At 45.4% G+C, this 72,089-nt stretch overlaps 3 protein-coding genes across 4 annotated transcripts in view; all 3 read right to left on the bottom strand.

The window, feature by feature from the left end:
- Positions 1–13,426: 13,426 nt before the first annotated feature.
- Positions 13,427–18,187, bottom strand: LOC119172926 (uncharacterized). The gene is made up of 3 exons (XM_037424068.2): positions 18,032–18,187; positions 16,757–16,949; positions 13,427–13,663 (listed from the first exon to the last, which is right to left on the bottom strand). Exons 2-3 carry the CDS (start codon positions 16,928–16,930, stop codon positions 13,457–13,459), a joined length of 381 nt encoding a protein of 126 aa, XP_037279965.2. The 5' UTR covers positions 16,931–16,949; positions 18,032–18,187; the 3' UTR covers positions 13,427–13,456.
- Positions 18,188–42,505: 24,318 nt separating this feature from the next.
- Positions 42,506–48,814, bottom strand: LOC119172435 (uncharacterized). The gene is made up of 3 exons (XM_037423540.2): positions 48,708–48,814; positions 45,227–45,419; positions 42,506–43,079 (listed from the first exon to the last, which is right to left on the bottom strand). Exons 2-3 carry the CDS (start codon positions 45,398–45,400, stop codon positions 42,864–42,866), a joined length of 390 nt encoding a protein of 129 aa, XP_037279437.2. The 5' UTR covers positions 45,401–45,419; positions 48,708–48,814; the 3' UTR covers positions 42,506–42,863.
- A 20,805-nt stretch (positions 48,815–69,619) lies between these two features.
- The window catches only part of LOC119171489 (uncharacterized), a 5,683-nt gene continuing 3,213 nt past the window's right edge, over positions 69,620–72,089 (bottom strand). For both annotated transcript variants that reach the window (XM_037422288.2, XM_075893800.1), the window contains exon 3: positions 69,620–69,863. In XM_037422288.2, coding sequence (XP_037278185.2) covers positions 69,648–69,863 — 216 coding nt within the window. In that variant the 3' untranslated portion in view covers positions 69,620–69,647. The remainder of the gene's footprint in view (positions 69,864–72,089) is intronic.

Raw genomic sequence — 72,089 nt, 5'->3', positions numbered from 1 at the left:
CATAGAAGACATAGAAGACTCATAGAAGACAAAAAAATCATGAAATAATACAGCCTGTTGGCGACAATTCAGGCATCCGAAAGAAGTTCTAAAATGATTTATTCGAAACCATATTGTGGTAATTTAATTAGCAGTGCGCTGTGGTCTACGGTGTCAAATGCTTTTTGAAGGTCCAGAAATATAACCACTAATAACGTATTTTTATTCAATGTTGTGTTTATATAGTGCGTAAAGGTCAAAACAGTGGTGGACGTAGAATAGTTAGGTGTAAATCCGTGTTGCTGACAAGAGAGCATGTTATACTTCGCAACAAATTTTAAGAAACGATTGGCAAGATTTTTTCGAAAATGTTGTTAATTATGAGAAAAACAGCCCTTGGCCTATAGGTTGGATGGTTGATCGTGATCGTCACTTTTATACATTGAAATAACCTTTGCAGTTTCTAAACTAGAAGGGTAAACAGCTTCTCTCAAAGAATGGTTAAAAAGGTGGCACAAAACCGGTCCAAGGACGTCTAAGTTTTTTAAGAAGCCTTACAGTTATCCCATCTAAGCCTGCCAATTTATTGATTGGCATCCCTGACACAATACGTCTGAATTTCTCAAGGTCGATATTATACATGGCAAAAGAGTTCGGATCGAAATCTAAATGAGCATGATCAAGCCAGAGTTCATTAAACTATTTAGCTAGTGTTTAATTAATAGAGTGGAAATAAGTGTGAAACAATTCAACTGTATTGGAGTCGATGACATCAGGAAGTACCTTAGAAGACGGAGGGTGGTCGACAACGTCATTTAAAATTTGCCAAAGTTTTTTTTTGAATTACCATTTGGCTGCTCCATTTGCCGGCCATAATAATTACTTTTACTGATTGTCACCAAAGCCACTAGTTTATTACGCATTACATTAAATTGGCACAAACGAATTCGTTGTGCTTATGCCGTTTCCATTTGTCGTGTCAGTGGTCCTTCTCCTTATGACCTCCAGGATTTCTTTATTTATCCAGGTATATGATGGTGTCTCCAGTGAATGAACCGAAACTTTTGTGCTGCTTATTTCGATCACGTTTTTGAGAAGGTAAGTAAAGTTAGAAAAATCAACATTGATCTCATAATTGTACATTCGATCAAAACTAGATCCAAGAAGAATATTTCTTATAGCCACGTCGTCTATTTTTGTTACGAACTTCGGCCCATCACGTTTTTTTTTTTGTTCTTGGGCGATCAACAGTGATGAACGGGAAAAATTGATCTGTGATAGGTTTGTCGTACGCTCCAGCACTAATATTTTCCTCGTAATTTGTCAGTGTGTGGTCAATGAATAGAGCAGACGTTGCTGTTATTCGAATTGGTGTTGTGATGAGAGTTGGAAAGCGATACAATTTGAACAAGTACATGTAGTCATCGTTCACTGAGCTACGGTTATCAATGTTCATATAACCAACAGTACCATTAGATTGTTTGGCGTTGTTTTATAGCAAATTAGCCTTTTGGGATAGTTGGTAGCAGTTCATTGTGGAAGATATAAATGGGGCGCAGTACGTAACACGGACTGGAGAAGAGAAGAACAACACAAGCGCACACTCACAACTAAAAATTTATTGAATGTGCAACACATATATAGCTTACAAAAATGGTCCCATGATGCAAGTTCTCTGGCCTGAAAAACAAAAAAAATGGCAGCATATCCACGGAGTGAATGATGGATAGTGGGGCGAAGCATCCGTCCGTCCATTCGTTCTTGCTTTCGTCCATCCACGCGTGCGTCTGTGTGGCCGCCTGTGCGTCCATCCGCCTCTGCGTGCGTGCGCCTGTTCGTGCGTCCACACGTTCATCTGTGCGTTCGTCCCTGCGTTCGTCCATGCATCCGCCCCTGCGTCCGTCCAAGCGTCCATCCGTCGGTGCAGCCATCCGTGAGTCCATCCATGCATCTGTCTGTGTGTCCGTTCGTCCTTCTATTCAACACTCCAAGTACCACCATCTCGCATCTTTTCATCATTTATTCCCCATATAGAAGCACTGCCATCCAGCGGACATTCCAAGAAATAAACGAGAGGTGGCACACGCACACTTTCTTACGGCTTGCGCTTCGGGCCTACTTCCCACCTTTAACCACCTCGAGTTCATGGTGTATGCTAGTTCACTGTATTCATGGCACTGCGGCCCAACGCTCGCTAAACCTTTCTAAAACCTAGGAGGTTACGCCCAGCAAGTACAACGTAGCAACCCTTTCTTGTCTTCTGTGCGTTGTTGAACAATAAAAAATTCGCAGCGTGCGCGTTAATTAAAGCCGAATTCTCCTGTCTCTCATTCTCGCTTAGCAGCCATTGGCATGTACATTGAGCTCTATCTTTTATTGTTCAACAACACACAGAAGAAATCTCTCACCGGCATCACCTTGGTGGTCAAAATGTTATACTTGTTACACACTACTACAATGGCTGCGAGGGACGAACTGGTGCCGCTACAAGAAGCTTCGCCCCTAAAAAGACGAAAAAAGAGATCACCATTCCGCAAAAAGTCATCGAAATATCATCAAGGCGCATGCGCATGATGGGAAATTATAAGCTAAAATGTACACAAGCGGATGAAGTAAACAAAAAAAGAAAGATTAGTGCAGGTATTTCACCAAATATAACTGCTATTTTTTTTAAATGACCCCACCGCGGTGTTGTAGTGGCTAAGGTACTCGGCTGCTGACCCGCAGGTCGCGGGATCAAATCCCGGCGGCGGCGGCTGCATTTCCGATGGAGGCGGAAATGTTGTAGGCCCGTGTGCTCAGATTTGGGCGCACGTTAAAGAACCCCAGGTGGTCGCAATTTCCGGAGCCCTTCACTACGGTGTCTCTCATATTCTTATGGTGGTTTCGGGACGTTAAACTCCACATATAAATCAAATCAATCACTCTTTCTCTAAAATGGTGGCTAATACATCTTTCCCCGTATCTTCTAATGTGAAATGATTCGAATAATTCGCGGGTGGTATTATCGCTTTCGCTTGATAAGACAGTCACCTCAACAAAAAAAGGTGAACAGCCGCACAGAATGCAAAACGGTAGGCACCATTATTTGAGGTCACCGCTTTGGAATGCTATTGTAAACAATTATTTAAACAATGGCCAGTTTGGCCCACGTATACACAGCTGCATGACAGTGGAATCAGGTACACAACTCCTGTGACACATTAAACGAAAGGCGAGATGTGTCTTACAAGGTATTTTTTGTTTTTTACGTGCTTCGCTTCGGCTGCTATCTTCCTCTCTATTTTTTCACATGCATGATTGAGTTTATTCGGAGCCCAGAAAGCTACTTTCACATCGAAGTGATTAGCCGCATTCTCCGACCCGTGGGAATTTTATGAATTGAAAGGGTAACTATGAGTATAGATGTGTGCCATATATTATTTTCTGTTTCTTATGCTCCCAACATGATATGACGCTGTTTAATATTTTCTGGGCTACCTTGCACATAGCCGTGACCCCATTTCAGGGGCGCACAAAAGTCAATGCAACAATTTCAGTGACCTTTGCGCGCCCCGTAACTACAACAGTTCCAGTGAAAGCCCAACGCCAGTCAAGACGTAGGATCCCCCCTTCGAGAGACAAGGGCGCGTGAGAGATCATCCACTCCCCTCCTTCCCTGGGGCAAAGTACGCGTGAGAGGTGAGAGCTACAACGAGCTCATTGTGCCATGTTGGTGGTAATGCTGAAAAGATGATAGTCCCCCCCCCCCCCCTGAGATGCCCACCAACAGCGGTAAGTGGTAGATACAAATAGGATGCCGTTTGGACGTTGGAGGAAGTGCCCCTCGGTGGTACACTGGTTAACGCCTTGCCTTCACGACGCGGAGATCCCACGCTCGATTCTTCCACGCACTGGAGTAATTTTCTGGATCTTTTTCTTTTGTGCATTTTCATATATATATATATATATATAAATATATATATATATATATATATATATATATATATATATATATATATATATATATATATATATATATATATATATATATATATATATATATATATATATATATATATATATATATATATATGTATGGGGTATGGCACAACGGAAGCGTTGTCAACAAGGATAAATATATTTATTTCCCAACAGTTTCGGGAGGGGTCCTCCCTTCACGAAGACTAACTGGCCCATTGAATTATTACTCCCATATATATATATATATATATATATATATATATATATATATATATATATATATATATATATATATATATATATATATATATATATATATATATATATATATATATATATATATATATATATATATATATATATGACGCTATAATGTATTGGTGACGTGGCCTGGCTCATACCCCATGTTTATTCTATTCTCTGACTTCTTCCTTCTCTACCTCTACTAACCATCACTTGATACGTCACACGATTCCCCCTCCCCCCGAAAAAATGAGCACGTTACAATCAACAAAACAACAAAAAGCATAAAGTGAAGAATGTCAAAATGCACGGTAGTTCGATTTCATAAGGCAGTTTCTTATCTCGCACAAAAGCTTCACAGCAGAGGGCAGCTGTCCGGTCAAATCTAGGGTAGCTCTGGTGGACGAGGCTGGGTGTTGCGCCCAGGATAGCATAACCCCGCCCTGCACATCTGCTCTGATGATGACATGACTTGAGGTCTTGTGAAGAACGAACAAGGCTTGAAATCTGTGTAGCATTGATTTGACGGATGTCTTTGGCATCGGATCCAGCGCAGTCGTGGCAACAGATGCTTTGCTTCTAGCCAGCGTGCATGACAACCAAGGCTGATGGGACGATGTCTTTTTTTCTCCTTTGTATTCATAGTAGCTTCATGTCTCTTTCGTAACTTTCTGTGGCGTTCTCTCCGTTTGTTGGATCGGAGACACGGCCTTAAGAACTGGTGCAGAAAATTTCGTCGACGTTGCTTTCTGTGAAGATGGCTTAGGCATCGACTTTGTCTTTGCTTCTTTAATTGATGTTGTCTCTGATGACCTTGCAGCCACAAGTGTACTCGTGAGGAGGTTTCACTTTATCGTTGTTCTTGTTTGAGTAGCCGTTGAAGTTCCTGGAGTTCGTGGAGTTGGCTTTATTGAAGTTGCTCGTTTTGTTGTGAAAGTTCGTCAGATGGGCATCTTTCAGGAACATGAGTCTGCTTTTCTTTAGATGGTGATGTGATCAGTAGATGACCGGTAGTCGACACTGTACTGCTAGGCTTGTCTTGCGATGAAAGCAGCGTGACAGGCTGATGAAAAAGCTCCCAAGATGGTTGTGAGTCATCCTTGATTGTAAATGCTTCTGTCAGTTGACAATGCGCCGACGTTGGTGGATTCGAAATTTCTGCAGTGCTTTGACTCACATGTGTGTTATCACTTGACGATGAGAGCACAACAAACATGGCTTCAGATGGTTCTGATGGCGTATGTTTTTCTTTTTGCAGCGGGATTAGGCTGAGAATGTCTGTCGACCGACCATGGTTGGGAACGTCAGGGTGGGGGCTGGTATTGCGAGGATTCACAAGCTCGTCACACGCAAATTCCGTCACACGCTCGAAACCATTTGGGCCTTGTGTGTGACACGAAGCATCAAGGCATTCAGGTGCTTCAGTAAAATATGAAGTGTTGTGGTGTAGTGAACACGTTGAAAATGCCGATTTCATTGCTCTTGGGAAAGGCGGCTTTAGGTTCAGATTTTTGGCGAAATTGTCTAGATTTTTTTCGGTATACGGACGCTTGACCTTGTCTGTCGCGACGTGCAAGTTACCAGTCGGTGTTCGAATGCGTGACGTTTTTTCGGAAGAGTCATATGATGGTACAATGGTGGTATATTTTCTCTGAGGTCTCGTTTGGAAAATAGGCTTACTGCGGGAAGACTTCGCGTAACTGTGATGGGTCAGTTGAAAAGCCTTCCGCTGATGAGGTATGAACAGGTCTTCATCGTATTCTTTGAAACGAATGATCATTTCTTCTTTGATCTTTTTCCAAGATTCATCGTTCTCAAAGATATGGGTGAGGTAAAATTTGAATGCCTCACCTGAGATGTAGTCAGTGAAGTTGAAAATCATCTCCCGTTCTGACCAGGATGCAGCGGCAGCGTGGAGCTCGAAAAGGTTGAACCAGTCCTGTACGGGTCCATCGTCCGCTGATCCGGTGTACTTGGGGATGTCAAGGTCGTCTGTTGGTGCTGTCATGATGCTGGTCTTGGTGTAGAGTTGGGATGTACTTTTGTGGTCCACGTTCGGTCACTGCGTCTGGCTGAGAAGTTCGAAGATGGTGGCCGGTTGATGAAGTAGCCGTCAGGTCTTCATCCTGTCGACTCGTGTGACGCTATAATGTATTGGCGACGTGGCCTGGCTCATACCCCATGTTTATTCCATTCTCTGACTTCTTCCTTCTCTACCTCTACTAACCATCACTTGATACGTCACATATATATATATATATATATATATATATATATATATATATATATATATATATATATATATATATATATATATATATATATATATATATATATATATTCAGCAGGAAGTTCAAGGGGTCTGGTACGTATAAAGAACACAAAACGTACGTGTACTCGCTTGTGTTCTTTATATATATATATATATATATATATATATATATATTGCCACGTTCCATTTCCCAAGTTTTTGCTATCGTCCCAAAACACCACACGATTCTCAGCGCAAACCATGCCTGCAGTTTTCGAGAAGGTTCCGGACTGTAGTAGATCATTTCGATAAGATCACGCCCACTATGCGAACGGTACAGATTGTTCTGGAACCTACGCCACCGCCAGCGATAACGCTAGAACATTCGACGGCAAGAGTATAAATGCCGACGCGCCTCGCCCCTTGTCAGTTGTTGATCGAAGGCCGACGCTCCGTTCGCCGCTATCAGTCCGAGACTGCTATCTGTGCGAGACTGCTGCTGTAATTGGACTTTCCTTTTACCGGGCACAGGTTCACCCAAATAAACAGTTAAATCCCAACACGAAGTCTCCTGTCTTCGGCCACGTGACGACCCCATGACATCTGGCGGAGGTGCTGCTTCGTTCATGTACCGGACGCCCCCGCCAAGCCGTGAACCCAGCCCACGTCGCGGAGAAGACACCGACGCCAACCAGGAGCAGCGGAACAAGCCGACGCAGCCGTGACCCGACGCCACGCCCTAACTGTAATGCGAGACGGCGAACTAGCGACCTCGACGTTCTTATCAACGGCCACAGTGTGACCGCTCTCGTCGATACTGGAGCCGACTATTCTGTCATCAGTGGGTCGTTCGCCGCGAAGTTAAAGAAAGTTAGGACAGCTTGGAAAGGCCCTGAAATCCGCACAGCCGGAGGTCATCTCGTAACGCCTGCAGGAATCTGCACAGCGAGAGTCACCATTAATGGCCGTATTTATCCTGCAGGCTTCGTAGTCCTACAGCGTTGCTCGAGAGATGTCATCCTTGGCATGGACTTCTTATGCCTCCATGGTGCTGTCATAAACCTAAAATAAAAGTCGATAACGTTATCCACAGAACAAGCACTACCGCCGCGCACGCCGTCAGGACACCACGCCTTGAATGTGCTGGAAGAACAAGTCACCATTCCGCCTCGCTCAAGCGTCATTATTTCAGTCGGCGCTCCTAAATCACCTGACTTGGAAGGCGTCGTTGAAGGCAGTCAGCATCTGTTGGTCACCCGAAATATTTGCGTCGCAAGAGGAATTGCAGAGCTGCGGGGAGGCAAAGCAACGGTTATGCTCACGAATTTCAGCAATGAGTACAAACATGTGAACAAAGGAACAACGGGTCGCATACATCGAAGAAATTGTCGAAGCCACCAGTGCTTTCGCCCTCGCTGATTCTGCGGAACCTGCTCAGAGGAACCAAGCCCCTCCTATAGCTTTCGACGTCAATCCCAGACTTCCGAACGATAAGCAAGAACAGCTCAAGGCCCTGCTCCTGCAATACGAAGATTGCTTTTCGTCGTCATAGAAAATTCGGCAGGCCCTAATCACGAATAATCGCATCATAACCGAAGGAAATGCCAGACCACTCCGTCAGAGTCTGTACAGGGTTTCGACGCGAGAACGTGAGGCCATGAAGAGACAAGTTGATGAAATGCTGCGGGATGACATTATCCAGCCGTCCAAGAGTCCATGGGCATCCCCCATGGTGTTAGCGAAGAAAAAGGATGGGACCCTACGTTTCTGCGTCGATTATCGCCGCCTCAACAAAATCACAAGAAAGGACGTGTATCCTCTCACACGAATAGACGACGCACTTGATCGGCTCCATAACGCCAAATACCTTTCGTCAATGGACCTCAAGACTGGCTATTGGCAAATCGAAGTCGACGAAAGAGACCGAGAGAAGAGGGCGTTTATAACACCAGACGGCCTCTTCGAGTTTAAGGTGATGCCCTTCGGCCTTTGCTCAGCGCCTGCAACTTTTCAACGCGTTATGGATACAGTACTGGCAGGATTGAAGTGGCAGACTTGCCTTGTGTACTTGGACGACGTCGTCGTGTTTTCCTCAAGTTTCGACGAGCATCTTCGGCGCCTTGAAGCTGTACTTCAAGCCATCAAGACTTCCAGACTCACACTAAAGCCAGAAAAGTGCAGATTTGCGTATGAGGAGCTCTTGTTCCTGGGGCACGTTATCAGCAAGTCTGGAGTTCGTCCCGACCCACGGAAAACAGCCGCCATCGCCGACTTCCCGCCGCCCACTGACAAGAAAGCCGTACGCTGATTTCTGGGCCTGTGCGCCTATTACAGGCGGTTCGTGAAAAACTTCGCCCGCATCACCGATCCTCTCACTAACCTTACCAAGGCCGACGTGGAGTTCAAGTGGGAAACGCCACAGGAACACGCTTTCCAGGAGCTTAAACATCGCCTCCAGACGCCTCCGTTACTTGCCCATTTCGACGAATTCGCCGAGACAGAAATACATACTGACGCAAGCAGCGTAGGTCTTGGCGCAGTTCTTGTGCAGAGGGCTGACGGACTTGAAAGGGTTATTAGTTACGCCAGCCGATCGCTATCCAAAGCAGAAGCAAATTATTCCACAACAGAAAAGGAGTGCCTCGCCATCATCTAGGCTACGTCGAAATTTTGCCCCTACCTCTACGGCAGGCCCTTCAAAGTTGTGAGCGACCACCACGCCTTGTGTTGGCTAGCCACCTTGAAGGACCCTTCCGGTCGCCTCGCACGATGGAACCTGAGACTTCAAGAATATGACATTACTGTCATTTATAAGTCCGGCAAAAACACTCCGACACCGACTGTCTCTCTCGTGCGCCTGTCGACCAACCGCTAGCCCACGACCCGGATGACGACTACTTCTTGGGAACGATAACTACCGACGACTTCGCTGAACGACAGCGGGCCGACCCGGAACTTAAGGCCCTAATAGAATACCTCGAAGGCAGGACCACCGAAGTCCCGAAGGTATTCAAGCGCGCACTTGCGTCGTTCTTTCTACGAAACGGTCTTCTACAAAAAAAAACTTTTCACCGCTTCGAGCTAAGTACCTCCTTGTGGTGCCTTCAGCTCTGTGACCAGAACTCCTGCAGGCCCTGCACGACGATCCGACAGCAGGGCACCTCGGTGTTTCTCGCACGCTCGCGAGGATACAAGAAAGGTACTACTGGCCACGTCTTACCACCGACGTCACTCGTTATGTGAGGACATGCCGGGACTGTCAGCGACGCAAGACACCGCCGACAAGGCCAGCGGGACTTCTACAGCCAATTGATCCACCTTGCCGACCTTTCCAGCAGATTGGTATGGACCTACTGGGGCCGTTTCCGACGTCGGCTTTCGGAAACAAGTGGATCGTGGTAGCTACCGACTACCTCACCCGCTACGCCGAGACAAAAGCCCTACCAAAAGGCAGTGCATCCGAGGTAGCTAAGTTCTTTGTCGAAAATATTGTCCTACGTCACGGCGCCCCGGAGGTCCTTATCACCGACAGAGGAACGGCATTCACTGCCGACTTAACTCAAGCGATCTTGGCATACAGCCAAACAAACCACCGCCGCGCCGAACGACAGCGTACCAGCCACAGACCAACGGCCTCACCGAGCAGCTTAACAAGACGATCACCGACATGCTGTCAATGTACGTCGATGTCGAACACAAGACGTGGGACGCCATTCTTCCGTATGTGACCTTCGCATACAACACGGCGGTGCAGGAGACGACGCAGATATCTCCTCACAAATTGGTCTACGGAAGGAGCCCGGCAACGACGCTCGAGGCCATGTTACCCAACGTCACCGACGAAGAAAACTTCGATGTGAGCGAGTACCTTCAACGCGCCGAAGAAGCCCGACAACTTGCGCGTCTCCGTATCAAGAATCAACAGACGACCGACAGCCACCGTTACAACCTTCGACGACGCTACGTGGAATACCAGCCCGGTGAACGTGTTTGGGTGTGGACGCCGATACGCCGACGTGGACTAAGTGAAAAGCTTCTGCGACGGTACTTCGGACCGTACAGGGTAGTTTGAAGTCTCGGCCCACTTGATTACGAGGTTGTTCCCGACGGCATCCCGAACTCTCAACGACGCCGATCGCGACCTGAAGTCGTCCATCATGTCGTGCGCCTCAAGCCGTTTCATGCGCGTCAACAAACTGAAACAGTGTTTTTTGTATTATTGTTGTATCGTAATTTATTCATTGTACTTTCTTGCATTATTATTGTACCTTCATCTTTAGTTAAAGCATCGGGACGATGCCTTTTTTCAGAGGGGGGCAATGCCACGTTCCTTTTCCCAAGTTTTTGTTATCGTCCTAAAACACCACACGATTCTCAGCGCAAACCGCGCCTGCAGTTTTCGAGAAGGATCGGGACTGTAGTAGATCATTTCGATAAGATCACGCCCACAATGCGAACGGTCCAGATTGTTCTGGAACCTACGGCACCGCCAGCGATAACGCTAGAACATTCGAAGGCAAGAGTATAAATGCCGACGCGCCTCGCCGCTTGTCAGTTGTTGATCGAAGGCCGACGCTCCGTTCGCCGCTATCAGTCCGAGACTGCTGCTGTAATTGGACTTTCCGTTTACCGGGCACAGGTTCGCCCAAATAAACAGTTAAATCCCAACACGAAGTCTCCTGTCTTCGGCCACGTCACGACCCCGTGACAATATATATATATATACGTGTACATATACGGTGAGTGGGGACGACGACGCTGGCGGCAAAATCCGGTGGAGAGTGTTTATATATTTGCTATCGCAATAAAAAAATCACAGCGCATTCACGAAGTGCATGATAATGAGAGGGGCGAAGCATCCGTCAGTCCGTTCGTTCTTGTTTCCGTCCGTCCAGGTGTCCACCTGCACGACCATCCGTCCGTCCATGCACCCGTCCTTTCGTGCGTCCGTCCATGCGTCCATCCATCCATGCGTCAGTCTGTGGGTCCGTTTATCCGTCTGTGCGTCCTGCTGTCCGTCTCTGCATCTGTCTGTCTTTCCGTCCGTCCGTGCGTCTGTCCATCCGTCCATTCATCAGAGCGTTGAAACCGCTTAAAAAAAGAGATAGCATGTTCGCACAATAAAATACACTGAGCATAATTTGTTACGTCCCCATGCCGTATGTCATTAGGTAATAGCAAGATATTTTCACGGAGTCGTGACGGGGACGAATGGTGGAAACTGTACGTCCAAGATAAAAGTGTTTATTTGGCAGAACTTGTGGCCAGTGAATGGAAAGTCTAATTACCGTGATACACACTGGCACTGATAGCGGCGAACAGAGCGTCAGCTGTCGATCAACAGTCAAGCGATGATGCTCGTCGGCACTTGATTGTTTAATTGATATGTGGGGTTTAACGTCCCAAAACCACCATATGAATATGAGAGGCGCCGTAGTGGAGGGCTCCGGAAATTTCAACAACCTGAGGTTCTTTAACGTGCACCCAAGTCTGAGCACACAGGCCCACAGCATTTTCGCCTCCATCGAAAATGCAGCCGCCGCATCCGAGATTCAGTCCCGCGACCTGTGGGTCAGCAGCCGAGTACCTTAGCCACCAGACCACCGCGGCGGGGCACGCGCGTCGGCACTAATACACGTGTCGTCGATTATTTCAGGGCCATGGCTAGTGGCTACTTTATTTCGAGAAGAATCTGTAATGTTCCCGTTTGCGCGCAATCGCATCGGAAGTTTCTACGATTTTCTCGACGGTTCTTCAGTCAATCGGCATGATTGCGCAAGGCAGCGCTTACAAGTGTAACGAGATAATACTAACTTGAGTAAGGAGCCTTGCGATACGTTACTTGAAGTTCAGTCTTGTGAATCCAAGCAAATGTTTGTCCAATGGAGGCTATTGACGTTTGTTACAAGTGTCTTGACGAGTGCACGCAAAGAGGACAAAACGAAAGTTCAGAGAGGAGGTGTTGAGAGGTTCTCTCCAACCCCAAATACTTCGATTGTTGCACATGAAGATATGTAAACAGACATCCAAACATTAACAAAGTGCTTGATTGGGCTGGTTGGGGCTGCACGGTAGACGAAGGAAATGCTTAACAGCGCGAACGATAGGAGGAGATATAAGAGATGAGAACAGAGCGTTCTGTTCTCGTCTCTTCTATCTGTTCTCGTCTCTTCTATCTCCTCCTATCGTTTGCACTGTTAAGCACTTTCTTCGTCTAACATCCAAGCATGCACACACCATTCATCAAATGTTTGATGCAATGCAGCAAGACCAGGTTATTAACGTTGATTTGAAGCACTTCCTCTCTCTCGACCCCCCTCTTGCCACTATAAAGCTTTCTAGCTGGGACAGTATTCGGAGCACCTGGACCATGTAAAGTAACGCGGACTCGGCCTATTTAAGCAGACGTTTCAGGACAGTCAGTATTCAGTAGAAGCAAATGTGGTTAGGAATGAATGCGTTAATTGAGGTGAGTACGTCTGGGTAGATATTTAGGCAGTTTATATTTGAGGCACAAGCGAGTACGTATCTAGTGATTCAGCTAAATTGGCACTCTTGTGCGCAGAGCTGGTTTCATAAGCGGATGGCGGAGCACTTCAATGGTTGAAGTGGAGGATGTAGTGCTAATGAGTGAGTGAAACAACTTTATTGACGATCCGGCATAAAGGGGGAAGGGGTAGGGGGATTAAAGCGAGACACAAGCGTGCTCGGACGTCCCGGAGCAGCAACCTACTCGCATCAAACCCGTGGGGGCGCCGCTTTCGGCCGCTGGCATGCGGCCTCTGGGACTGTGCACCACCGCCGGGTAACCAAGAAGTAATGCCAACTGCCATAAGCAGCAAAATCATCAGCCGAGAGCCAGGCAACCAAAGAGACGTGGTCCAGCACGTGCTTAGCATCCTGGATGTTGTGCTAGCGCTTGTTAACATCGTTGTGTTTCGTTTCCTAGAAGAAAAAAATAAATAAGAAAAGAAGCAATGCAACTCCCAGTTTGCGTCCTCAAGTGATATCTTTTATTGGTTATGCGTTCTCGTCCACCTCCCTGTAGACCTCCTTGACTGTCTTTGTGATGATGATCTTCTCGGTTGGCAAGGGAGCTTCGGTAGTCGGCAGCATGGGTTCCGGTAGAGGGAGCTCTACGCAGGCAGCGCGCCACGGGTAGTCGCACACGTTCAGCTTGCGGTTGAATTGCAGAGCACTGGGACACTCAATCAGCTCTGGGACACCCTGAAATAATTGTAACAGTGGCGGCACACTTATACATAAATCATTTTTTACGTATTAACAGAATACTCTCAACTCTCGGTAAGTCCCATTACAGAAGTGGAAAAGTACAAACATCGTGCAAGCAAAATAATGCAATGACAATACCATAGGAGCACTCACGACTGTAACCCACACAAGAGTTGGGACATCAGGTGCACGTCTCGCGATCATGGAAATTACCTATGTATACGACATAAAAGCACAGAGCAAGTAGAGTAAATGTTGACAAGTCTTTGCCGATAACTTGGGCTTGTCCAGTGTCAATGTATGGAGCTTTGATGATAACACAAGCACGGCAACCCTTGCCTAAGTGCTAAAAAATATCGCAAGATGGCTCGATAATCGACTTAAGTGCAGCTTGTCTTCCAACCCACAGAGTTTCCTAAAATTAACTAGAGGGGACTATGTCACTGCGATCGTTCAGCGACCATGGGAATGAAGGGTAAAACACGCATTTGCCTAGTCTTCGTACTTGTGGGCGGTGAATTATACCTGCGGCTTCGTTTACTATGGTGTTTCGGTTTTGTTTTGAAATAAAAATTCAACCCTTTTGAACTTCGTGACCCAATTCAGAAAGGTAAGTCTAAAAAAATAAGGTGGTGAAGCGCAACCGCTGAACATTTGCTGATTTTTGTTTCGTGAGAAAGCAGCTGCAAGTCACACACACACACAGGGAGCCAAAAGCAGGTCAGAAGTACGAAGATTAGACAAACGTGTGTACTACCTATCATTCTCATGCTCGCTGAAGCGCCGTGCGTTGCAGCTTCCATGGACACTAGCGCCACAGTTCCCTCTAGTGTATATTAGTAAACTCTATATGTTCCAACCTTCACTCATGTTTAATAAATGAAAAAAAAAATGAAGAATGCATTTCTGTGTTCTTTGTTCGCGAATAGAGAAACAGCTGTGGAAAAGTGCTAGCATTAAGACTAACGTGCTGTAAGAGCCTGAGTTCTGTCAATCGCCATCTGACATTCCTGGCTTTCTCTTTAGGTTATTCTTGTTTTCAAACCAACTACCTTTGGTGTACTTAGAACGAGAATATTGCTGCTGAATAGCAAGTGATATGAAACAAACGAGTGGTTGGTTTGTCCCTAGGAGTACGAAACAACTTTCAAGTAATAATAAAAAACGAAATACTCGTAATAATTCCCAGAACCAAAAACGAGAATCAAACATGTCTTCTGGCCGTTGTTTCAGAGCCAGATCCCACATTGCAGAGAATGTTATATTGCGTTTGATAGGAAGTAGTGCGTCGGATTTTCTTGTAGCGTTAAATACCGCATCATTACCATACCAAAGTTCTGACAGGACTCAGTCCCAAGTGCTATATTACCCATTATCATGTTCATTTGGTGGAAATGCGTAAGTTTTTTACAGCTAAGTCAATGTTCAGGTGCTACATGAGTCACCAAACTGCGCAATAGACGGAGAACAAGAAAAAAGGAGGCACAAGCAACAGCGCGGAGTTACAACAAAGTTCAATCGTCGACACCGGTGTTCAGGAATACACTTTGTTGTAAGTTAGCACTGTTATTTGTGTTCCCATTTTTCTCTAGCTCTATTTTTTGCGCTGTTTTGTTTCCAAGATGTCGTAGCAACATGCCCTAGCGTCCATTTTAGCTGCGAGGTATAGGAAGTGGAGAATCAGGAAACACAGCGGAAACCTTAAAGAAATTGACAATCAAACTTATTGGTACCTGTTTTCTCTTGTGCATCGGCAAGCTTACCGGACATGTTATGTAATCACGGAATCGCAATGCGAAAAAAGACGTGAAATAATTTTAAAATTTCTTTTATTGTGACAGCAACAACACTTGAGATCAAGTTTTGCCGTCGTTGTCATGTACCATATAAAGTCAAAATCAATGACATCGCTCCACGTGTTCGGTGGTGAGCAGCTGTGCACATTGGCCGAAGGAGCGTGCTTAAGAGCGCTATCTCAACCCAGTTTAGCAGACGCTTTATACCATTACTTTAGAAGAATTTATTCTTGGCGTAGTTGGTATTGGTTGCTGGTAGTTTGAAAGGAACATGGTTACTGGCACCCTAAGAGCTGCTCCAGCTCGTTATTTTGATTAGATAACCCCCAACTTCAAAAAAGGTAGCAGGCAGGCATGGTGTTCTTGTTTTTTCTTTCAGCCAAAATGAAACTGTCTCAGCTGAACCATCGCACCAGCCGGACAGGAAATCAGATGCTGTGGTGTAAAACATGCAATGGCTTACACCAAATCTGATACAGTTTGCCACTGGACCCCGCTGTCAGCGACACGTAATGTAGTCGGCAGATTGGCCGATATATGAGCGGGTGCGCCAGAGAACATGACAAATATCCAAACAAAGAAAATGAATTTGCGCATCTCCCTGCGCACTTCAAGGCCTGCAAAGACGCAACATATTTTCATCTGGTCAGAATCCTTGGTAAGGGCGCGTGAGCTATTAGAAGTCTCTTACAATATTAAGGTGGGAAATGAATGTACTAGTTAGTAGTAACACGTCAACACAGTTGCGGTCTTGGGAGATCATATTGCTTGAAAGCTGGCTATGCTGACACCGCTGCTTGCTCTACTGGTAATATTTCACAGGCGCATTTTGCTCTGTATGCTTGCAGTATGATTTGTTGGAATTTGTAAGCGACATGGAATGTTCTTGCGAGTGATCACGGGGTCCGTAATCCTACTAAGTACACTCAAAATTTGCGTATGCCTCGAAACCAGAGCAACAAAAGTATATTAATCTGTTTGTATCTAATACGGAGCCGGAAAGGAAACATGTTTGCATTTATCAGACGACGTCTCACGGCCGTAAAAGTGTTCATTCGTGTGTGTGCCGTGTTTCAAACATCTAGCGAGTATCTATTATTGGTGGTCGGCCTTCTGCCAGAGCTAGCCAGATAGCAATGTGATGATTAACTGTTCGATGACTCAAAATTCACGGGCACTGAACATGTAACTCCGCTCCAATGATTTTATTTATTGCTACGTGCAATGAAAGGCTGTATATTTTTTTTTCAAACGAATCTCACAGGTGCTATTCACTGACGACCATCCTCACCTGAGAGCACAGGTAGAAGGTGGAGCAGTTGTACACGTTCGGCAGCAGGGTGGCGTTGACACCCTTGTCGTCCACAAGAGGGCAGAACACGAGTTCCTCAGCGCTGGCAATCGAAACAGCCGCCAAAGCCACGACAAATGCCGTAACGACGGGCATTGCCACTTTTGGGTGCATGACTGCTGTTTGCGATTCCCTGCAGGTGAATAATGGCGAAAAAAGCTTGTATGATGTTAAAGGCACCGAACAGCCACCAAAAGTTAATTGCGCTAATGCCAAAATGTGTTTAGAAAAATACGACCCTATTTATTTTTATACTATTAAGATGCGAAATAAACAACAGAGAATTCGGGTCAAGTTTCACAAAATACTTGTTGAAATTGAGTATGTAAGGAGGGGTGGAAACAAAAAACTCCAAGTATAAACACAGCTGAAAATTTCAATAAAATTTTGGAAACATATGTGGCGAGAGTGATAGTGTTATGCTTATTCGCTTCACAAACAGACAGGAATGTATATGCATTTCATTTTAATTATTCGAAGAGAATTACTTCTATTAGCACAAATAATCAAGTTTCTTGAAAAATAATATGGTAGACCTTTTTTGCCGGCCAATGAAGCAATGTTAGATAATTCAGCAAATTGGGCGCTCAGTATATGCAACAAGATATTATTTGATTGATTTGATATGTGGGGTTTAACGTCCCAAAAGCACCATATGATTATGAGAGACGCCGTAGTGGAGCGCTCCGGAAATTTCGACCACCTGGGGTTCTTCAACGTGCACCAAATCTGAGAATACGGGCGTACAACATTTCCGCCTCCATTGGAAACGGAGCCGCCGCAGCCGGGATTTGAACCCGCGACCTGCGGGTCAGCAGCCGAGTACCTCAGCCACTAGACCACCACGGCGGGGAAAGAAGATATAATTGCCTGTGCAAAATATTTTTTGTTTAAAAGCAATGCATCAAGCTTTTTGTTTATTAAATCAAAAGATTGAACAAAACGACATGCAATACGTTCATTATCACAGATTGAGCTGCACGTACGCATTTGAATCCCTGAGTTTAAGTTTTCTCATGCTCAATATTATGTCCATTTATGAGTAAGTGACAAATGACTGTTTTGCTATGGCTTGATGATACGGCATAATTCCTCACTACCTATATTATACGAGGTTTGCATTGACATCTCTGCCGCCAAAGCAAAAAAAAAAGTGAAGCGTAATCTCTTTTTCTGGTGGAGGAAATAAGGTAAACGTCTAAATCTTTTCCTTACCTGCTGCCACCGCTCCGAGTCGCTCAGGACTGTGTCAGCTGGTGTGAATCAGTGGTCTTATATACAGCGTCGGGTAATCATATAAAACTCAGTTTACAATACGTTGTATTTGATAAGCGTTGCGTGACGTTGTTAGTGCGCAGCTGCTTAACAGCCTCAATTATGACGCGCAGACCTCCAACTCTGCGTCGGTGAAGCACTTGGCGCGCATAAGATAAACTGCTGGGTGGCAGTTGCAACACAACATGCTCAGTTGTGGAATACTGTTGCTGATAGCAGTCCTATATATAGTGGCGTTTTATATGTGCTCGTAGTCGATCAATGTCACCTCAGTAGACTTGTTCTAGCGAGAGTTACGAAAAGCCTTTGCAGGGAAGGTCAGGAAAGGCAGTTCTCCTTGTCGCTTTCGGGGAATAAAGGGCTTTGTAATATCGCCATCGCAATGAACTACGCCGCGCGGTACACAACCACACGCGCCCCACCATCTTGTTGTAGAGCTAACTGTGTCGCCATTTCGTTGCACGATGTTATAACTGATCACAGTGCTCCTAAGCCATTGATCAATATGTGGGGTTCAACGTCCCAAAACCACCATATGATTATGAGAGACACCGTAGTGGATGGCTCCGGAAATTTCGACCTACGGGGGTTCTTTAACGTGCACCCGAATATGAGTACACGGGCCTACAGCATTTTCGCTTCCATAGGAAATGCAGCTGCCGCAGCTGGGATTCAATCCCGTGACCTGCAGGCCAGCGGCCGAGTACCTTAGCCACTATATACTACCGCGGGCGGTGGGGGGCGCTCCTAAGCAATTATTTACGGAGAGAAGCCGCAAGCTTCTATGAAAAGTGACCACCGGAATGTTCGCATAGTGATTTGACACATATGCCATAGCGTGCTGTCCCCAGACTTACGGGCTACAGAACACTCGAAAGGGGCGTGGTGCTCACGAGCGCGGTGTTTATGATAGTTCCCCTCTATTTGAGCACAAACATATTGTTCGTCATATTGGCTTACAAATGATCAAGGCATGACGTCAGTGGTTTCACTCCTTCCTATACGTCTACCAGGGTTTTAGTTCCAGCTATTTCTGCCCAATTGGGCTACTTTTTGAGGCCTTTGGTGGTCTCATGAAAAGTCGTGCTTACTTGGCTACGTTTTGTTTTTAGATTTTCAAACACGCAAGTGTTTTATGCCGTGGTCCACCACTACGTCAATGACGTATTTCCGTCACTAAAATAACGTACAAATGCGCTCAATCAGATGACAAATAAAAATCCGAAGAAAAAGATTCATCAATGGAATTCAAACGCATGACTTCGCGGTCAGTGACAACAGATGACGGGCACTCTTTCTGACGTTCAAGTTGTTCGCGACCACCACACCTTGTGTCGGCTAGCTAACTTGAAGGACCGTTGAAGTCAAGTTGCATGATGCAGCCTCAAATTTTAATAACTCGACATTACCGTCGTGTACAAGTCCCGACGAAAACACTCCGAGGCTGACTGCCTTTCTCGTGCCTTCGTCGACCCACCCCCGCAAGTTGACCTGGATGATGACTGCTTCTTGGAAACCATAAGGACCGACGACTTCGCTGAACGACGGAAAGCCGACGGGGAACTAGTTTGTGGAATATCTCTACGTTATGAACTCCGTTGTTCCAAAGTTATCCAAGCTAGAACCGGCATCTAATCATGTCGTGGTTTTGGGACGTTAAACCCTACATATCAATTCTTAGGGGATGGCGTTTTCTAAAAAAAAAAAAAATTCTGGCCACTCCTAGCCAAGTACCTTTTCGTGATGCCTTCAGGATTGCGACCAGAGGTTCTCTTGGCCCTCCCTGACGAACTGACGGCAGGGCGCTTTCTTCTTTGACACAGGCTTTCGAGATGCAGAAAACGTTGCATGGCACGTCTTGGGGTGGGCGCTATTAGTGACTTCAGGTCGTCTGCATCGGCGCTGAGGCTTTGTAATGCCGTCTATATTGATGATATACTTCAATGCACCGAGAAGTCGAAGTACCTTGTGAAGGCACAAGTATCAGCGTAGAAGCTGCTCGCTTGGTTCTCGTGAGGGTATCGGCATCCAGACCGATAATTGGTCAACAGGTTGGTATTCCATGTGACGTGGGCGATGGTTACAGCGATGGCCATCTGTCTTCTTCTGATTCCTGATACGCAGGCGGGGGAGCTGTCGAGTTTTTTCGGTGCGTCGCAAATGAGCAGAACGTCAAGATTGTCTTCGTCGGTGGCAGCTAATAACATTGGATCGAGCGTTGTTGCCGGGCTACTTCCGCAGACCAACTTGTATGGCGCCGTCTGCATGGTTTCTTATACTGCCGTGCTATTTGCGAAAGTCACTTACGGAAGGATTGCATCCCACGTCTTGAGCTCGACGTTGATGTACATGTCCCGCAAGTCGGCAATGGGCTTATTTAGACACTTGGAAAAACCATACGTCTAGGGGAGAAGGGGGGGGGGGGGTAGGTGGTGGCTTGTGGACTCCATTTCAGAAAATACTCAGTTAAGTCTGCGGTAAAGGCCATACATCTGTCGTTGATGACCTCTGCAGTGCTATGACGAAGGATGGTGTTCTCAACAAGGGGCTTGGTCATCTCAGTGGCACAGCCTTAGGGCAGGGCTTTCGTTGAGGCGTAGTGGTTGAGGTAGTCGGTAGCTACGACGATACATTTAGTTCCGCTAGTCGGGACCAGCTTCGGTGGATCCAACCTGATTTACTGTAACGGTCGCCGCCGCTGCTTGATCAGCTGAATGGTGCTCTTATCGGTAGTGTGTTGTGTCACTGGCATTCTCCGCATGTCTTTATGTAGCCAGTGACGTGAAATATTAATATTACGTGTTTTTTTTCTCCAAGGTGGACTACTATGGCCCTAAAACGCTGTTGTTTTGACCTCATAGTAGTTTGTGCTGCTAATATAGTACACTGCGGTCGGCCTTGACACTCTGATTTGATTGATATGTGGGGTTTAACGTCCCAAAACCACTATATGATTATGAGAGACGCCGTAGTGGAGGGCTCCGGAAATTTAGACCACCTGGGGTTCTTTAACGTGCACCCAAATCTGAGCACACGGGCCTACAACATTTCCGCCTCCATCGGAAATGCAGCCGCCGCAGCCGGGATACGAACCCGCGCCCTGCGGGTCAGCAGTCGAGTACCTTAGCCACTAGACCACCGCGGCGGGGCGGCCTTGACACTCTATCACTAACTGTGAGAGCTGCTCGAAAAAATGAGGTTTAAAGTATGGACGCTTTTGATTCACGCGCCTCGCCGCGGTGGTCTAGTGGGTGCGGTACCCGGCTGCTGACTGGCATGTCACGGGTTTTAATCCCGGCTGCGGCGGCTGCGTTTTAGATGAAGGCGAAAATGCTGTAGGCCCGTGGGCTCAGATTTGGGTGCACAATAATGAACCCCAGGAGGTCAAAAATTCCGGAGCCCTTCACCACGGCGCCTCTCATAATGATATGATGGTTTCGGCACGTTGAACCCGACATAATTTGATTCACACTCTATGCAATTTTCTAAGACAGACCCCAAAGCACGTTTTAAGAATAACATTGGAGTGGCTAATCGCAAACTTATCCTTTCTGAATTAGAATATCTAATAATAATAATAATGACTTTATTCCGCATCAAGGATACATGATGCAGGAGACCTGCAGAAAAAGCTGGCGTGATGCCAGCTTGACAAGGCCGCAGGCCCCCCTTCCCCCTCCCCGAACACATCGCAGCAGCGGTAACAATCTATATCAGAGCTCTTAAAAGAGAACGCGAATAGCGATTTTGGGCAAGAAACAGTGGTTGTGGTTGAAGGGCCTCCTAAAATGTTGACTAAACACGGTAATGTCATTTTCTATATGTCGTGTCATCATTACCAGTAGCACCATCAAAGGATGGCCACCGCAATTACTTCCGGCAATCACACTGTCTGAGCTAGTCATGGATGCCGCGAGTAACATACGAAACGCTTATTGACATTGCATTTGTCTGCTAGTGTTCACGGCAGATGTAATGCAGCTACAGAACTCTCAGCATCCCTATTGGTCTCGCAATCAAACAGAGTCGACAACTAGCGGCGAGTGGACAAAAGTTCGGGTCATCGGCTAGCCACTTGCCGTTCGCGGGCGTGCGAACGTCCTGTACGTCCTCAGCGAGGCTCATACAGTATCAAATCCTTGTACCTATGTTTGCTATATATACAGAAAGTTTTCGCCTTCCGAGGCATGTACGCACATTAATGAGAGAGTGCATGCACGTGTCGGCCGGGTGTTAGGTACAGTAATTTCAACGCCGGGGCACTTTTTCGTTCAAATATTTCACAACCTGCATTTGCCGTCATCCTGAACGAAGTAAACACTAAATGTAGAGGTCTTGGTGCAGAATTTTAGTGGCACTATCTTGTGATGTAGGAATCCTTGCAAGACCGCATAACTCAAACTAGCGTCTGTTAACGCCAATCAGAGAAAAAAAAACGAAGTCACGTGCTTCTATTGAGCCATACCTAATGACGCTAAAGGAAAAGCAGTGGAAGAAGTTGTGCTTAAACTGATTATGCAGAAATACGATTTTTTTTGCAGCGTAAGCTACACTGGCCATGGTTGAGCATTTCACGGGACTTACGCTCAGCATTACTGCGAATGCGCGAGGAGTAGTGACGTCACGTGGCAGATAACTGACGCACCGGAGAAGACCTGGAAGCTCCTGGAGTGACGTGTCACTGGGCTGGCGCTGGACTCTCGTGAGCTTGCTCACTAGTCCGTCCATCCACCCGTCCATCCGTCTGTCCATCCATCAATCCGTCCGTCCATCCATTCGATCGTTCGTTCGTTCGTTCGTCTGTCTGTCTGTCTGTCTGTCTGTCTGTCTGTCTGTCTGTCTGTCTGTCTGTCTGTCTGTCTGTCTGCCTGCCTGCCTGCCTGCCTGTCTGTCTGTCTGTCTGTCTGTCTGTCTGTTTGTTTGTCTGTCCAGCAATAGGCATAATAAGCTAATCCTAGACAACCAGGAAAGCTAAGAATAATCAGTTGAACCTTAGCTCAGGCTACGTATATCCTCACAGAAGCGGGCTAAGCTAGTGCAAAATTTAACGCGATAGCATTAGAGAGCTCGTGTCGCAGAAATTCGCAGATTTTTTGCTCACAACCGTGAGCGAAAATTGAGAAAGAAGCAAATATTATAAAAAATAAAATTTCTGGTCTCATTGAGGATGTTACTTGCAGCTGCTTCGAAAAAAAAACACTACATAAATGCCATGTAGTGGTAGGAGTTTTCTTAACACAATTTGTTGGACGGGTGTCTAGACGAAAACGAGCCCATCCGGTGATGTGTAGTCTTATGTGGGAGGCCATCAAAATACGCCGAAAAAAACTGGAATAGTGCAGCCATCACCGCTAAAAACACACAAGAACTTTCAAACAGCTCTAAAAAGGGACAACTATGCCCATCTAGCGAAAAACATACCACGCCTTTCCAGAAGCGTTGATGAAGCAGACAGCAAACGCTAGATGGTGTGCTGCCATCTGTGAGGTCTTGTGAGACTCTTCATGGCCTCCGAGAAGGTGAGTACGTGGCGTATATTTTGGAGGCTATGCGACTCTTACTTTAGATAAAAAAATTCGGCAGATCCCACATACCTGGGAATCGTCATTATGCGAAGCATGCGGAGAGAATGTGACCGTGTTTCATTTTTTTATTGAGCGACACGTCATGAAAGGACTCTAAATATATGCACAAATGTTGCACGCAGAGACATATGTTGATAAGTGGCAGATGTTTATATAACCAGTTGTTTTCATTTGCGCAGCGATGCCAAGTGGAACATGCGTATTAGCAACAGCAGAAGCTCATATGAAGCGCTGATGCTCGCGAAGACGCTGGCCCTAGACACTGCTACAAAAATAAACTTCAGCGCATGACACTCAACCTCAATTGACGCTAACCCGACGTGACGGTTTTGTCAAAGGTCTACATATGTAATGTTTGTAAAATTGGGTAGGCAGCATTGCAACCACTATTGACGTTTCACGAAGATTAGCGTCTATTTGAAAAGTAGTTCCGAGACTTGGCGTAGCTCTGTGGTAGAATGCTTCGTTGCCACGCAGAATGCTTTGGTTTGATTCCAGCTGAAACCCTGGCATTCATTCTATGCCTTCGTTTGGTCAACACTACCGATGTCGGGTATTTCCTAATGCTCACGCGTTAAAACTGCTCTTGTGTGTTCGCGTCGTTCCTGGGTAGCTACTAAGTGTCAATCACCTGTGGCACATACCAGCATACCAGCGGCACATACTCGCCCATGGGTATGGGACGCTGCCTGACAGGAAGTGTTTGACGACTTAGGCAAGGGTATTGTGACATTACTTATGTTTTGACTAGCGCGTCATATTAGTGAAACCATCTTACCATCCCATACTAATTTTGGTTCGCACCAGGTTAAGGAGGTGACTACGAGAGCACCCAAACGTAAGCGACTAGATAGAAAGAAAGATAGATAGATACGCTCAGTCACTGAAATTTGCTAAGCAATGGTTTGCATTTAATACCTGTATGTACTATTCGTGCGCGCGCTTGCGCGCACGTGTATGTGTGTGTGTGTGTGCCGTCTGTGAGACATTGTCCCCGTATCTGCGTGTTACACGGCAAATGTCGTCGAGAAACGATAGTCTCGCGTCTGGAGAGAGTGAAGAAAACGTTTATTTGATGTTCTGCGCAAGATAATAGGTGAATTGCATTCTGGAGGCGCTGCGTTAGAGTGCCTCGAGCGTGCAGTGGAGGTGGACGAGCGCATCAAGTGACGTCACACGTGACACATGAGCGCTATCTGGCAGTTATCTTGGAAAACGAAGCTCGCGGCGTGCGCACCCGTCTCAGAGGTGATAAGGTGCAGACATTCTTTAATCCCCCTTGGGTGTAGAACGCAAGGAGATGGGTAGGCGCCACCACCGTGCCGTCTTAGCAAAGCGCTGGAAACACTTGCCTTCTCTTGCAAGCGTTGCATGAATGTCAGCGCAAGGTGATAAACGCTACGGTTCTCAAAATTACTTATGTATGCCTTTTCTAGTAGGAGAAACGCATACAGAATTTTGACGTGTTGTTATGGTGCCTAAGATATGCGCAATAATTGCTTTTTAATTGGCAATCACACAACTACGAACGCTGAATCTTGAGCAATATTGTTGGGTGCTGCGGATGGGGTCAGTCGTTTAAAGTATCCTTTGGCCACTTTGGTGCCGTTTAGGGTACCGTTAAAAGCGGACAAACAGACAAATTCACTGACAGACAGACGCACTAAAGTTTTTGCGTCGAAGGTCCCCAAGAAAGACTATCGTCTTTAAAACGCGTTTTGACAACAGCAGACCGCCGTTCTAGCAGAGGGCGGTCTGCTGTTTGTGTTCGTGCGTGTGTGTAACAAACCATATGAATAAGCATGCTTGAAGGGCGCACTAGGGGCCGGATTTCGCTCTCACGTTCAGCTCTAAAAGGCGAAGCTTAAGGGTCCCCCATTTGTTTTTTTTTTGTAGCCGATAGAGCAGGAAGTTAACACTCAATAGGCTGAGTCGCGCAACGCCATTTATATTGTACTATAGGCATATTGAAACGTGAGCACGTATGAATAAAACCGTAGAAAAAAAATCAATTGCAGTGCAAAATACCATGCTCACATAAGGCCAGCACCTTGGTACGGAAAGATTTGCACTTCTCTCGTACGTAATAGGAAACTTATACCGGCTGCCTAAATGAATGTGGCAATATAAGAACTATGTGCCACTATTATTCTGCAGTCAACGTCCTTTATTCACTGACACTCGACTGATAACGCTCACAGTGAAGCATCACTGTGTTGTTTGGTTGAGGGCCGTGGTCCGCCTGTTGACGCTAACGCTGTGATTATGCTGCCACCTATAGCGAGATCTTGCTGTCAATGTTAATTGTAGCCTCAGGTACCTGAATAACGCCTTCACACTTCGGATCAATTGGCGTCTGGGACCTCCCGTCGTTGTTCAATGTAGCTCCGCCAAAAGTACGGAAGACGATGCAGTTCGTTCCAACGCCTACACTTCGGCGCGCTTGGATGGTTGGAGGAAGATAAACATTTATTTCGAGTATTCTTTGACCCCTGCTGTGATAGCTGTTTTAAAATTTACGACGCTTTCGACAACTATGTCAGTCCTTGTTAACCACGAAGTTTTACTAAATTTTAAAACCACGCTAGTTTGCCATCAAGGAAGTGTGAGGGAAAATTAGGAGGTATTACGGCGTCAGGAAATTTAACAGTATTTTAATAATGGATGACGGATTTCGAGTTCGACAAGCTAAAGCAGCATTGGTACTTAATTAAAGCAACACTGTTCATCCATATATTCTTCTAAATATAGAACTGATTCTACAGATCCTGGTGGTTCTGATACTTTTATGCAGGATTTCGTGCTCCAGGAGTGTAGTGTCGACTTGCTATTATAATTCTACGCTGTAAGCACTCGCTGCGCCGATAAGATTCCTACAACCGTCTTGGAATTTAACGGAGAGTTGATTTCATATTACTTGTGCTTAATTTTCAATGCGTTCCGCAAGAGAAACGACAACCGGAAAAGTATTTGTATCACTCTTATGTACGTGTCAGCTGATTGTTGGCGTCTAAAGAATTCGCTGCCGAATATACTAGGCTTCAACAAGCTGCGAAACACGTGAACTTGTATCCTTCCAACACTTCATCGCATTTCTGAAAGAAAAGAAAATCATTTTCTGTATATACCCAGTATAGGTTTAACAAGTAACTGCACTCGATTTTGATGGAGAATATTTTTCGGCAATCAACTCGTTAGGCAATAGGCGGCAGTACTGATGTTGTTCATAGTTGCTTGGAAAAGTGGCGCATGATCCCTGGATGTGATCTGCCTTAAAGTTTTAAAGTATCTCTCGTTTTTTTTGCGACGCGAAGCAATAAATAGCCCCAATCAGCGTGAAATCAGTAACTTATTAGGGTTTGTCAGGACATGCCTACACATCATCTCATTTGTGAGGTAACTATATTGGTTAAAAGATGTTAAGTTGGCTAACTTTTATACATACAGGGCCAGTCTTATTTTCGGCAAATATAAACGACTCGATAGTGCGGCATAAGTGATTCGTTATCTTTACCTAGACGACAATAACGTCAGACGTACGTAAAGCAGATTGGAACACTCGTTCTTAGTGTATAACACTTGAACGAAACGCTTTAACGAAAATGCACAGTCACAATGGCATTACCTTCCACCCTCCGTGAGCAAACACGTTTGGTAATGTGAATTAGATCCAGAAAGACAGCACTTGTAACGATACCCGTTATTATTATTTCTTTTTCGAGAACCTTGAACACTTACAATGTATCAGGAAAACGAATGAATAGTAGCCTCGGGCTTCAGTGTATATCACAAACCTGACGAAAATACATGCGTGAAGGTTTGAGTGCACTCACGCATTGTTTGAATATCAGTGTTTCGGGATTCGATTTCTTGAGTATGTCAATTACCACCCTTGTGTGCAATTAGCGAAATTTTGACGTATTGTGCCACTTTTCCTAAGACCTAAGCGACTATAGTGTTATGAAATAAAGAAAAGGTCCTTGTTCAGTAAGTTTGTTTCGTTGCAGGATTGTACCAATAGAATACGGCGTACGTACACATGTGACGTAAGAAGGCAGTGACTGATGGTATAGGCTGATATAGGCAATACGGGCCATGTCTCTCATTCATCATAGCGTCACATAAATATTGTAACCATACAGCAATATGGTTAAAACACTCATTTCGTGGCATATGCTGTAGCCCTCCCCCAAAAAAAATCTTGTAAAGGTAAAGAAGCGAGTGGGTTCTCTACCTTTAATAGGTTTTACTGCAACCGAGTTGGACATGCTGCACGAGAAGCTTCTTTTTTTTCTTGGCAGAGGGAGCGAATGATTGTTTGAATTTTATAACGGCATTGACATGATGGTGCGTTTCGTGGTGCTGCTAGTCAGTTGGAGAATAAAAGCGTTCAATTTAATGCGATTGCAGTTAAACAGCTTGTTTCGCAAAAACAAAGTCGGCGTTGGAATCATTATTGTTGGTTGTGAGCGAAAAATCATCTTGTGGGTGACTAAAAATTCAACAACGTTGAAAATACAGCAACAATAAATCCTGGGTCAGAGTACACATTTATGTCAGCTCATTTGGAACCGAGAGGGGATCGAACCCAGATTGTAAGCGTGGCAAGCGGATGCTCTACGACACGGCCACGCGTCTGCTTATGAATACATTGAAAATAACTTCCTCTGGTTGAAAATGCGGTGATAGTAATACATGTTTTACAAACGCACGCGTCCTTTGTACATGCTTTCCAACAACATAAAATATTCCAGCAACAAAGCGTGGTAGAAGTGCCCATTGCTATAGGGCGTCAGAACATGATTATAAAATGACTTCGTGATTTAAAACCGGAAACCCACTACAAAATGCACACATGCTACGACGCCTGTTTCCAAAGGACACGTGTGCGTGCATAGCAAGTTCAAAAGAGGTTTCATGCAAAATGTGGTTTGAAGTATGCATTAGGAACAGCATATCGCTATTGCGTTCAACAACTACTAAAGGCGAAGCTTTAGGGTTCCTTAATTTTTAATTTTCCCATTCAGTCAGAAGCCGATCTTAATAGCTCTATTTAAAATGATGCCTATGAACACACACACACACACACACACACACACACACACGCACACACACACACACACACACACACACACACGCGCGCGCGCGCACACGCACACACACACGCACACAAACAATTACACGCACACAAACACACACAGACGCACGCACACACACACACGCACACAAACAAACACACACAGACGCACGCACGCACATAAACAAACACACGCACACAAACACACACAGACGCACTCACAGACACACACAGACGCACTCACAGACACATACACGCAAACTCACACAAGCACACAAACGAACACACACATGCACACATACTGACACAAACACGCACACGCACACACACTGACACAAACACGCACACACACTGACACAAACACGCACACACACTGACACAAACACGCACACACAAACTCACACATACACAGAAACACACACTCACAGACACGCATACGCACGCACGCACCAAAACCAGCTCCTAACGTCATGTGAAGCGTAGCACACGCAAAGTAGGGGTCATCATTGTGAACCTGCAATTTCACAAAGCCATCCTGAAGAGTGTAATTATTGCAGAGAGTAGCATAATGTTTGAACGGGAGGGATTCATTGAAGGCAAATGCCGATCTTGTGCGCTGTGGCAGATTGAATTTGCTTTACTATGACAGTGAAACATTGCAAACTGTTCTTCAGTTGCCGGCCGTAGTTTCATAGTTTGGTAGCAAAACTAAAGCTGTAAGAAGGCTGTAGGATGTCCTATAGACCGTGATATCATGTGTCATAAAGAAAATTGGTGCCTCCTAACTCGACAGCTGAAGGTACTCTGTTTGCGAAGTGACGCGCGTGGCAACCTTGTCTAAAGAGAAGCATCTTATCTCATTCTGCACTTATCCTTTCACCTTGCGCAGTATGTTAATTGCTCATCTTATACAGCTGCATTACACGTGCCAAGGAGTTATTTGTTTTCTTTGGCCGGGAGTTTGCAACGTAATGGACACTGCGTTGGGCTACTGCCCGGGTGAACCACTTGCATTATTAGAATAATTCTTGTTGTAAGCGCAGAGCACATCAGGGATGCGAGCTGTCGTATGCTGTCGCGTGCTGTAGTATCCTGTTGTACGCTCTCCTGGTCGCTTCGTGTAACGGTCCATGTGTAGCATATTGAGCGCCTGTCGGCGCCAAGAAATCTTGTTCTTCTGGTTCTTTAAGTGCCTTGATGATGATTTTTATCATCGTCAGCCAAAAAAAAAGAAAGTAGCGCGCTTGGTGTAATGCAAGCAGAAGTGTGTATCCAATTGGAAAAAAAAGAAGTCATGAGAGAAATAGAAAGAGAGGAAAATGTAAAATAGAGTTAGCAAGAAAGGGACAGAAAAATATGGAGAGAGGAAGAAACATGATTGATTGATTGATTGATTGATTTGTGGGGTTCAACGTCCCAAAACCACCATATGTATATGAGAGACGCCGTATTGGAGGGCTCCGGAAATTTCGACCCCATGGGGTTCTTTAACGTGCACCCAAATCTAAGCACACGGGCCTACAGCATTTCTGAGAGGAAAAAACTTGAAATACAGTTAAAAAAGGTGGAAGAAACCGAAAAAGAAAAAAGGAAGGAAGGAGGAAAGAAAAAGTAAACCAAACGAGGCTCTACATTTAATTACGGCGTAGGACCCCTAGATCAGAGGTGCCTTAACTCTTCCTATCTATCTATCTATCTATCTATCTATCTATCTATCTATCTATCTATCTATCTATCTATCTATCTATCTATCTATCTATCTATCTATCTATCTATCTATCTATCTATGTATCTATCTATCTATCTATCTATCTATCTATCTATCTATCTATCTATCTACATTTTGCTGCTCTCCGCGCTAAACTTGTTACATTCGTCAGGAAAAACGTAGGCTCATGCAGACGCGTATCGCCATCGGCTGGCTTAAGACATACTAAGAAAGTTTACTGCGAAAACCTTTTCAGTCCAATAGGCAGTCGCCTTACTTACTTTGGTGCGAAGTCAGCCAGTTATTAAACCACAGCAACCACCAGAATAATGAGCTTCTGCTAAAACATAATAACAGGACCCTAAGGGGCATAGAAGTTCAGATAAGTTTAACAATTACTTTACGAGTTTAGAGAAAGGATATTTAAATATGGCCCGAGCAATACTTGTAGGTCCGCGTAATGCTCATACGGCTTTTTTTTCCCACCCACAACTGAAGACGCTGGCTTTCAAACTTTTATGTCCTTAACAAACAGCAAGGCACGTGACATAAACGGATTACAGATAAGACCGATAAAGTTTGTGGCTGACATCTCGTCACCTGCACTCACTCACATTTTTAACCATTCGATATCTATTGAAATCTTTACTCAGGAAATTCAATGTGCTAAAGTTAGCGCCATTTTCAAATCTGGCGATAAAAATGTATTATCAAATTATTGGCTAGTGTGAGTTCTTTCTGTTATATTGCCGCGACATAGTGCCTGCATTCAAACAACGCACCCATCACCACGCGAACAGGGACCTACACGCGCCGTCTAGTGTTGCGCAGAGACGATGATGATAGCACGAGAACCCAGTTGGCCCCGGCTGATGTGCGCCACGCGCTTGGGACTCCTCTTGAAGAAGTAGAAGAAGGCAGACATCTTTGGTGTTCTGCTGTAACGTTCTACAACCATAGTCCCTTTGAGTTGTGGGCACAGGTTCGCCCTTTAATAAATACGTTTCATTACACCCCGAGTCCTTCAACATCGTTACATTTCTGGTGGACGTGCTGGGTAATGAATCGAAGCCCTACGAACACAAGACAGCGTAGCCCCGACCACCAGCGAGTTGATACTGCGGAGCCGACACCTGTGCATCAGAGGACCAGTCGCCGTCTTCGAGGTGATTCACCAGAATTCAGTCCACTCCATTTCACGCCAAGGGGAACTCAGTCAATGGACGCCACCACCGTGACAAGTCATGTAACACCAGCTCAAGTGGTGATAAATCAGCCTCACCAGCCACCAGTATTTCAGGGCGACTCATATGAAGACGTGGAAGATTGGCTGAACCTCTTTGAGAGAGTGGCATGTTTGAATGGTTGGGACGAGAGAGAGAAGCTCCGCCGCGTATACTTTGCTTTGGAGGACTTCACAAAGACGTGGTATGAGAACCATGAAACCTCCTTTACGACCTGGGATGAATTTCGGTGACAAGCTCTGGCGACTTATGCCAGCGCGGATCGCAATGAAAAGGCGCAGGCTGCGCTCGAATCCAGGAACCAACTGACCAACGAAAGTGTCGCAATGTATATCGAGGACATGATCCGCCTGCTCAAGCGCGCAGATTCCCATATGACTGAAGACAAGAAGCTACGCCACCTCATGCGTGGGGTGAAGCAAGAGCTATTCGCTGTTCTCGTCCGCAACCCACCACGAACAGTTGTGGAGTTTCATACCGAAGCGACAGCCATCGAGAAAACGCTAGAACAGCGGGCTCGACAGTACAATCGAGACATAAACTATGCACCTGCCAATGTCTTCCCTGGACGCCAGGGAAGTGACATGGACGCCCTGCGAGAACTCATCAGGTCAGTGATCAGAGAAGAGTTCAGCGAGTTGCAAGCACCTCACACTACAGCAACACTGTCTGTCGTCGACATAGTACGAGATGAACTGAGGCAGATGATACGTGAGCCGGAGCGTGCGCCACAGCCGATCCAACGCATGCCAACATACTCTGAAGTACTCAGACAACCCGCGGCGCACACCAATGCAGCAGTTGTGATGGCCTCTCCTTGCCCACAAACGGTACGCAGCACACCTCGCTCACTGGAACCGACGGCTACCTACCTGCCACGAGCCCGTGGTGTAGCTCGCTACGTGGATCAAAGGCCCCGGAAAAGTGACATCTGGCGTGACCATGAGCGCAGGCCTTTGTGTTTCCATTGTGGGGAAGCAGGTCACCTGTATAGGTTCTGCCCTTACCGACAGGCAGGATTAAGGGGCTTTTCATTGTACGCACCATGCCCTCGAAACGGTGAACGGCCAACAGAGATCGAAGAGTACTTGTCCGCGCGCCAGAGCCCACTCATTCCACGCCACCATCAGCCAAGATCGCCGTCACCCAGGCGTTACCGATCACCCAGCCCACGTGCTTCTTCCGCCCGGTCTGGGCACCGTTCTACAAGTACACACCAGGAAAACTGAAGCAAGCGACCTGTGGAGGTGAGGCCGCTGATAACTACAGTTGCGAAGATCCTCCATTACGGTTTCAAGGTGACGATGCTATGTTTACAGAGGATAAGCGCAGCAGTCCGAAGATTACTTCAGATTTGCGGTTGAAACTAAACGGATACGAGCTAAATGCTTTAGTTGACACCGGCGCTGATTATTCGGTAATGAGTCACAAATTGGCAAAGAAACTGAAAAAGGTTGTGACAAAATGGAGTGGGGCACAGATACGCACGGCAGGTGGCCACACTATTACACCGCTCGGCAGATGCACCTCAAGGCTCGAAATAAGAGGCTTTACTTACGTTGCTGACTTCATCGTGCTGCCGGACTGTTCAAGGGAGCTTATACTAGGAATGGATTTTCTGCAAGCCAATGGAGCCATAATTAATCTGCGCAGATCCAGTGTAACGTTTTCGACCGAACAAGCTATGTCGGTGGAGGAATCAGAAAAGCGACGTCTTACTGCTCTGCGCGTTGTTGATGATGACGTCACAGTGCCACCACGCTGTAGTGTAATGGTGCTTGTTGAAAATAAGGGATTGTGTGACCACGAAGAAATAGCGGATGGAAATGTAGAGCTCTTTTTAAACAAAGGAATTTGCGTAGCGAGGGGTGTTGTTCACTTAAGGAATGGCCGCTCAGTTGTCCTCTTTACGAATTTTGGGAATGAATGTCAGCACATCGCGCAAGGTATGGCTATCGCCTATTTCCACGAGTTCTGCATGGCGACTGAACTATGCAGTTTAGCGGCAACGCTAACCACTACACAAGAGACCTGCAACGTCGACGCATCAGTTAACGTCAACCATAGGCTCCCAGAATATCAGAAGAAACGATTGTTCGCCCTTATAAAAGAGTTTTCGAACTGCTTTTCAACGTCCTCTAAGGTGCGACGCACGGCTATTGCAAAACACAGGGTTATAACAGAAGAAGCCTCGAGACCAATTTACCAACACCCATATCGAGTATCGCAAAAGGAAAGAGACGTCATCAAGAAATAAGCGGAGGAGATGCTTTCAGATGACGTGATACAGCCTTCTAGCAGTCCATGGGCGTCTCCCGTAGGGCTTGTTAAAAAGAAAGATAACAGCCTTCGATTCTGCGTTGACTATCGGAAACTGAACAGCGTAACGAAACGGGATGTATACCCTCTGCCGCGTATCGATGATACACTCGATCGAATACGGAGTGCGAAATACTTCTCCTCCCTTGATCTCAAGAGCGGATATTGGCAAATTGAGGTGGATGAGCGCGACCGTGAAAAGACGGCATTCATTACCCCAGACGGCCTCTACGAATTTAAAGCGCTTCCATTCGGCCTGTGCACAGCGCCAGCTGCGTTTCAGAGAATAATGGACGCTGTCTTCGTGGGACTGAAATGGCAGTCCTGCTTGGTGTACTTGGATGACGTTGTCGTATTTTCCGCTACATTCGACCAACATCTAGAGTGACGCCGCACAGTATTAGAAGCCATTCGTTCAGCAGACTTGACCATCAAGCCAGAAAAATGCCACTTCGCTTTTGAAGAGCTTCGATTCCTCGGACACGTCGTCAGCTCCGATGGCGTTCGGCCAGATCCCGAAAAGACAGCTGCCATAGCGAAGTTCCCGACACCTAAAGACAAGAAGTCAGTACGTCGCTTCCTGGGTTTATGCGCGTACTATCGGCGATTTGGGGAAAATTTTTCGAACATTGCTGAACCACTTACTAATCTGACAAAAGACGAAGTGCCCTTTATGTGGGAAAGTGAACAACAGGAAGCATTTGATGAGTTAAGAACACGCCTGCAAGCCTCTCCAATCCTCGCCCACTTCGATGATACTGCCGAAACTGAAGTTCACACTGATGCGAGTAACGTCGGCCTCGGAGCCATTCTAGTCCAGCGGCAAAACGGCCAAGAAAAAGTGCTAGCGTATGCCAGCCGCAAGCGTTCGAAAGCTGAGACAAATTACTCTGCAACCGAAAAAGAGTGTCTCGCGGACATCTGGGCCATAAGTAAATTTCGGCCGTACCTCTACGGTAGACCATTCTGAGCAGTCAGTGACCGCCATTACCTGTGTTGGCGTGCGAATCTGAAGGATCCCTCTGGCCGACTAGCAAGATGAAGCATTAGGCTACAAGAGTACGATGTTACTGTGGTATACAAATTTGGGAAAAAGCACAGCGATGCCGACTGCCTGTCATGCGCTCCAGTGGAGACGAGTGAGCCGGAGGAAGAAGACTTCCCGTTTCTAGGCGTCGTCCAGGCATCAGAAATCGCTCAACAACAACAAAATGACCCCGATTTGCTGCCGCTTATACAGCGTCTCCAAGGACTCAACGTTAAAGTCCCGCGCACTTTATCCAGAGGGCTCCCTTCGTTCTGTCTTCGAGAAGGGGTCCTTTACAAGAGGAACTTCAAGCCTCATTGTGACAAGTTTTTACTCGTTGTACCTGCACCTTTACTAAACAAGATTCTGCACGCATGTCATGATGAGCCAACATCTGGACACATGGGTGTCAGCCGTACATTCACCAGAATTCACCTAAAATACTACTGGCCAAAACTGTTATCATCAGTTCAGCGCTATGTGAAAACTTGCCGTGAGTGTCAAAGACGCAAAACTCCATCCGTGAAACCTGCAGGCCTCCTCCAGCCAATAGAACCACCGCATGCCCCATTCCAACAAGTCGGTATAGATCTCCTAGGCCCGTTTCCCACATCGACTGCACAAAAGAAGTGGATAGTCGTAGCCACGGACTATCTCACTCACTACGCTGAGACTGACTCGATGTACACCGCAACAGCTCTTGAAGTTGCCAAGTTCTTCATCAACAACATAGTCCTCAGACATGGTGCACCCAGCGTCGTAATTACAGATCGTGGCCCAGCTTTTACTGCAGACCTAATGAAATGTCTGATGCGAATGACCCATACAGACCAGATAAGAACTACAGCATACCATCCTCAAACAAATGGCCTAACGAAGCACTTGAACAGAACTCTGACTGATATGCTTTCAATGTATATCGACGTCGAACATAAACTGTGGGATGAAATATTGCCCTACATCACGTTCGCATATAATAAACCGTTCAAGAAACAACGCGAGTGACACCGTTTGAACTTGTATTCAGCCGAAGAGTCACCACTCCACTGGATGCCATGTTATTACTGAATGATGAAAGCAGCAATCCACCTGGCCTAGACGACTTCCTGCAAAGAGCCGAGGAAGCACGACAGATGGCGAGATACAGAATACGCCGCCAACAGCGTATCGACTCCTATCGGTACAATCAGCGTCGTACCGAAGCGCATTTTCAACCAGTTGACAAAGTATGGATATGGACTCCTGTGCGTCGCCGTGGACTTTCTGGAAAACTTTTTAGCCGCTACTTCGGGCCTTACGAAGTACTTCATCGTGTAAGCGATGTAACTTACCAAGTTAGATCCGCTATACACGGGAGCTCAAAACGCCGCAACCATACAGAGGTTGTACATGTAGTCCGGATGAAGCCTTACTATGAAAGATCAGCGGAAGACCAGTGACGCCTACCACGAATCTATTCATTGCCTGACGCATCGGGACGATGCGTATGAGGAGGGGGATTATGCCGCGACATAGTGCCTGCATTCAAACAACGCGCCCATCACCACGCGCACAGGGACATACATGCTGCGCGCCGTATAGTGTTGCACAGAAACGATGATGATAGCACGAGAACCCAGCTGGCCCCTGCTGATGTGCGCCACGCGCTTGGGACTCTTCTTGAAGAAGCAGAAGAGGAAGACATCTTTGGTGTTCTGCTGTAACGTGCTACGACCATAGTCCTTTTGAGATGTGGGCACAGGTTCGCCTTTTAATAAATACGTTTTATAACACCCCGAGTCCTTCAACATTGTTACAGTATCAAAAGGATAAGAAAAATAATTAGCAAAATAATTATGGCTTTCTTTGATAAACACTCGATCATTACGGCGCAACAATACGGCTTTCGTGAAGACATGTCAACAGAGCTTGCTCTACTAAAACAAAAAGCGTTAGTCTTGAAGAAAAAAACAATTGTTTTAAAATGAACCATTTCTGTTGGGTATTTTCGTTGACTACTCTAAGGACTTCGACCGTCTGAATCACTGCACTTTATTTACAAAGTAAAGTATTACGGATTTCGTGGCACTCCTCTTACGTTAATAATTTCGCATCTAAAGCACAGAAGCAATGCGTTTCTATTATGTCAGAACATTGCACAGTGAAAGAAATAACTCAAGTAGTACCGCAAGGTAGCATACTGGTGCCCTTTCTATTCAACATATATATCAATGACATAACGAACATTTATAAGGACCCTAACTTCATTGTTTATGTGGATGACACTAGCATTTTCGTGAATTCAAAGAACATAAACACTCTCTCAGTCATCACAAATACTGCACTAAAGCACTTAGCTGAGTGGAGCTCCATTAACTCACTAAAACTGAATACATCAAAAACAAAGGCGGTCTTTTTCACCCCGCCACAATGACATGATCATGATTTTAAAAATTTCATAGTAGAGCTTGGGTCTGATCGCATAAAAATTGCATCCATCGTAAACCTTGGGATTTGTATTTAATATACATCTTACTTGTAATGATCATGCTGATTTCACTGCCGCAGGTTTAGCCAAAGTCTGCAGGGAGATTTGTAGACTGCGCTATACTTTACCGCGGAGTGATTCATGATTCATAATAGCCTATTTTCCTCTCATTTAACGTATTGTTTCTTAGTATGGGGTGACACAACAAAAGTCAATTTACATAGGTTGAGTTTGCTTCAGAAAGAAGCAGTTTGCCACATAGCAAAGAGTGACGCCGATACTGCATAGCTATTTTCGATCCTTAGGATCTGCCCACTTGCGAATTTCCGTAATCTCACTGCCGCTCCTAATTGCCGAAAATACTTCTGAAGTAACAACCATAAGTTCTTGTCGTTACGTAATCTGACTATACACAATGCTATTTCATACAGCACAAGGGTAAGAGACAAATGGCTCACAACTTTTTCCCGCACGAAATAATAAATGAGCAGCCTGTCATACTGTGTGCCATGATTGCTCAATGAACTTGAGAGCAATGGCATTCACTTAAAAAATTCTTCACGAAATGCAATCAAGTGGTATGTTCTTGGGCCCTTGTCTTCAGGACAGTAGTGTGCGTTATGCTATTACTATAAAACAATTTGTCACTGTGTCAAAAGTTTGACAAATATGTCGCACAATCTCAATAAGCATACAACTTTACAGGTAACTCATTACGTATATGGATAAGTGTTATTGTTGATTATTTTGCTTGGGTCAGTTTACATGAAACTAAAAACTTCATAAGCTCCGTTTTCATATATACTCATACCATTACTCGGTCTTTCTGTTCCGACGTGGGAGCGGCCCGCAAAAGACCACATAAATTTCATTCATTCATCCAGCTATTACTCGGGTAAATTGTATAATATATCTGTTTATCTTTTTTTTGTGCCGAATAAATTTTTTTTTCAGTACAAGAAATGTCAATAGTCAGTGGAAGTGCATGTGCAGGGGTTTGTTATAGAAAAAGTTGACCATGTTTACTCGTTCTGTAAAGCATTATTGCAGAAGCACGAAATACCAAACCACTAGGCAGCAAATAAGACCTGTTACGGTCCAAGTGGTACCCTTAAAATATCCACTTGAAAGCAAGTACGACCACTTCAGAAATTGCGAGTGCAACAGTCCCACTAATGTAGCAAGTGGGACAAAACCCACTATTTGTCAAGTAAAACCTATTCATAGGTTCCACTTGCACTGAAGTGGTCTCCTTTACATCAAGTAAGAGCTTTTAGTGGAACCACTTGGCATCAAATGAGACCTGTGAATGGGTTCTGCTTGCTCTGAAGTGCTCCCACTTGAAAGTAAGGGGGACCACATGAGAGATCATATGGCAGCAAGTAGAACTGCTTGAGAGCCGACTTCAAATTTTTAGCTAGGATGTCATCCCGGCTTTGCTCGTTGTCGATGCCATGCAAGTTTCGTATGCTTGAGCACACAAGAACATTCTTTATGGCCAGTGAAGCGGAAACAATCTACCCGATTACCCGAAAGAGAACTGGCGTCTTGGTGTCATAATTCCAATTTACCACAAACGAAATCGTTTGGAGCCCCGTTATTTCAGGCTATTATATGATGGATTCTTGAGTGGAAAACAAAAGAAGAGAAATTTAAGGGCTCGGCTGTTAACGATAATAAAGACTAACAGACAGTGATGCTAAAAATATTGAGGTTGCATCCATTTCAATTGTGATGTAATTGAAAAAAAATTAAATGTTGACGCAAACATAACTTGCCGCTGGCAGGGGCCGAGCCTACAACCTAAGATTAATGCGTCTGATGCTCTGCTGATTGAGCTACAGCGGTGGTCACCCCTCCATTTACGTTGATGGGTATATGTATGCATGTGCGTTTAAGCCTAAGAGTATTAGTCAGCGCCGCTGGTAGCCACGAGAGCGAGTGAGCAACGCTCGTCGTTGTACACGTTGGCGTTACGTAGCCCGTGACCTTATTCTAGAGCTGGCACTGCGCCAGCTTTCCTCACACTGACATTACAGTTACTGCTAATAACAACCCCTATGTTTTCTCTGGCCTCATTGTTCGTTTGTTGTCATTAACAGAAAAAATGATGATTCGTAATGTCTGACAACGTTCCTTCACACCGGTAGGGGCAGATTTTTCGACAACTTCAAACAATTGGCAAGTCACTTGCATTCTGTGATCGAGCAATTCCGTTACCCAGCTTAGTTGTCTAGCGGTAATTGGGCTCGACTACTGAGCCACAGGTCGCGGGATAAAATCCCTGATGATGATATGTGGGGTTTAACGTCCCAAAACCACTATATGATTATGAGAGATGCCGTAGTGGAGGGCTCCGGAAATTTCGACTACCTGGGGCTCTTCAACGTGCACCCAAATTTGAGCACACGGGCCTGCATCATTTTCGCCTCCATCGAAAATGCAGCCGCTGAAGCTCGGATTGGATCCCGCGGCCTGCGGGTCAGCAGCCGAGTAACATAGCACCAGCGCGGTGGGGTCGCAGGATAAAATACCAGCTGCGACGGCCACAATCCGCCTTCTTCTCAACATTTCTCTTAGAGGCAAAGTCACAGAACGTTCCTTCATGTGCGAGGCTTTGCTTGTGGCATTACAGGTTGTGCCGGCTCTTACCTAAACCCTGATGGCTGAGGGCAGCACATAAAAACGAAAGAGGTGGATTTTGATGGAGGTGAAAATGCTTGAGGCACGTGGGCTCTGATTTAGTTGCTCTGTAAAGCATCCAATTTGGCCGAAATTTTATGAGCCCTCGAATGCGACGTTTCTCACAATCATAATGTTATTTTAGCATTTTGATTACCATCACCTATTATTACTATTGGTAATTCTGTTAAGAAGTTGAAAATGGTGACTGCCATGTTATAGTATGTTTTGAGAAATTAGGACACGCAAACCACCTAGAAAAGACAGGTGAATGTAGAGAGCGCCCCTCACCACTAACTAGATTCTTAAAGACCACGGTCTTTCGATCATGAATCTTGGAACATGTTCTTTCGGCACAACTGCCGGTACACTAGCGTGTAAATGTGAGGATATATATACTGAGTAATGAGGGGACACTTAAGCTTCGCCTATGAGATTTGAACGCCATAGCGGTGTCCTGTTCCTATATTGCGTACGTAAGACCCTTAGTGCACACCCTTGTTGCATGTTACTCGAGAAGTTTAAATTTCAGATTACCACAATGAAATCAGTAAAGTTCAAAGTGAGACGAGAGGAAATATGGAGAGAACAGGCTGACAACTGCCACCTATAGGGGTACAACGCCTGCCTGCTCCTTCGGAAAGGGGAGGCATAGAGGAAATAGGGAAAAAGAGAGAGGAGGAAAGTAAAAAGAGAAAAAAACACACAAAGATAATCACATGAAAAATGTCTATAAACCTGATGCAGGGTCAGTTTTCGTTAAGACAGTGAAAAGGGCCCTGTGAGCCTGGTTACGCCTAGAAGCACATCCGCCTGGGAACAAGCATTAGCCAACGGTCGTGCATCTAAGTGCAATCAGTCCATAGTCCTTTTTAAGTGGTGCTCACTGAACAACTAAATTAAAGCACACTAAAATGACGTGTTTTAGTGTCTCACAGGAGCCACACGATGAACATATTGGACTGTCAGCACGTCCTTGACGGTATAATCGTTCGCGCACTGACACTCCACCGACTCTTAGCTTGTATAACAGGGCTCTGTCACGAGGACTCAGTCCACATCCACGAATGCCAGGAGGAAACGATTCTCTTGCAATACGCTGATCGGGATGCTGCTTTAGAAGATGTCACCAAATCAGTAGACGAGCGTAGTCAAACAGGCATGAAATTTTTTGGCAGTCACACTCCTTGTGGACACAAGTTGAAGTGAGGCTATTGGCCTCTTCATTCCTAGGAGTACCAACATGGGAAGGTATCCACTGGCAAATTAGGGTCACCCCATGAGTAATAGGTTTTGTGGCAGATTTATATATATATATATATATATATATATATATATATATATATATATATATATATATAATTGAGCCAATGGAGTATTTTCTCAACAATCTGATAAGGGCAGCCCGAGAATATGTATGCATGACAACCTTCGGTTCTAATTGTTCTAGTACGTATTTCAGCGGAACATCAATACAGCTAGCTAGCTGGGCAGCATGGTTTAAACCGCGAGTAATTATGCGCCTGAAATCTGCTCTAGCTTGCTATGCACCCACAACGTGGTCTTAGTAGGATATACGCAAAACGTAGGTGTTCTTTGTAATGGGTGGCCGTCATCAAACTACGAAATAGTTGTCATAACTACGTGTTTTCACGCTCGATGGCAATGTAGGCTTCTACAACTGAACATTACTGCAATTTCACACATTGTATTGTGAAGGCTCTATACGAGACGCGTGTGTTCGTAAAGCATATAAGTAACTTTCACTGCATTTCCAAGCAGAGCAAGTTGTTTTAACAGTTCTTCATAGCAGACGTGTGGGTGGCTGTCTGGTAGAACACCTCCTTGCGAGGTAAAAGGCCTAGATTTGATCCCCACTCGTAGGCGGAAATTTTTGTTATTTACTTTATTTGATTTTTTTTCTGAATTTTTCGGTTGAGCACTAGATGATAAATTTTCGCTCTTAACTAGGGAGGTCCACGTCCAAATGAACACCGAAGCCGAAACACCTGTGAAACGAGCTCTTTAACGCTAACTCGTTGAAGTGCAGTGCAGAAGTGAACACCATATATGAGTTAGGACCAATAAAGCAGAATATATACAGTCGACACACGTTGTCCCTCAATTTATATGTGTGAGTGGGTGGGTGATTTTATTCCCCAGTGCTTCGATTACTCGCCATGATTCACTGTTGTGGAGATGCGTGGATTTTGTGTTTTGTGGTCGCAAGTTCACCTCATGAACAGATTCACCCTTTACCAGCTTAAGCATATTTTCTTCACAGTCATGACTACATGCGTCAACATTAAGAAATCAAATCAAATTTATTTCGCATTCGCACAAACAATGCTGATGACCATGGACAAAAAGTCAACAAGGCTTGACGTAGGCCATAGCTCTATTTTTACAGATAGAGACGTAGTTATACAAATCGTGATAATGCGGGTGTTTACCGTCAATGGTAACCCAGAAAGACTGTCTAAGCGGAGTTCACTTCCGTTTTAAGTTAGGGGTTCAAATTTACAAACCATATTCCGTCCATTCAACACCATTTGCAAGCCCAAAATAACAATACGTGTCTTTTATTGGGTGGTCACGTGGTCAATTTTGATCTTCATGTCACAGCGACTGTGTTTGTCATTTCACAGCAACAGCTCTATGGTTTACAACAGAGGCACTTCTTCATCGACGGGCCTGTAGACCTCCTTGACGGTCTTCGTGATGACGACCTTTTCGGTTGCCAAAGGCGCTTCAGTAGTCGGCAGCAAGGGTTCCGGTAGAGGGAGCGCGACGCAGGCAGCGCGCCATGGGTGGTCACATACGTTCAAGATGCGGTTGAACTGCAGGCCACTGGGGCATTCCATCAGCTCTGGGACACCCTGCGATAACCACCACAGTGGCTAGCTCACAAAGATGAAGATTGACCACATATAAACGTTGGTCAAACGGTACGCATGCTACGTAATGTTGTCGCTGATTTGGTGAAAATACGTTTGCGATTCCAGAAACTAAACGGTACAGAAATCATTCGAAAAAACAGATAGTCTTATCTCACTGACAACGCGGCTTCGCATAGTGTACGAATATTATCTCTGGATAGAAGAAACCAATGGTTTGGTTGCTACTTCTGAGGCGATTTACCACTATAGGAACGTGACGTAGCAGTTACAATGGTTTTCAAATCGGAGGTCTACCATATGTCATCATAAACAGAAGGCACGAGTAGAAGAAAGCTGATCAAAATGCCTTACTGCTGCTTGTCACAACTATGGTTGACTAACTTGATGCATTTCATTATACGTATGCATATGCGTCTCTCAAAGGAACCAAAGCTTTCGTTTTGGTTTTTCAAGCCTTCCGAGCAGACCAATAACTTGTGATGTTCCGATAAAAAAAGCGCTATATAAAGAAAAACTTACTCTATTGATGGAAAATGAATATATTTCTAAAATATCAAATTGAATGTTAACAGTAATTGTATAGAAAACGTAAAAAAAACTTTCAGAAGCAGATCTCTTGTGGAACAGCTAGGTGGAAATTTGAGGCGGTTTTTAAAATTTTTGTCAGACACCCTGTATGGGGAAACTATGTGATTATTGCTTGAGAGAAATAGAGAGTAAATTGAAGAAGAAAGGCAGAGAAGGTAAGTTGGCTGATTTTCTCCGTCTGATTTTCTACCTTGCGCATACGGTGATGAATGAGGGTACTGATTAGAAGGAAAAAAGAAAGACAAAATGTGATAGACCACCAGTGTACAAACTTCACAACGTACAGAATGTGGCCTAGCACAGGTGGCCGCGCAACTTTGTGCCTTGATTGAAGTAAACGGTAAACGCCTGACTACCACGGCTCTGCAAGGCAGTTTAGTTAATATGTTGAGATGCCTGATGTCGATGTCAAGTCGAATTTTCTGCGACAAAGCTGGTGCCCGGCTTGTTAAAAGGAGCGGTTAAACAATGCTGCATTGGTTTTACACAACGGGACCATTTACTATAGCAGGCTTCAGCAACAGAAAAGCTTGATGTTTATGTATTGATGTTTTGTGTAAGGCCTTACTATACAGAGTAAGCGTGCACTACTAAGGACAGAGAAAATTATTACGTCGCACACTTCTGCACGGCAAAATTTGAAACCATTGTCGTCACAGTTTGGAAGTTTATACACACAGGATAATACCACAAAGTTGCGTGCTTCCGCCAGAGCCATTCATACATTTTTCTTTTCTTTAGAAGAATAAATGAATTGGTTAGGAAGAGTAAAAAAAAATACATTTTGTTTCTTAAGCATCTTACTCGCGCTGTTGAGAGGTCTCAACTTCTCGGTCCTGTGCCGTTAGCCAGAGTAAGCGCACAGATCTGTATGAAAGTTATGCGCAAACCAGGCAGTGTATGAAAAAGGGGAGTCTGCTCGAGAAGTGCGTAAAGTCGGGCACTGCTTGAACTTTCGCATTGACTCCTTAGGAATGTAGAACCTGCAGCAGAACTTTTTAGAAACTTAGAACGAGCCTTAAGACATGGTCTGTGTTGAATCTGTGGCTAGTGAACTAGCACGTACGTGGTCTGGTGGATTGGGGTAGCTTGTGTTCCATACTCTGACAAAGAAAGTTCGTAAAAACGCTTTAACATGTCCCTCTTCTTGCAGCCTTCTTGCTTTACTGTTAAAATGGTTAGAGTATTACATCTATCATTAGACTAGTTCACATTCGCTACACGCTATTTGAACACGAAGAAAGACATGGGAAAGCACAGGCAGAAAAGCGCGTCGCAAGGGTAAGCTATGTAGCTATGTACATACAACCAACTAGCCCCTGCTCTTTAATATCTATCTATCTATCTATCTATCTATCTATCTATCTATCTATCTATCTATCTATCTATCTATCTATCTATCTATCTATCTATCTATCTATCTATCTATCTATCTATCTATCTATCTATCTATCTATCTATCTATCTATCTCTGACTTTCCTTAATAGTTTCTCGCCCTTCAGTGACTCTTGTTGCTTGCGCTCGCGAAGGTCTTCACCTGAGAGCACATGTAGAATGTGGAGCAGTTGTACAGGTTTGGCAGTATGGTGGCGTTGACACTCTCGTCGTCCACCACAGGGCAGACCACAAGTTCCTGAGAACTGACCACCGAGACGGCTGCCACAGCCACGACAAATGCCACAAAAACGGGAGCCATCACTTTTGCTTGCATGACTGGAACTACCGAATTCCTGAAACAAAAGAAAAAAAACATGGCTGATCCCTCCGTAATAGGAATCAGCATGACAGGAAAGTTACACATGTCTTTACAAAAGTAGTACTTATCGCGTTGTCATGTATGAGAGCTTGCACGATTTCCATAGGCATATTGCAGTTGTAGAACTATTGGACGTGGACACAGCCACGTCGATGCTTAGTGGCGCGTCTCCATAGCGATGACTACCACCCAATGATTATGATTTACCCGTGTGGTAACTAACCCCCGTATTCAAAAACGCTCCTTCACTCAAGAGCTCTCCTCGACTTGAAAAAGCCGACGGGAGCACCGTCTCTTGGAAAACCAAGTCACCGCATATCGGCAATATTCTGCAGCGATTCTTGTGAAGCGCCGCGTCAATTTCAGTCGAGCAGCGGCGCAGTGCTCAACCCAGTCAAGTGAAGGGTGGAATTCGAGTCGGGGAGCGTTTATGAATACGGGGGTAAGGCTTGTAACATTTTACTGAATATTAAGTTGTGTTAAGCGTGCACTAAGATAACATCAACACGCACACACTAAACACTGCTACTCAATATGCGCGTCCTCAAAGATTGTTTACGGAGAGAAACAGCGTGGTGAGCGCTCCTGAAGCCTATGCCAGAACATCACGCATACAGCACTCCAGTAACACGGGACGAGGAGGTTAGTAGCTTGTACTGCTAATGCATGCCGGCGTTCCACGTCTTGTGGGCTTCAGTTTCGCTCCACCAAACCACGTTATTCAGCCGTTGACATCGTTGTCTTGCTGCAGTGCTTTCTGAAGCAGTTTTACTAAACTCGGTGCTATCGGATTCGAAGTAGTCGACGGTGAAACATCATTGGTGCTTGTGGAAGCTGCACGACTTCGACAACGAGTTATCACGCTCTAACGCGAAGCCAAAGTCAAAGAGCATAACGGCATCGGTGACTCTCCGATACTTATTCGGTCAGGGGTTTTCTCTGCTATCTTGAAGGTTTATCCCTGATTTTCAACACAGCGCGCCGGCGCCCAATCTCGGATGGCATGCGTCATGCCGCGTTCTTTCTCTTGAGCACTCACAGACGGCGACACCGCCCCGTTTCGCCAACAGTGAGCACGCAGGGAGAGAGAATGTGTGCAAGATATACGGCGCGTTCATAGAGAGCCCCACAATTGCCTCATGGGCTCACTGGGCATTTTTCGTTCTTTCCCAAAGAGTCGTATGGCGGGGAACGTTTTCTTGAATGTTTTGTGTTCACATTTCGTATAGTTCACTTTACAACGTCATATCCGTGATGGAAATACGTCATTGAAGGTTCGGTGGGCCCCAGTATTAAACACTTTCGTGTTAAAGAAAGGAAACATATGATATAGTAGGGTAAGTCGGAAGAATGCGTGTTACAACAAGCTGACGACGAGTATTATGCTGATGTGAATAAGACACCAATTGGAAATGTGCGATAAAGAAATTCCAGCCAGTTGGAAAACAAATCGGCCAGGGAGATAACGTTTAACTGAACATTCATTTTACTTTCGCATTTAGAAATACGCAGGAATGAATGAGCGGCTATGCCCATGTTCCATGTAAGCTTGCGAAGAAGATAAGCTATCATTTGAAAATTCGCACCCCTCTTTTGTAAAAAATGTCATCAATTCAATTGCAAAGGAACGCAGTTGAGTTATATTCTGTACGTTCATTGCGGATAACAGTCAGATTACCGCCAATAATGTCCCTCCTACACTTTTCCTATCGTTGCCGCATGTCCCAGTACGGCATACTTTAATTTTATAAATAGGTATTACTCTGAGCTACTGCAAGTGCCGCTATCCACGGTCTTGGGGCAGGTATTTCTGAACTGTGGTTCTTATTTGCCATGAGTATCAGGATAACCGACGGAATAAGAGTATCCAGTAACGTTCAACCTATCCTTCATTTGTTATTCGCAGCTAAGTACGGCTTCGTATTGAACATTAGAAATTTGTCAGGAAGCCGCAATGAACGACGTCCTTACTTAAACATGCCATATTCTAATACTGTGAACAGAGGCGAAACTAGTCCACTCTGCAACGAGGCTAGTTCGTGGGCCATTCCACCAGCCATATTCCTGCACTACCTAGAAGATTTCATGAACGGTCTGTTGAATAGTAACATTATTACCTAGGATTTTATTTCTAAAACCAGTGTATGACATAGACAGACGCCTTATAGACGGCTAGGGAGAATTTCTCCATTTGGTGCTTAACGTGTACTTACATTGCACAGTGCACGCACCTCTACCACTTCTCCACCACCGAAACGTGACTGTGGCGTGGCTGGGATCCAACCCGCCACACCTTATCCACTGATCCGAGCACCTTACCAACTAAGCCACCATGAGAAACGTGGTCTATCGAAGGTCAATGGAATAAGGTTCATAACAAACTGATTGAACCAGCAGACTAATGCATGCCAACGCAGAGGACAGCAACGTGCCCCTTTGTTTATTACTAGTCACATGTTTTCGTCGGTCAGGACGAGGAGATTTTATCATTTATGTATATTCTGGCAGGCTAAATTCAGGAGGGCCACCTGTCAGAAAGCATGAGAGTCCTATGCACAGCCCCCAGATCTGCTATACTGCGACATCTGATGAACGTAACGTTAGAACATTCTGGAGTGTCTAGAAGGCAGCACTCAGCTGAGTCGTCGTGCTTGACCAGCATAGTAGCAGCGTGCCTAACAACGCTTGCACACTCTTTATACTATACTATGCAGTAATAAATAACGTGTTTGGTACCAACTTTTGTTTTGTTTGCATAGTGCAGGTACCAGATATACAATTATGGTGATTTCAGTTGATACAATTATGGTAATTTAAGTTGAATACATCTTCATTTTTGTTGCGCGAAAATGGGCGATTGATTGATGGCTCCTTTGTTTGCTACACTCAGCCTAGACGCACAACGATGATAAGGCAGCTTCAGGGGGCATTACTTGTACATTTCAGCTCTAGTATAGCACTGACGACTTAAAAAAAACGCTATTAAATTTGACAGACAATTCCTCTGCCCATGAAATTTGGAAAATGCGCCCGAAGCTTTACCCCTTGAACTACCCACACTCTCAATGTTGCGCAAATGTGAAGCTCTCAATAAATTTAATGCAAAAGTGTGCTGTAGTACAAGTACAAATAGCTTTGGTCAAGCCTTTCAGAGAAAAAATGCTAGGAAATAAAACACAACAATTTTCGTGGCCTTGATATGCGAGTTCATGTTACCTGAACTAATTCTGTTGAACGCTTTGCGGAAATCACAAGTACTCACCCTGCAACTGCTCGCACTGCTCTGTGTCGCTCGAGCGCCTTTCGGTCACCTTCAGTCGGCTGTCTTTTATACAGTGTGCAATGAGCTGAAATTAAGTTTACAAGGCGTCGTATTTGATAAGCCCTGCCTGCCGTCACCGTTGTGCGTCTTTTACAACGGGCTCAGTTCGGATGTGTGACACTTAGATCTTCACACATTAATGAGGCATGCCAATTTGAGAGCAGCGGTTGCAGCATAGTTTCCCAATCTCTAAATGCGCCTGTAACTGGTGGAGCTTGGTCGTCTTCCGTGTCTGTAGCCAGTGAAGGTTATCTCGTTATACTTTATCCGGAGCTTTAGGTGGAAGAGTTGAAGGATGGATGGGTGATTTGCATAAGCTTGCGGCCACATGCAAATACGTTTCATCAGTTTTTATAGAGGTCTCTAGCAATATAAGAATGCATGTGGAATGAGACATGTATTTTTGGGCAAGTTTATTCTGCGCCCAATTTGATAATAAAGCCATATAAGTGCCCCATTACAAAAAAAAACAGACGATAATGACGCATGTATAAACTGGCACCTCGACTCTGAACGTCTTTTTGCCTTTAGGGTTATTTTTGTGATCTTACAGAACATCATCATAATAATTTTGTCACAAATGCCCAAGTAAGCATATGCCCTATGCTCTAAATAAATATCTGAGTTTTCTTTAATGCTAACTAAATTGCATAGAATATTGATGCTTTCAGCCTTAGTCTAATATGAAACAATTTCGCATACGTGTAAAGATATTTTAGGTTTTAAATATTTGAAAGAAAAAAAATACTCCCCCAAAACTCTAGCAATGTTAAGAGAGCACCTATTTTACACAGAAACAGCAATACTTACAGGGTTACTGAAAATCACAACATCGTTATGTATAATATTCCCCGACTGAAGATTTTCGCGGGGATAGTGTGTCAAGAATCAGCTCACTGGTAACTGTACTAAAGCAAAATACATAGTGTTTCACTCTCGAAAGAAACACGATATTACTGACTTTTGTAACCTAATAATAAACAATGTTCTCATTCAACAAGTTGCTTCTTTTAGTTATTTAAGCGTCATGTTTTATGAGAATTTACACTGGCACGAGCAAGTACAGAGTGTATGTGCAAAGGTAGCCTATGGCTGCTGTACTCTAATAAAATCTCGCCAAAATTTTCCACAAGTCATACTTTGTACGCTCTACTTTTCACTGAGTCACTGTCCTATGAGTTACTGCTTGGAATTGTGGGGTGCTACGTACAAGAGTCATCAAAAAATCTTGAATGAATTCAAAGGAGTACGCTGCAAATTACTAGCCATGGTGAACCAGTAGTTAACATTTTCTAATCACAACGCATTCTCTTTGCTGCGATGTTGCGTGACTACGAAATTGCCGTAATAATAAATAACATAATTATGAAAATTTGTTTTTGCATGCTGACATTTTTCTAATTTCCGCACGCAATGCCCGACATCCATCTATTGACAATTTTAATTTTCCCAAATGCTACAATACTTATGGAGAAACACTGATCTAATTGAATGAAACAAAATATAGAACACGATCCCCCTTGAGATTAAAACTGCACGTGATTTCAGTCTAGCATGCAAGTCTCTTTTTTTATCGAGACAAGATATGTAAGCATGTGCGTAAGCCTGTTTGGCTTGAGAAACTGTATAGGTGTATTCCCGCGTGCTCAGATTTCGGTGCACGTTAAAGAACCCCAGGTGGTCGAAATTTCCGGAGTCCTCCACTACGGCGTCTCTCATAATCATATGGTGGTTTTGGGACGTTAAACCCCACATATCAATCAATCAATCAATCAATCAATGTATAGGTGTATTGCCTATATTCAAATTATTCGTTTCTGTTTTTTTTATTGCTTTAAAGCTGACCTGTACTTTCTGTATAGACATTGTATTGGACCGGTCACTAACCACTTAGGGCTATCGGTCTAAATATTCTATGTATTCTTATTTTTTCATAGAACAATAAAGTTCTCTTGATTGATTGGTTAATTGATTGATATCAAAAGGCCTTATTTTATGAAGGCACATGTAATGTTTATGACTTTCTTATGAAAATAGATAGCCAGCACTGCGACTACAATTGACGCCGCACCGACGTCACCCTTGCATAAAGTCTTTTTTCAAATCAGTTCCAAGATTTGGTGGCATGGCTGTGCGACTCACTACCAAGCAGAACGCTGGTGTTCTTTTTCTGTTGGAATGCTGATATTCATTGCTCCCATTAGTCGTGTGACTGCCTATGTCTTGTTTTAAAACGCTTTCACATTGAAATTACCAATGCCTGTTCTCGCTGTTCATGGGTAGATATAAACTGTCAATCACCTGTGGCCCATATCGGCGTATCGTGGCCTATGGTGTACGGGTATGGGCCACAGGCGTCATGACGGTAAGGTTTCACAAAAGATACATGGCACGATCTCCGCGATATTCATGTCATGGATATACATTCATACTTGTCAAAACATTTTGCCCTTTCATACTGAGGTCCGAAGCAAGCTTATAAGAAGCCGATCGCGAGGGCGTCTAGACTGATACGCTCCGAGACAGACACACAGATAGATAGATAGATAGATAGATAGATAGATAGATAGATAGATAGATAGATAGATAGATAGATAGATAGATAGATAGATAGATAGATAGATAGATAGATAGATAGATAGATAGATAGATAGATAGATAAATAGACTTATTGATTTAAAGTGCTCACAGTGTTTATGGTTCGCCAGGATATTGTCACGTTAAAGAGACAGGAGACGTTTTTAAGGCGTCCTCACAAAAGTCCGAAGAGCGGTCGGCTCAGCGCAGCCAAAAACAGAACAATGGCACGAGGGGAACTGCCACTTCGTCTGCCTCTTTTGCGCTGGCAGATCAAGCGCGCGGCACTGCCCCTCCTCCCTGAAGAGCATCGCCTCGATGCTAAACGAAGCGTGTATCGTAAAAAAAAAACATTGTCACAGTGTGTGGTACGGTTTTAACCGCACCACGTGCACAATCTCGGGTCGTAGCTGTCGGCGTCGGGGTGGTTGGCTTCCGTCCGGAAGGACTTCGTAATTGACGTCGCTCACTTGTCGTAGCACTTTGTACGGGCCAAAATACCGACTGAGAAGCTTCTCAGAGAGACCTTTGCAGCGCACAGGGGTCCAAACCAACACCTGGTCACCTGGTTTATAATCGACTTGTCTGTGGCAGCGGTTGTAGCGCTGTGCATCGACGCCTTGTTGTTTCTTGATGTTTACGCGGGCTAGTTGACGTGCTTCCTCGGCTCGTTGCACGAAACACTCAGCATCTTCGTCGAGATTCTCGATGTTGTCAATGTCGCATGGGAGCATTGCGTCCAACATCGTCTGAACGTCCCGACCGTATAGAAGACGAAACGGAGTGAATCGTGTGGTCTCTTGCGTAGCGGTATTATACGCGAATGTTACGTAAGGCAGTATTTCATCCCACGTCTTGTGCTGTACGTCTATGTACATAGACAGCATATCAGTCATCGTTTTGTTAAGCCGCTCGGTCAGTCCATTTGTCTGAGGGTGATACGCTGTTGTCTTGCGATGCGTGGAGTAACTTAACTGAAAAACTTGTTCAAGGAGCCTTGCTGTAAACGCTGTTCCTCGGTCTGTGATGACACAGGATGGAGCACCGTGGCGTAATACAATTCTCTCGATGAAAAACTGAGCAACTTCACAAGCCGTGCTTTTAGGAAGCGCCTTAGTTTCAGCATAGCGGGTTAGATAATCTGTAGCGACGATTATCCACTTGTTGCCGGAAGATGACAAGGGAAACGGACCCAGGAGGTCCATGCCGACTTGATCGAAGGGTGTTCTGGGTGGCTCGATAGGGTGAAGTAATCCCGCAGGCTTAACAGATGGGGATTTTCGGCGCTGGCATTCGCGGCAGGCTTGAACGTACTGTTTAACGCAAGCGGCAAGTTTCGGCCAGTAGTAAGACTTTCGTACCCTAGCGATGGTTCGGGTGATGCCCAGATGGCCCGATGGAGGCTCGTTGTGGCAGGCAAATAGAATTTCCTCACGCAGCTCTGCGGGGACGACCAACAGGTAAGTTTTGTTGCTGGCGGCTGCGTTCTTCTTGTACAACACGCCCTGTCGTAAGCAGAAGGATGACAATCCGCGAGTTATATGCTGGGGCAGTGATACGTTGCGGCCCTCTAGATGTTCAATGATAGGTCGCAATTGAGCATCTGCTCGCTGCCGTAAAGCCAAGTCTGTTACGCTTACGGAGCCAAGGAAAGGGCAGTCCTCTTCGAAGCTCTGAGCGGCAGGCTCAACTGGCGCGCGTGACAACGTGTCCGCATCTTCGTGTGCACGACCGGACTTGTACACGATAGTGACGTCGTACTCCTGCAGACGTAGGCTCCACCTTGCCAGTCGTCCGGAGGGGTCTCTGAGGTTCGCAAGCCAGCACAGTGAGTGATGATCCGTCACTACTCTGAATGGACGGCCGTAAAGGTAAGGTCGAAACTTAGCAATTGCCCACACGACAGCAAGGCACTCCTTCTCCGTGGTACTGTAGTTTGACTCCGGGCGTGTTAGGGTTCGGCTTGCGTAGGCGATAACCTTTTCAATTCCCTCCTGCCGTTGGACGAGTACCGCGCCCAGACCGACGTTACTGGCGTCGGTATGAATTTCTGTTTCGGCTTCCTCGTCGAAATGTCCAAGAACAGGTGGTGATGCCAGGCGAAGCCGAAGCTCTGTGAATGCTGATTCTTGTTCAGCACTCCAAACGAACGGCGTATCGTCTCTAGTGAGTCTAGTTAATGGTTCGGCAATTTTCGAAAAATTGCCTATAAAGCGCCGGTAGTACGCGCATAGACCAAGAAACCGCCGCACACTTTTCTTATCGGCAGGGGTCGGGAAGGCTGCGACAGCGGCGGTTTTCTCAGGGTCAGGACGGACGCCTTCTGCGCTTACGACATGTCCAAGGAACTTTAGTTCTTCGTAACCGAAATGGCATTTTTGCGGCTTTAACGTAAGGTTAGCCGTCCGAATCGCCTCAAGTACTTGTCGTAGTCGCTTCAGATGTTCGGAGAAGCTGGTTGAAAACACGACCACATCATCCAAGTACACAAGGCAGCTTTGCCATTTTAAGTCAGTCAACACAGTGTCCATCATGCGTTGGAAGGTAGCTGGCGCAGAGCAGAGTCCGAACGGTAGCACCCGAAATTCGTAGAGGCCATCCGGCGTGACAAAGGCGGTTTTTTCGCGGTCGCGCTCATCAACCTCAATTTGCCAGTAGCCACTCTTTAAATCCAGGGAAGAAAAATACTTCGCTCGTCGTAGTCGGTCAAGCGAGTCATCAATACGCGGCAGCGGATAAACATCTTTTTTTGTGACGTTGTTGAGCTTTCTGTAATCTACACAGAAGCGAAGCGTACCGTCCTTCTTCTTAACCAGAACGACCGGTGAGGACCAGGGACTGTTCGAAGGCTGGATAACGCCGTCGTCGATCATTTCTTTCACTTGCTGCTTGATAGCTGCGCGTTCTGTCGGCGAGACGCGGTATGGCTGTTGGTGAATAGGTCTTGCGTCGTCGTAAGTGATTATCCTGTGCTGTGTAATTGGCGTCTGACTCACTTTAGACGACTGAGCAAAGCACGCCCTGAATTCAAACAATAGCTCTCGCAAGGCCCTCTGGTTCTCTTCTGGCAGTGCACTGTTCATGTCAACATCTATTACGGTTTGTCCATTGCGGCTACTGTCTTCACAGGCAAAACACTCAATGACGTCCTCCAAGGCTTCAGCGTAGGCGACCGCAGTGCCCCGGAAAAGGTGACGATGCTCATTGGTGAAATTTGTAATCATGACCTCGGCTGTACCGTTCCGAATGTCAATGATGCCTCGTGCCACAGAAATTCCAAGCGCCAGCAGCAGGGAGACGTTGCACTCTGCCACTGTTTCACCGTCACTGGTTCCTTCGGAAGTCACCTGAATTAGGATACTTGCACGAGGTGGTATTGTGACACTGTCGTCGGAAACACGGAGGGCGGTTGTACGGCGGTTGGAGTCCCTTGACGTAGCGTTGACTGTCGAAAAGGAAATGCAGCGTCGCCGTAGGTCGATTACGGCGCCATATTCCCGAAGAAAATCGAGGCCGAGAATTAATTCGCGGGAGCAGTCACGTAGCACGATGGAGCTGACCAAAAACGTGCAGCCTCGTATTTGTAGCCTGGACGTGCACAAACCAACCGGCGTTACAACATGTCCGCCAGCTGTACGTACATGCGATCCTGTCCAAGGCATTATCACTTTCTTCAAGGTACGTGCCAATTGTCCGCTAATAATCGAGTAGTCAGCACCAGTGTCTATTAAGGCAGTTAAATTGCGACCGTCGAGCAGCACAGGTATGTCCATTGAAAAGTCGCTCAGCTGGGATACAGGCGCCGGCGTAGTCGAATTTCCGTTGGTCCGATGTCGCGTCGATTGGAGGGCGAGGTCTTCATCACGTCGAGAATCAGCGGCCTCGCCTCGAAAGGTCGCTGGCGTTAGTTTTCCAGGCGAGGGCTCGGAGACCGTCCTTGCGGCCTTCGATTTCCGTTGCCTGAATAAGATGACGACCGCGGTGACGGTGAGCGCGACTGACGCCTGAGTGGGACGTTCTGCCGAGCGATAAAATCTTCAATTTCTGGTGGTCTCTGTCCAAACCGGGGGCGGGGTGAATTGGCAGGAAAACCCTGCAGCCCAAGTCGGCGGTACTGGCAGTCTCGGTAGAGGTGACCCGCTTCACCGCAGTGGTAGCAAAGCGGTCGTCGGTCGGGCATGCGCCATATGTCGGATTTACGCATGACGGGTCGAGTGTCTGCAAAATAAGGGACCACCTGTGCGGACTGCAGTGTGGCGTACGGGGTTGCGGCTGGTAGTGGGACTGGTGCAGGTGCGTTGTGTTCGAACGTGTCGGTATAAGTGGTGCGCTGGAAACCACTCACTGGGGATGGTGTCGTGGACGACGGAACGGTGCGTCTCAATACGTCTGCGTAGGTCACCCCTAGAGGTTCACTTGAAGTTGCGAACGCCTGAAGTGGTGCAGCAACCTGCGTTGGTGTCTCGCGGCGAGGTGTGCCGAGCGCATGCTGAACTTCGTCACGTATGATGGTGGCGATGCAATTCGTGGAAGGCTGCTGCTGCGCCTGGTTCAGCTGTTGCAGCTGTTGTAGCTCGTCGCGAACAACCGAACGTATCAGCTCGCGAAGCGCTCCCACGTCGGTCGGGAACGAGCCTAGCCCGGTGGTATAGGTAGCATTCACTTGCCGATCGTACTGGTTCCGCTGCTGCAGCGCCTTTTCCATGGCGACGGCTTCAGTGAGGAACTCCGCGACCGTTCTAGGCGGACTACGAATGAGTCCAGCGAAGAGCTGCTCTTTCACACCTCGCATCAAGTGTCGCAGCTTCTTGTCTTCCGGCATGGTTGGATCGGCGCGAGTGAACAGATGAACCATATCCTCCACGTATGTAGCCACACCTTCATTAGGCATCTGCATGCGGGACTGGAGGGCCCTTTCAGCGCGCTCTCGACGATCGAGACTCGAGTACGTTTCGCGGAGCCTGTGACAGAACTCATGCCACGACGTTAGGAGGCCCTTGCGGTTCTGGAACCATGTGCGAGCACCATCCAGAAGACTAAAGTACACATTCTTGAGCTTCGCTACTTCGTCCCACCCGTTGAAATCCGCTACGTACTCGTACTCAGCCAGCCAATCTTCCACATCTTCATAGAGGCCACCACGAAAGGGACTCGGAACACGTGGTTTTTGTAGCGTGTAATGAGTGGGTGCAGCTGCGGGTGCAGCGGTTGGAGCAGCGGCGGCTCCAGCGGTAGGGGAAGCGGTGACAGCAACAGTATTCTCCATACCAGTCGACGTACTTGTACTGTGAGGCACAAACTCGGGGGACAGTCCTCGAATCCTCCGACTGAAACGGTGTACCGGCGTAAGCTCTGGGTTTTGGGTCACGTTCCGGCTGCTAGAAGGAGTCTGTTGCATAGGTGAGGTTACCCAGCACCTCCACCATTAAAATGTCACGTTAAAGAGACAGGAGACGTTTTTAAGGCGTCCTCACAAAAGTCCGAAGAGCGGTCGGCTCAGCGCAGCCAAAAACAGAACAATGGCACGAGGGGAACTGCCACTGCCGCGCGCTTGATCTGCCAGCGCAAAAGAGGCAGACGAAGTGGCAATATGGTTCGAATGGTATTGCACTTCTCTTGATATTGCACTTCCTTCACAATTGGCTGACCGAAGTGACGACGTGAGAGAATTCGTCACTTGGTGAGGTTATCTTATGCTGTCATGATTTCTTCAAACGGTGACATGAGAACATTACGCCCTGAGCGACGTTGATCACAAGGGGTTACTGAAGCACTTGATTATATTGCCAAATTCCTTTCCTCAAAATTTGTTATGACACCGTTTCACTACGTTAAACGCAAACCGTGCCTACGATATTCGAGGAGCTTCGAGGCTTTAGTAGATTGTTTCGTTCAGATTACGCCCACTTCGGGAACGTCACAGGTTATTCCGGAGCCTACGTCACCGCTACCGATAACGCTAGAATATTCGATGGCCAGGGCATAAATGCCGACACGCTTCGCCGCTTGTCGGTTGATCGATGGCCGATGCTCCGTTCGCCGCTCTAAGTGCAAGACTGCTACTGTAATTCGACTTTCCGTTTACCGGACACAGGTTCGCCCAAACAAACAGTTTGATCTCAACATACAGTTTCCTGTCTTCGGCCACGTCATGACCGTGTGACAATATTGCCGCGTTTCGCCCAAGGGGTCGCAAAATGAGGTTGTTTAGGCCTTTAGCTTGTCAAACTAAAGCAAACAACATTTCTTTGGCTCCGCTGAACATGGGCCCCACTTTCTGGATGTGCCACTGTGCTACATGCCGCACTTGCTGAATATATCTGAACTATGTGAATCTGTTCAATTCTCTCCATGTTATACGTTCTTACATCAGATACCTTACGCTTATTAATCAATTTAGAAAGCTCTGCCAGTTGTATTTGGTCTGTTGTGCTAGAGATTTTCATGCTTTAACGCTTTCTAATGAGGCTCTGAAAAACGGAAGAAGCGTCAAAGCAGTGAAGAGGAAACTTGGGATACGCAGAAATCGGATGTATGCACTAAGGGACAAAGAAGGCAAAATAACTACCAGTATGAATAGGACAGTTAAAATACCGGAGGAGTTTTACAGAGACCCCTACAGTAGCCGGGACAATCCGACCATAATACCACAAGAACTAGCAGTGACCGAGAAGACACCCAACCAGTAATGATAGATGATGTCAGAAAAGCCTTGGAGAGCATGCAAAGAAGCAAAGCTGCTGGGGAGGATCAGGTGACATCAGATCTGCTGAAAGATGGTGGACAGATTGCATTAGAAAAACTAGCCACCCTGTTTACAAGGTGTCTCCTGACGGTAAGACAGCTAGAATCTTGGAAGAATGCTAACATCATCTTAATACATAATAAAGGAGATGACAAGGACTTGAAGAATGACAGGCCGATCAGCTTGCTCTCCATAGTATACAAGCTATTTACAAAGGTAATTGCTAACAGAGTTAAGAAACCTTTAGAATTCAATCAACCAAAGGAACAAGCAGGATTTCGAACAGGCTACTCAACAATCGACCACATCAATACTATCAATCAGGTAATAGAGAAATGCTCAGAATATAGCCAACCTCTATGTATAGCCTTCATAGATTACGAGAAGGCGTTTGATTCAGAAGAAATATCAGCAGTCATGCAGACACTGCGGAATCAGGGCTTCGATGAAGTATATGTAGACATCCTGGAAGAAATCTCCAGGGGATGAACTGCTACCATATTGCTTCATAAAGAAAGCAACAGAATACCAATCAAGAAGGATGTAAGGCAGGAGGACATAATCTCCCCAATGATATTTACCACGTGCTTACAGGAGGTTTTCAGAGGCCTAAAATGGGAACATTTAGGAAAAAGAGTTAATGAAGAGTACCTTAGTAACCTGCGCTTCACCGATGACATTGCATTGCTGAGTAACTCAGGGGACAAATTGCAACTCGTGGTTACGGAGTTAGACATGGAGAGCAGAAAGGTGGGTCTTAAAATTTGTTACCAGTCACATACCTTTTACCTATCCATACCAGATGATCTTGATAGCAGACGAACACAAATAGACGAAGTAATACGCGTCACTCTGAAGAAGGCTCTGAACCTTCCCCCGTGGACCTTGAAGATACGTCTGCTTCAAATCGTGTTTCACAATACCGCATTCGAACTATTATAAGCTCACCACACGAATTAAGTGTTGTGCATGACCATCAATAAAAGGGAATGAAAAACACTATCAGAACGTCAACTCAAAGCCCCCACGAGAAAAATGGAAAACAACATATCCCACATGAATGGAGGAAAGACTATCATTAAACCACTACCATGCAACATGAATCCATAGTTCCACGAACATCGGCGTCACGAACGAGCCAGACCTCACGACAACTATTCAGACACTGAGGGCGACTTGTTTGTCGACGCAGCTGATCGGCGAACACATGGCAAGCGTTATTCATGAAGGAAAACAGAATGATTGTATATTAACCCAGTACACAGACATAACTAGCATACAAGAAGCAGGGATTGCCCTTACCCTGGGAAACTCCGGGTACACCTCATTCTAACCTATTCACTAGCATCCTACCGAAATTTCTCTAAATGTCACATTAACACCATTGCACTCCAATTCCTTACAAAGCTATTGGTTCTACAATCACAAGGAGAAAAGAAACAGCCGATATAGATACACGGATACTGCGGAACTAGAAGCAATGATATCGCCCATGCCTCGGCTCAAGTATTACTCTTACGGGCCTCGACTCGCGGCTTATCGCACACAACCTTGGATCTGCAAATATACCCGTTTCTGACGCATACGCAACTTTTGACACACCAAAGGCTTGAAAAAAAAACTTTTGCTTCAAGGGCCAGACCTCAGTAAAAATTCGCAGGTAACGTGTCATCACCTGCAGACCCTGTCCCACCCTACGCCATACATACTGTCTAAGATATATTCTAACGCACACTCACCACAGTGTGGATTCAGCGGCAATAAAAAAGCCACCCTGTGCGACATGGTACGGCAATGTCCACATTATCCGCCTTTGAAACACAGGACACAACACTACATCAAAGTGTGGGAGGCAGTTCGGTCCAGCTCACTTCCAAACACCGAAAAAAGCCTTCGTGAGACGTGCGGGGACAGCGGCCCACTCCAGTGAGATCCCGGACTGAAGATCCCACTGACCGATCATCTCGCGCTGGACATCTAATGAACGTTTTACAGTGAAAGCAGTTAAAAGATCAGAACACGGGTCACCTGCGGCGCTGTAGTTGTCCGCCACCGCCGGTGTCCGTAACCAGTATCACGAGAAGTGTAAAAAAACCTCAGTATGTATAAAAAACATCGAGGACACACTGAGATTCGAATCCGGGTTGGCTGTGTGCCAGCCCACTACTCTACGCTAGGGCTTAGATACACTAGATACGCCAGTGCTTAGAGCTTGTTTCCGAACTCGCCTTATGCAGGCTTGATGTCGGGAAATGAATCCCGTTAATATGAGTATTTAAGCGTTTTATAACATGCGGAATTCGGAAGTACAGTGTGGTTTCCTCACACCCGCACAAGCGTAAAGAAAATTGAATCAGTACAGAAGAGAGCCATATGATTCATCCACAACAAATATAAACGTGAACACTCACCCACTAGTATGCTAACTTTTTCTGAACTTCGTACACTAGAAGTACGAGCAAAACAGGTACATCTAAAGTTTCTTTATCAACTCCTGCACACTTAATTTGAAGTAGACATTTCAAATAACGTGTCTTTTTCACAAACACGAGCCACAAGACACAAACATACGTACGCATAAGTACAATACAAATGCAACACTTATGTGTTTAATTAATCTTTTTTGCGGTTGCTATTCGCTAATGGAACATGTTGGCCCCTCACATCACCAACACTCAGTCACTGTCTCAGTTTGAGTTAGAAATTGAAAACAATTCTTAGTTTTTTTTAAATACCCAGTTACAATGGTAATAAAACCGGTATGTACTACTTGTAATTTCTGTTAAAAGCCATGCAAGCGGCCTTATTGTAAATTTGGCATTTTTGCATGCACTTGTATTTTGTTTATTATGTTCTGTAAATATTGCTAATGTAAAAAGTGCCAGGTGGATGTTGCTTTTATGTCCTGTAATACAGTTTTTTTTTTACCATGATCAACAACCATAGCATCTGTACAGAGTGCCCACCTGCTATGGTCTCAGTAGAGACTGACAGTGTTGCAAATAAATAAATAAATAAATAAATAAATAAATAAATAAATAAATAAATAAATAAATAAATTAAAGGGACACCCAGGCTTCAGATAAAGGGAATTGGATTATGAGTGGGTTGTCCGACGCTCCAGCCCATTAAAAAAGCTTGTTGTTGATCACCATTGAACTGTTTCACATACCCACTTCATTAAAAAATTGGATAAAACACCTAGCATGTGTATAGCGGATACTGTGCTTCTCCGAAAAATGACAACGGATAGCATAGTGTATGCCAGCCTACCGCACAATAGTTATCATTATTCATGGCGTAGTGGTTGCCGAGCAAGTGTGCTTGTTGCAGTTACCCAAGGAGTGTTCAGAAAAATCTGAGAGAGGCCACTTTTCTAGTTTTTTTGTGACTTGCTGGGGGGTATTTATTATCTCTGAATTTGTGTTTCACTCTTGCCCTACAGGTGGGTTGAACACACTCACTTGGCAGAATTTTTTACAGCGAAAGCTGCCATGCAATCGTAAAAAAAAAGCACCAAATGCACTATAGAAGTCAAACCCGGGTCCACTGCGTGCCAGGCCAGTATTTTACCTGTGAGCCACACCGGTGCTTAGAACTTCTGTGCAAATTGGCCTTCGGCAGGCTTGATGTCGGGGAAAGTAATCACGCAATAATCAGTATTAAAGCGTTTTAGAACAACAAAGTAGGAACCAGGTGTCACAAAAAGCAAACTCCAGAACGAGTGGGTTGTCGAATGCTCCAACCATTTAGAAAAGCTTCATATTGTTCACCTATTAATCGTGGTGCATACCCACAGTGTGGCTTTGTGGGTATTACAAAAACTTCGGGCATAATTCTTCATGGTCGTCAGCCACAGCACAAAAAGGTCGCACAAAGTTCTTTGCAAATGTGCAGCGCGTATCACTGGTTCTCTGAAAAATGACGAAGGATGGCATAGTGAAGGCCTGAGTACAATAATTTATGGTGTGCTAGGTACTCTGCAAGTGTGCTTGCAGCACCTACCCAAAGAGTGTTAAAAAAGGCTCTGAAAGTCCGCTCTACCCACTTTCGCTGTGACAGTGTTGCTTGTTCCACGCAGGCCTGGTGGATTTTTTCAACAACACTTCGGTCGCAGCTGCATTCTCACGTGCACCCTTGAAGTCCGTTGCCGTATGCTTATCTCGGCAATTAACCATTGCGCGCGGCAGCTCACGCACCGAGATAAGCAATACGGCAGTGAATTTCATGGACGCGCGTGAAGACTTAGCCGCGACAGAAACATGGCGAAAACGGACGTCGCAAGTGACTGTACTCGACCCGCCGATCCGCCAGAAATGAAACGGAAATGGACTAGCGAAGTTTATCCCCCCTCCTTCTATCCTATACCATGTCCAACGTTTCGCGGTGCTGGCGTTGGTCGAGTGGGTACAGGCAACGCGGTAAAGCGTTGTAGTTCAGCTTGCTGATGGCTGTTCAAACAACACTGAAAAAAAATCACAGCATATCCACGGAGTGAATGATGACGAGTGGGCGAAGCTCCGGAGGCACATCGGTATACCTTAAAGCATCCGCAAAACTTGCCCTGTCGATCGTCGGACAAATATGCGAGAAAGATTTCGTGCACGCTTCGCCGCTGCTTCGTCGGCTCTCAGCTCAGGATATTCTTGCCGGCGCTTCCGTGCAGCTTCGTCTTCGCGGGCTCTCACTGCAGTGCGCACTGAAGCCGATATCCGAGACATACGCTCCGCCGTCTTCGTCGCTCATGCTCGAATCACACAGGCTGCCGGCGAATGAGGGAGTTCGCCAAGAGCGAACGCATTTGATAGCTGCGCTTCTAGCAGTCTTCTATCACACAGAGCACGCACCGGAGTGGAGCGAGCACTGCAGCAGCATCTGGCCATGGAGTTTCTTAAAATTAACTAGAGGGGAAAGAAGAGTATCAAACGATGAACTTGGCCGAACTTGGAATTTTTCGAACCTTTATTTTTCTTGCCACGATTTGTGGCTAGTTAGCGCATAAGTGCTCCTTGGACGCGCAAACACAGGTGTGTGTGTTCGCAGCCGGGAATGCCCACACTGTTCAAAACGCTTCGTTATCTCATATCGTCGGTTGGCAAGTAACGCGTATATTCTGCCAGCTCGTGTTGTCTGAGTGGGACATTTACTCAGCCCGGTCGGCGCTGGTTTTAGGCAAATAGAGGCGGAGACAACAGCATGCCTTTTTAACATGGTGTTAGAAAAGTACACCACGGTGTTTAGTCATATCACCGGGACTCTTTACGTTTCCGAAAGCGACCCGGCAGGAAAGCGCATCCTTGCATAACGTCAACATAATACGCTCGTGTCTTTTCCCCCTAAAAAAGTAAAATACAGAAAGCGAAACTAGGCTAAACTTCCTGGCAGCCTGAAGTGCGTGCCTAAGTATTTTTACCTTTTGAAACAGTTGAAATCAAAATGGCGTGATTCTTGATTTTAATGGTAAAAAAAGTGGTTACTAATAAGAGAACTAAAAAAGCAGTTTATAAAAAAAGACCTCAATACTTCAACTGCTTCAATTAAAGTGAGCCACTATCGCTAAACCCCCGCTGCGTCAACAATCGTGACCAGAACAATCGAGATGAACTCATCGAAAAGGCACTATTTGTGTCACAGTTCCTTTTGCAATCGTGTTTACGTTCCTTAATTAGCATTTTCTTGGTGGCCTCCTCGAGTATGAGGCCCACGGCACAGCTTATGCTCTCCTGTAGTAGAGTACGAATAATCTAAATTGTTTACTAGTTTTTCCAGGAACACCGGACATTATTTTCTAAGAGAGAACTCAAATATAGGGAGTGAAAGGGCGACTTTACTACTTCTTTTTGTTTCTAGTGTTTATTCTTGAGTATAACGCTCTAGGATCATGTCCTCCTTTGGCTCCAACGTGATTGATTTTTAGTAAACTATATATGAAGGGAAAATACTAAGCACCAATTTATTCTTTCAACAAGAAGAGATGCAAGATGGCATGGCCTAAAACGAGCTGTCGTACAATTCAATGTGTTCAGTAAATGCCAAGAACAGTTCGGAGAGTCCAGAATAGCGTGCCTTTCGCCGGGAAGAAAGGTTCTCCTTCATATCAGCGAAATGCGAACTTTATCCATGAACATCGATAATATTGGACTATGTAGATGTTTTTCACAATGTAGATTTGATGCATTCAATAGAGAAGAATATCCAGCCAAAAAATTGTTTGAGCAGGCTTAGCCATATTGTTAGTAGTAGGAAAAAATTTTTCTCACAGTTTCAGTTAAACTGTACTTGGCTCCTTTAGAAAAACTAACTAAACGAAACGACACAGTTCATTCTGTTTATTGAACTCACCTTTCCTTTCATTCGTTTTTCTCCGAAGCTACATAAATTTATGATTTCTATGCGTTAGTTTGTCCTTCAACATGCGCAGAGGGGTAGCGAAAAAGTACTCATAAGAAATTCTTTGAAAATTTACACTCTAAAAAATTGGCATAATTTACATAAGACCTTGCTGGTAAATCGATGTCGAAGGCTTTCTGTAACTGAAAAATTAGACACTTCGTTTTACGGAGGTTTGCAAATTTATTTTTTGTATTGACAAACACAGCTGCTTTCTCCGTGAAAATGCTTGGCTAAACACAGAACGTGTGGAGGGCATCTTTCATCACAGCATGCCCAAATGCAATCACATGTATACGTCAACGAATCACTACGAGTGAACAAAACCATGAAATATCGCACGACACCCCACCACCACCACCGCCGGCGGGTGCGAAAGTGCGGAAGGCGTTGCTTCCGGCTTCCCAGATGTTAGCGCACAGCGTGACAAAATACAACAGCTTGACGTTCTTTCCTTCTTTTTTACGGCATGAGCACTGGAACGGAAACTTGGGAGTGCTGATTTACAATCTTCTCCACCGTTTTATTAAAAACGCGGCGCAAGAATGTTGCTAAACGTCCACTTCCGCCATTTTTCGAGAAACTGTTCTCAGTCTGTGATTTTCACGGTCAGTTCTCACGGTAAAACACGGAAATTTTTTGCAGTGATAAAGCCGAGATACTCACCTTACATACGGCTTTAGGTGTATGGTGATGATTGGGGTATCTACACTAACCAACCTATAGCAGCACATATATTTACACGCATGACTGAAATAGGCACGGGCAGTTGCATTCCTTACCGAATCACCTGGCAATATAATTAAACGGATGCAATGAACGTCTGGGCCCCCACAAGACAACGAAGGGAACCAATAAGAAACGAAAGTGTTTGCGGGTGTGGGGCAGGTGAGAGTGAAGGCTGTCGAGGAGTGTGGCAACAAGCTCTCCTATTTATAGCAATAGCGGGCAACTGCTGTATATCAAACTGCATCTCCGGCGGAACGTATAGGTGCGGCCGGAAAAAGCAACGTCAGTTGCATGTTTTGAAGCGCCACAAAAAATACAAAATAATAAAAGAATAATTGGCAGATCCCAAATACAGTGGGAATCGATGATATACGAAGCACGAATTGGAAATGTTGAAATATCACTTTAAAATTAGCACAACGTTACGAGGTGGAGGTGAATGATGCCGTACATGTGTTCCGTCTCATGATTATCATGTTTGGACCTTCGTCCTCTATTCACGTAACGTGAAACCAAATTCAGTATATGTGCAAATAGGAAATCGGCCGCGGGCACGCTATCAGCGTGGCATGCTGTCATGTTCTTCGATGACACGCGTGTGAAGATTATCATGTTTGCACCAGTCGTATATTTCGTCATCTATTGACGTCACGTAACACCAAATTCGGTATTTGTGGAGCTAGCAAAACGACTGCGAGCGCATTATGAAGGGCCCAATATACTCCAATGTAGCTTTGACGGCACGCACGCTGGGCCAGCGACGCTACGTTAGCAATACGCGAGCACTCTATAGTCTGAAGCCAGGCGCGACCAGCGTCCTTCGTCGCGACCCGACGGCAACCGGCGCGAAATGAGACATGCTGCATTTCGCGCCGATCCGTTACCCAGACAACACTGCGTCTCCCTTTTTTCGTGACGGAGGGACGCCGAGCGCGCTGAAACCCGCATGCGCCGAAGCAACGCATCGCGGTGCGCGCCTGCGAGTCTATGGCAGGACCGGCGTCTGGCGTGGCAATGCCGGCTTGATGCGACGTAATGAACGCCGGTGAGCCCACGCACCGCGTCACGTCAATATGTATAGGCACCTTGACTGTGGCACGTAGTCATTAGAGAGTTTTAGTACTGCGTACGCTGCGTACGTGGCGGCGTTGCGTACGTAAGGACGCCACGTTCTGCGTAGTGCGCATGCGCAGACCACAACGCGCACGTATCGCGTTACGTACGCAGCCGCTACGTACGCACGCATGAGATGCGTGCGTGCGTACGTATGAGCTGATCGCGCCGCTCTCGAACAAGTTCGCGACAGCGCGAGACTTCGTTTTGCAAAACGGCGGCATCGAAGGCAAGCACTGACCGGCTCTGTGGCTTAAAATATGGCCATAATCTGGATATAGCATTTGGATTGGCTCACAATGGCTGTCATTAACACGTGCTTCTATTTTAATCTACCAGATGGCGCAACACGCTTCACGCTCATTACGTACGCGGGTACTAAAAGCCGATTAGTGGCAAACGACGCCACGTAACGCAAGGCGCTTGCGTGATGCGTACGTAGCACCATTCCGCAGTACTAAAACTCTCTATTTTTTCACATGACACGCATCTCATGATTATTATGTTTGCATCAGTCACATACCTTCATCGTTCATTCACGTACCGTAATACCAAATTTGTTATATCTGACGCTAGCGAAACGGCCGCGAGCGCATCATGAGCGCGGCATGTAATCATGTTGTTTTATGACACGCATCTCATCATGTTTGCATTAGTCATATACATTCGCCATCCATTCACGTACCGGAGTACTAAACTTGGTATAAGTGAAACTAGCGACACGACTGGTAGCGCATCATGAGCGTGGCATGTATGTTGTTACATGACGCGCTTGCCATGATTTTCATGTTAGGGTCTGTCGCTTGTGTTTGCCATTCAACATGTCATACCATACCAGTTTTGCAACATGCCATTTGAACTAAACCACCGCAAGAGCTGCAGGACCATGAAATGTAAATCATGACATTAATGTCATACTTCTCATGATTTCTATGTTATGACTACTCAAATATGTTTTTCATTCAGTCATGTTATGCCATAGCAAGTTTGGTATCGATACCATTATCGAAATGGCCATGAGAGCTAAAAGTCGTACGCGGCCAGATAGATAGATAGATAGATAGATAGATAGATAGATAGATAGATAGATAGATAGATAGATAGATAGATAGATAGATAGATAGATAGATAGATAGATAGATAGATAGATAGATAAGCTGAAAGTCGCCGAAGTTCGCTAAGAAATGCTTCGCATTTAAAAAAAGCGTATGCGTAATTGTACTCAGATGGCCGATATCACATTCAAGTGAAACGGCAAAAGAAAGCGAAGCATTTCTTTGCCGTAGATAGTGCGGGTGCGTGGGATAAACCACGTGTGATTGAAACGGGTGGTGTGAACAAATTTGCGGTTCTTTAGGACGACAATGGTTCCTGAAAGTGTTGTCGAATTTTAATCCTGTGTGGTAGCGTTTCACAACCATTGCACGGTAGTATTTTGGTAGTGTTAGTACGTTCACGCCCTGATGCATGGGAGTGATGTGACAGCAATAAGAAACCCTTGCAATGGCCTTCTTTGCATCACGTGCTGTTTGCGGGTATTTGATAACGTACCCCAAACCAGATGACAATAGTTAACGTAAGATAAAAACAAAGGTTTATAGGTGATGAGTTTCACTGGCTTAGGTAGCGAGAAACTCGCCCACGATATTATGCCTAAAATACTTGATAATGGGCCTGGTAGCTTTTTAGTATGAACGTTCCAAAACATGTGTTCATCGAAAATTATTTCCGGACACTTAATACGCTATACTATCTGAAGTTATCAACTACCAAAATTTAATGTGACATGGCAAGGGGTTTGTTTGTTTTTCGACCTTAAATATGCAGCTTTTGTTTTGATCTGTTTTATTTTAAGCAGTTGAAAGTTTTCACGTGGCTAACTGCGCCAGTATATCATTTGTGTCATTAATTAACTGTTTATATTTTCAACAGTAAGGACCACGATTGTATCTTCAGTGTATAGATACATTTTACAGACGTCTGTATTCTCAGCCCTGCTGCTGTATTTGCGTATAGCAGCGGGGCTGAGAATACTGATTACAAATGAAGAATGTGTCATCGACAGCTTGCTGATTTCGCACAGCTGGTTGGTCTAACTTGAAGAAGTGCCGCGACAAAGACAAGGACAGAAACTTAAAACGAGCACCATATATATATATATATATATATATATATATATATATATATATATATATATATATATATATATATATGTAAGGTCATAGTTCAGTGCAAAGAGGAGTGTAATTCCGCAAAAGCACTTCTGATACAGATTGCTACGTACCTTGTACCTTCAGGGGCGACACACATTGTTCGATACCGCATGCCACCCGACTTGCTATGTGGTGATGTGGCAGACAGAATAGTGTCAGTTAGTCGTACCAGACCACTCGAGCAGACAGGCAGTGTGCGTCCATTTGAGTTTATGAAGCTATGAATACATGTACCCACTGCGTTTCCACGAGGTTCGCTGATACCACACATTGCGAACATAATTTTGTGGAGCCGAAAATCTAATGGCACATGCAATGCGAACACAATGTGCCATTAATAAGCTTACGCGATATCACGGATCATGAACTGCGCCATTAGAACAGTTTTCAGAACAAGAAATTGACTTATCTAAGCACAACAGCTGACATAACATTGGTAATTTTTTCATATAACCCCTCACGATGGTATAGTGACTAAGGCACTCGGCTGCTGACCAACAGGTCACGGGATCAAATCCCAGCTGCGGCGGCTGCATTTACAGCGAAGGCGGAAATGCTCCAGGCTTGTGCAATGAGATTTAAGTACACGTTAAGAAAATCCAGGCGGTCGAAATTTAAGCTGTTCAGTATGGCCGTGTCTGTCATAATCATGCGGTAGTTTTTGGACGTTAAACCCCAAGAATTATTAATAACCTGTTTATGTATTTACCCACGCTTCACGGGGTGTCTGTTTCGAGATTATATTCAGAAGGTAAAGGTTGTGCTGCTGTTAAAGTAATGTACGCGATTTGCTGTAAAAACAATCACCTTCAAAATAAACCCGAACACCACCAAGCATTAGGAAGAGTGTTGTGCGCGTTGTATGTACATCATTGTCATTGAGAGACGCGCGTTACTCTGGTTTGGAAGCACTGCGCATGTGTACGGTGAAGACTGTATAGCGTGTGCTATACTACCCATATTGCATGCCACCTTTCGGGTCAGACTTGTCGACGATAGTACTGCTCAATTACTTACTTTGTAAAAAAATAGTCTAACAGAGGTTTGATGCGCGATTGAAAAACAATGTTCGACTTGAAAGCGTCTTGTTTTTTTTAATGCGAGTTTTATTTCCTATGAAGACAGGGCCTGGTCATCAGCAGGCTTGATGATTTCCTTGACCACTTGGGTGATGATGATCCTCTCGGTCGCAGGAGGGGCCTCAGTGGTTGGCGGCAGGGGTTCTGGCAGAGGACCCGCTACGCATGCGGCCCTCCAGGAGAAATCGCACACGTTCAGCTTGCGGTTGAATTGCAGGGCACCAGGGCACTCGATGAGTTCTGGAACACCCTGTATCAGAGAAAGAGACGTTAAATGAGCTTCTTTTGGGAACCTTTGATGAATATTCACAAGAATGGGGCTCCAATAATAAAGCTGCTTCGCTCAATTAGAGACTAAAAGGCAGAGGGTCTCCAAGTTCTTTTTTTCAGGCACTTTCCAGACCGACACGGAGGAAATAGTTCACTCGCAAGGTTTTTCACTCTCTTACTTTCTAGCAATGAAAGTAAATTATGGCTGAGGCGAGATTGGTTTTTACGCGTTAAATAATAATACCACAGGTGCTTTATTTAGGAGATAAACAAGCAGAAAAATTGACCGGAATACTAAGTGTGGAAGGTGGCTTCTGGGTATATTAGTTTTGTGATTAAAAAGCGAGTCTTGAAAAATTAGCAGTGTCTCGGCAGACACACGGAAGTAAAATGCAATTAAAAGATGTGGTGTACTCTGGTAAAAAGTGAGACAGTGGCCTACGCATCAACGTACATATATAAGTTGTGGAAAAAGAGGCGACTTTCTTGCTGTATGATATGTGCTTATACCACAATTTCTCACAATTGTACTCATTTGAAGTAGGCGCACTTAAAATGTCAACGCTGACAGTATCGCCCCTGATCATGGAAATTGTAAGTGAAACATAATGCTGCATAGACATTTGTTGGCGTTAGTAAATTGAACTTTAAATCTTTTTCGTTGCGCACCTTACCAATCAAACCTTCACTGGAAGTACGAGTCTTTGCAACTTAGCAGACCACTGTCAGGAACTTGTACGCGGAAGAAAATTATAATTTGCATACTTTAGCGGAATGATCGTTTAGTTTTTAAAACTTGACAACTTGACTTCTGGCATAATACAAAAGTGAACCGAAATACACGCTCCCAACAAACTGGAGAGAATGCAAACCCAACAAGCCCAATGTCTTATAGAAGTCTAAAATAATTGGCAGATCCCACGTACAGTGAGAATCAATGCTATGCGAAGCACGAATGAGGAATGTTTATATGTCACTTCTAAATCAGCACAACGTTACGACGTGGACGTCAAATATGCCGTACAAAACTTCCATGCCATGATTATCATGTTTGGACGTGTCATTTACGTTCATCGTCCATTCACGCTCCGTAACACCAAGCTTGGTATATGTGAAGCTAGTGAAACGGCGGTGAGGGCATCATGAAGGGCCAAATATGCTCCGACGTAACATTGAGTAGCAAAGCTGAAACACTCTATAGCCTGACGCTAGGCGCGACCAGCGTCTGTCGGCGCGGCCCGGTGGCAACCGGTGCGAAATGTGGCATGCTGCATTTCGAGCCGATGACGTTACCAAGGCAGCACAGCGTCTGTTAACTTCGTGACAAAGGCAGGCCGGGAATGCTCAAACGCGCATGCGTCAAAGCAACGCACCGCGGCATGCGCCTGAGAGTATATGCCAGGCAGATCGGCGGCTGGCGTGGCATCGCCGGCATGACGTGACGAAACGAATGCTGGGGTTCCCGTCGAATTGTACTGGCGCCTTGAGTGTGGCATGCAGTGATGTTGTTACATGACACGCATCTCATAATTATCATGTTTACACTAGTCCCATACCTCCGTCATCCATTCACGTGACGCAATAACAAATTCGGCATATGTGAAGCTAGCGTAACGGCCGCGAGCGCATCATAAGTGTGTGATGTAGTTCTGTTGTTACATAACACGCATGTCATGATTATCTTGTTTGGAGGTGTGATTTACAAATCTCATCAGTTCACGTCACAGAATACAAAATTTGGTACATGTAAAGCTAGAGAAACGGCTGCTAGCGCATCATAAGCATAGCATGTAGTCATGGTGTTACATGACACGCATCTCGTGATTATCATGTTCGCGGCACTCACATACCTTCGTCATCTAGTCACGTCATGTAATATGAAATTTGGTATATCTGAAGCTAGTGAGGCGGCCGCGACTACATCATTAGCGTGGCGTGTAGTCATGCTCTAAGGGGCCACGCATCTCATGACTATCATGTTTGCACCAGTCATATACCTTCGTCATGCATTCACGTCCTGTAACACCAAATTTGGTATATGTGAAGCTATCGAAACGACTGCGAGCGTACCATGAGAGTGGCGTGTAGTCATGACTCAAGACTTGCATGACATGCATGTGATGATTTCCACGTCACGGTTTGTAACTTGTGTTCGCCATGCAGTCATTTCATACCACGCCAATTTTGCAACATGTCTTGTGAACGA

The sequence above is a fragment of the Rhipicephalus microplus genome, chromosome 4 (assembly GCF_043290135.1).
Source record: "Rhipicephalus microplus isolate Deutch F79 chromosome 4, USDA_Rmic, whole genome shotgun sequence".
NCBI classification, from domain to species: domain Eukaryota; kingdom Metazoa; phylum Arthropoda; class Arachnida; order Ixodida; family Ixodidae; genus Rhipicephalus; species Rhipicephalus microplus.
The sequence above is the reverse complement of the archived record's forward strand: the minus strand, read 5'-3'. Positions and strand labels throughout refer to the sequence as shown.

What these genes read in the sequence shown, in the direction of transcription:
- LOC119172926 (XM_037424068.2), bottom strand. Translation starts at nt 16,930, where the DNA reads ATGCACCCAAAAGTGGCAATGCCCGTCGTTACGGCATTTGTCGTGGCT. An exon ending in CCTTCTACCTGTGCTCTCAG is followed by an intron (nt 13,664 to 16,756) that starts GTGAGGATGGTC and finishes CAATTATTTCAG; the next exon opens with GGTGTCCCAGAGCTGATTGA.
- LOC119172435 (XM_037423540.2), bottom strand. Translation starts at nt 45,400, where the DNA reads ATGCAAGCAAAAGTGATGGCTCCCGTTTTTGTGGCATTTGTCGTGGCT. An exon ending in CATTCTACATGTGCTCTCAG is followed by an intron (nt 43,080 to 45,226) that starts GTGAAGACCTTC and finishes TGGTTATCGCAG; the next exon opens with GGTGTCCCAGAGCTGATGGA.